The following is a 72,089-nucleotide window of genomic DNA, read 5'->3' as shown; positions in this document are numbered from 1 at the left end:
TTCAAACCAATAGTACTAATTATTTTATTATTTTTAATTAGACAAATAAAATTATTATAATATTTAAGCAGTTAAAAACAGCCTGTATATTGTATACAATATAATATAATATGTATTTTTAATTATTCGTTTTTTCTAGTGGCCTAATGGGCTAGTGCGGCAGCATATTTCTTTCTGGTAGTGGTTTCAAATCTCTCCCACATTTTTTGTGTCTTCAACTGTTCTAATAGTAATAATTGCCGCCGCGCGCTCTTCGTAGGAGCGAGGTCAAATAATAATAATAGTAATAAATGCCGCCGCGCGCTCTTCGCAGGAGCGCGGTCAAATAAAATGTGTATAAAAATGATAATAATAACAATTATATGATGACGAAAAGTGAAAATGCTAAATTCATTTTTTAAATTACCGTTTTTAAAAAGATAATTTTATAGAATTTTTAAATTAGATAATATTGTTTTTATAGAACAACTTTTTAAAGAATTACATTTTTTACATTTTGCAGACAATCTTTTCCTATTGTTTTTTGTCTTTATTATATGTGGATTAATATTATCTGTTTTTTGTTTACATTTAACACAATATATATTTTCCATTTATAAGAAATTAAATTAATATAATGTTTAATTATAATGTATACTTGTAACCGTTAAGTTGTGTCTGTTTTAAGTATTTTTCCCTAGGGAAAAAGTTAATAGTTTCTTTAAAATCTGCTTCTTTTAAACATATACTATCCTCCATTATTTTTTTAGATTTATACAACAATATCAATTGATTATAAAATTTATAACAAATTCTATATTCTATAATTCTTTCATAAGCTTAAAAGATTTTTCGAAAATTTCCACAATTCCGTTTAATAATGAAAACATTGTTAATAAAGGTAATAAAAAATAACCAATTGGTCCGATTGTACTTAGAAATAATTTTGAAGCAAGAAAACAAAAGCTGATTTTTGAATAATAGTTGTAACTTTTTCATAAACTAACATATTTTTTTCTAAATATGATTCCATTTAAATATGTTTATTTATAATAAATAGGTAAAAAATTATCTATAACTACCTATATTTATGTTTTTAAAATTAAATAAGCAACAAATTCATCACATATTACTTTATTACTATCTTGATCAATAATAAATAATTTAATATTTTTAAAATTCTTTACATTTAAAAGAATATATTTTATATCATTAGATATATATTGACCTTCATTATCACATTTAATAACACATAAAACATCATCATCTCTGTGCAAATATTGCTCAGTTTTATGGTTAGAAATTGATTTCTCAATTACCTATATCATAATGTACTTCCAGAAATTTATTTACAAAATAATGACCAAGTATAATATCCGATCCAATATGTGTATAAGTACATTTATCATCGAATCCTAAACTTAGTCTTAAATTTTCATCCAACAAATAATAATCATTAGATGTCATTGAAATATAGTTGTTTATTAGTTGTATTTTTATACCTGAAGGTAATAATTTATTTAATTGAGCAATAGTGTAATTTTGTTTTCTTAATTTAATATAGTCATTTTTAGTCTCCATAGTACCATTTATATCTTTTAAAAAACCTTGTGTATAAAATTGTAATTCAATTGTACCAGTAACAGTTCGATTAAATGGGGACTCAGTTGTATGGTCTGTGATAAAATTAAACAGTGGAATTCCCAAGGTATTTAATAAATAACTATCGAAATCATATTCATAGTTAGTTGAAATCTTTAAAAATTGGCCAGCAATTGTAAGCTTAGTATTACGAATATTTTTGTCACAATTTAATAAATTTTCAATTTCCCTTATTGAATAGACTCCAATAGGTATTTTATAAGTAATCAGTACTAACTTTTCTGTTTTAACTGTAAACTCACAATCCTTCTCTATATTTATATAATGCTCATAATTGAGAGGATAGTAAATCATGCTTTTAGTACTTGTTCTTATAAAATTTAGATCCTTAAACCCTAAATATTTCTTTAAATTTTCGTCTAAATTATAATAACAAGGGGATTCAATTTTTACCTTTTTATCAAAAAAAGATATGACTAATGGATTGATTATATTATTTAATTCGCCTTTAGAATATTGACCACTTTTTATGTATTTTCAATTTTAATTAAGTTATTTGAGTTAATTAAAAGATATAGCATAAAGTCCAATAGACATATCATTATTTTCATTGTATATGTAATGTTCTAAATGAATAGATCCATTTATGATTTTAATTATCTTCATTTATATTAATAAAATTTTATTAGTAATTTATTCAAATTCTATCAAATGGACTGTTTGTCCATTATTAAGATTTTTTTTACCTTTATATATAATAAATATTCAAATTCGTTCATTTCGTACAAATATTGAGAAATAATATCCAAATATTTATCTGGTAAAATAAGTTTATATTTATTATTCAGTATTACAGAAACTCTGTTTCCAAATTTAGTGTTAATTATTTCAAAATCATTGGCCTTATACTTTTCATCAACTTTTAAATCTGATAATTTAATATGTTTATACTTATAGCCTTTTTTATTTAATCGTGTTATTAAAGAAATTGAATCAGACATTTTTATTTTTTTAATTTTATTTTAAAATACTTTAAATATTTAATATGAAAAAAATTTAATAGAAAAATAAAACTTGATAAGTTTATATACATTATACATCTTTCCTTATTAAATGGATAATTATGAAATAACAGCATTTCACTTAGACGATAGTAGATCAAGATCAATATTTCCAACACCTATGAGATGTTTAATTATAGGTTCATCTGGATCAGGAAAAACTAATTTATTATGTAATATTATTCTTAAATATTGGATTCATTATAAGAATCTTTATATTTTTGCAAGATCAATTGATCAACCAATTTATGAAAAAATGAAAGAAGTATTTAATAATATAGATAAAATTGAAGTGCATATTACTGATGATGGCATAATATCTGTTGATGAATGTAAACCAAACAGCTTAGTTATTTTTGACGATTATATTTTAGATTAACAAGATAGAATAAAAGAAAATTTTATAAGATCCAGATCAAAAAATATTTCATGTATTTATATAGGTCAAAATTTTAGTTTATTAGATTTACAAGTAATCAGAACGAATTCTAATTTTTTGATTATTTTCAAGCAACCCCATTTTTATATTAAGAAAATATGGAGTGATTTTATAAGCAATGATATGACGTTTGAAGAATTTAAATCTATATGTTCAATTTGTCGGAAATTAAAATTTGGATTCATATCAATTGATTTAATAAATAATCATATTTACAATAAATTTAATATCCTGAATGTAAACGATCTAGGCTGATCATTAAAGCCGTTTATTGAACAATAAAAACCGTTTACTGAATGATAAAATTCGTTTACTGTACGATAAAATTTGTTTTTGGAACGTTAATTAATTTTTATTTTTATTAAATGGATATAGAAAGAATAAGAAAAGATCTTGAAAACAAGATTGATGAAGTAAACAAGATTAAAACTGATAATAAGAAGGAGACAAAAAGAGGAGGTAGTATAAATAATAAAATTTCGATTGAAGAAGCAGATAGAGTAATTCAGATTAAGGATAAATTGAAAAAGATATACAAAAATGCAGCTTTAAAAAAAATATTTATGAAGAGGAAAAGGAAAAGTCATATGGACCTGTAACAATGAATTAAAAAATATTGTAACTGCTGTTAATGAGGTTAAAGATATAAATATTAAAACCGATGAAGATATTCAAAAGATTTTAATACCCTATCAAAGACCTGAATTATTACGCTTATCAAGTACGGATGAGAAATTTACACCAGTTAAATCAACTCTAGCAAGTAGATCACCGCTGACAATTAAATCTCCTTTAAGACCATTTAAACCAGCAACACCAACCATACAATTAGGTGAAAACACGACAAAATACTTACCAAAAATTAAGGATCCTCATTTTGGAATATATTATAATAATGGAAATTATATGATTGGGAAAGATATAATAAAATTTAAAGATGATAATATAATATTTTTAAATGGGAAAATATATAAAGGAACACCGGGTTTATTTAGATTATTATGTTATCATGTTTGTCCACCACCCGAATATTATACACAAGAAGATTTTAGTAATTATAAAGAAATATTAATTACAACCGATTCAATTTATCAAAACAATGATAAAGGTCTGGGAAGAGTAAAATCAAGCAAAGGAGATAAATATAATAATATGATAGCTGATATTTGGAAAGAATTAAGAGCTGCAAAACAAATTGAAAATGATTTACAAGAAAATAAATCTAATCTAAAAAGTGATTATCAAACAGAAGGAAGTGGTTTGAAAAAATATTCAGAAGATCAAATAGAGTATAAATATATTCATAATTTAAGCGAGTTATTAAAGAGATTATATTTTATTGCTAGCGAAGAAAAAGCAGGGAATAATAATTTTGACAATGAAAAACTTGGTGTTGTACATTTTTTTAGTAAAGAACTGGAAAAATTAGCTGTTACTCCTCAAGGTATAGACTATTTAATATCTTATGTAACGAGTTTACCTGAAAAAGTTGTGGAAGGGTCAGGACTTATGAATAACCTATTAAATAGTAAGTTTATGCCAGAAATTCATTGGCCAGGATATAATTATCTTGGACCATTCACTGACTTGGAAAAAAAGAAAAAACCAGTAAATGAATTAGATAACGCTGCTATGGAACATGGTTATTATTATAAGGAACATAAGGATATTAAGACAAGACATATTGGAGATAACATTTTAGAAGATAAAGCATGGAATAGATTTATAGATCCAAATGCATCTTTAGGTGAAAAAGCTGCAGCATTAGTTACTACAAATGCAATGAAAGTGAAAAGATATTTTGGAATGGGATTAATTTAATAAAATTATTTCTTATTAAATGAATCTAAATCTGAGCGATTCACAAATTAAAACACTTTCAACAGCTTTTAATAAAAATACTGATGTAGCAATTCAATTAAAATACACTCAAATTGAAAATGGTAAAAATATATTTGATTTAACTGATTGGCAAAATAATAAATTAAAGAAGGCGAAAAATAATAAAAAAGGTGTAAGATTAGTTATTACAAATAAACAGCTTAAAAATAAAGTAGGTGGCTTTGTACCATTAATTATAGCAGGTATAGGTGCTCTTAGTGCTTTAGCTGGAGAAGCAAGTGCAGTAGCTAATACATTTATAGACGCAAATGACAAGAAAAAGAAACGAGAAGAAGCGGAAAGGCATAATAAAGAGATGGAAAACATTATCAAAAATATTAAAACATTAAAAATTGGTTCAGGATTCAAAAAAAAAAAGAAATTAAACCATTAACTAATTATGATATAATGAGTTTTGGAAAAAATATTTCGAATTTCAGAGGTTGTTTCATGAAAGATAAATTACCATTAAAACCTTGGAAAAATGAATGTGGAATATTAAATTTAAATAACTCTGAGCAATCCGGTTCACATTGGGTTGCCTGTGTAAAAAATGATAATAAAAAAATATATTTTGATTCATATGGAGATTGTAATCCACCTAAAGAAGTTGTTAAATATTTGAGAAAAGATATTTATTTTATACAACTGGTGAGTTTCAAAATTATAACGATCCTCCTATGTGTGGTCATTTGTGTTTAGATTTTATTAAGCATTTTAAGAAATATTATTAAACATTTTTTCTCATAAATAGAAAGTATTTTTGGTAAATATGACAAGAATATTATTCGTGAGCAGGATAAGATATATGGACCCACATCTTTATCAACTTTTAATTCTGCTAATCAAATCACAACTTTTAATATAAAAGAAGAAAATAGTTTCTTAAATATTAAAAAATCAAAATATCAACTTTCTGGTCGTGTTTTGCAAGCTGATGGTACTAATTATCCAAAGGGTTCAAATATAATATTAGTTGATAATTTTGTTGCATTTTTATTTACACGCATTGAAGTTAAAAAACATGGTAAAATAATAGACACAATTGATAATGTTGGAAGATGTAGTTTGATTGAAGGTACTATTAGTTATTCTGCAGACCTTAGTAGACCAACCATAAATTGTGGATTTCAATCAAAATTTACAGGTGGTGGTTACTTTAGTGCTGTTGGTATATTATCAAATTTATGTTTAGGATTTTTTAAAGATATACAATATCCAGTTTATAAAGGTGGATTTGAAATAAGTTTTTTAAGACATTCAGATGATGATGCTTTATTTAGAGAAAAGATAAGATGAATTACCAAGGGCTGGTAAAATTATTATTGATGAATTTAATATTAGGATTCCATATGTAGTTTATGATGACATGAATAAAATTAAATTGATAAATGAATTAACTTCATTATATCAAAGAAATAAATATATGTTTATATTTAAATTATGGCAGTGTATTGAAGATAAAAATATTACTGGTAAAACACTCACCAAAGATATAACAAATATGTATAGAAATGTCCATAATACTTTGTTTGGTATAGTAGCTTTTCAGACAGATAAATTAGATAATCAATTAAGAGATCCAATACAGTTTAATAATTGTAATCTGAAAAATATTTGGTTGGATATTGATAGCATGAGATATCCAGAAGAATTATTAAATTTAGACTTTAAAAATGAAAAATTTAATATTGCTTATGAGTTATGACATGTTGATGGACTATAAAAACATTTATAACATATTACATCGAGATTTATCTTTAATGTATGTAACTCCACAGCAATTTAAGGATACTCGACCATTTTTTGTTATTAATATGAGTAGGCAACCATCACAGATTTTTGGATCCAAAAGTAGTATTGTTTTACATGCAGATTTTAATGAAGATGTACCTGCTAACACAATATGCTATATTTGCTTAGTATCTGGTACAGAATTTTTTTATGATCTTGCCAATAATACAATTAGAGAAAATATTTAATAATAATATCTTAAATAAATGGATTATTGTAAAAAATGTAAATCTCAAACTAGAAGCATAGGTATTCCTGAATTTATTAAAAAGAATAATAAATATAGAAGAATATCAGTATGTAATACAAATAAGAACAATATCTCAAAATCACCAGAAATTATAGAAGTTTATGAATTATTTAAGCCGGCTAGAAAACATTTTGAAACAAGACCATTTTATACAAAGAGGTAAATGACACTTGGCAAGCTGATTTGTACTGTTTTTATAGACCAAAAGCAAAAACTGACGATCCCAGTTACAGTTTAAGAAATAAACACAATGCAAATAAAGCTGACGATAATCATAAGACTTTATACAAAACTAATGTTGGTTTTAAATATATTCTTAATGTAATAGATACATTTTCTAAATATGTATGGTCAGTTCCTTTAAAAACAAAAACTGGATTGGAAGTTGCTAATGCATTTTCACAAATATTTAAATATGATGTACCGAAAAATGTACATGTTGATAAAGGTAAAGAATTTTATAATAAAGATTTAAAGCAAATACTAAACAAATATAACATAACAATGTATAGTACAGGTACCGATAAAAAAGCTTCTATAATTGAACGTTTTAACAGGAAATTAGGTGATAAATTAAAGAAAGTACTTTATTTAAACAATGTATGGATCTCTGAATTACCAAAGATTATTAAGACATATAATAATACATACCATAGAACAATAAAAATGAAACCGGCTGATGTAAGTAAGAAAAACGATAATAATCTACTTTCTACTGTTTATAACTATGATATTAGTAATTCTAAACCTAAATTTGAAATAAATGATGTATATCGAAATAAATTAAAAACTAATTGGTCTAAGGAAATATTTATAGTTGAAAAAGTTTTTAAGTCAAATGTTGTTTATTATAAAATTTATGATATAGAAGGCACAGTTTATGAAGAAGAATTACTGTTATCATTATTATAAATGTGAATTAAAATTGGAATGATATTAAATATGAAAATTGCTCATAATTTGTATCCGTATGGTATTGTATCATAATCTGGTAATATTATTCTTTTATCATATTCAAAGGAGAATTTTTTTGTACCTAACTGTTTTATTAACTAAAGTTTTATTAAGTGGATCAGGTGTTATTTGATTGTATTCTAGTTCTATATTATTATTATTATTTTCTTCAATTAATTTTATCATTGCTTTCCCTTTAGGTTTTAATAAATTTTGATAATTTAAAGTAAAACCCTTTATAACCGTTTTAAATTTATCATCATTTGTTTTATAATAATAACTTTTAGGACCTGTAGATGACCAATCTGTTATATGTACATTTTCACCTAATTCATCAGTCCATTCTCCAAACATTGTTCCTGTTTTAATTCTATTAACGCCGTTATCTATATAGAAAATAAAATCAGTATCAAAATAAACTACAGCTCTACCTAATTTATCTAACATTTTATATAATCTTAATCTTGCACTAGATGTTGTAAATAAAGTTATTAAAATATTTGTATTATGACAATTCTCAATGTAATAATCTTTATGATTATAGCACATTTGTACCATATTGTCATTTAATAATTTTATATTTATATTTTCTAATCTATCATCTAATAATATTTTATAGAATTGTTGTGGGTCTGTAACAAACTCAGTTTTTTTCATTTTTTGTCGTTGTCCAAATTTTCCCCATAAGCTAACTAGACATAATTTTGCTACAGCTCTTATACCAGGATTATCACTTATTTGTTTTATATCCATTAAAATACTCATTTTATCAAAAACTTCTTTTACATATTCTTCATTAGAACTATAATTATGTTTTGAGCTTTCTAATTTTATTTTCATAAAATTCTTAATATACTCTTTAAACAAATCTGTTGTTTTTTCTTTAAAATTCCATACTTTATACATTTTTGTTATTATGTATCCTTTTTCTAAAGCTTTATTAACTTCATCTGTTGTCCATGTTCCCAGGGCCGCATTTAGGGGGGTGCAATGGGTGCGATTGCACCGGGCGGCAGATTAAAGGGGGCGGTCGTGGACTCCTGGAAAAAGTGCCAATGTGTAATTTGTCTAGGAGTATTTTAATTTTAACTGACGAGTTTTTCTTTCATTTTTTTTTTTTTTTTTTGTTATTATTGTAATTAATAATTACGTCTTTAGATTCTAATCATCATTTAGCATAAATAAATACAGATTAAAAATATTAACTTGTATTCTTATCTATCATTAAACTCGATTAACGATTGCTATCACTTAAAATCCTTATCTTCTTAATAAAATGTAAGCCAATAATTTTATTTGAATGTTAAATGATTAGTATTTGGTGATAATGATAAATATTTACCATAACCACGGACTAAGATATATCTTAGTTCATGACCATAACTTAAATATATACCGTTATTACGTCCTATATCATAAAGAGAACATTGTTCCCTCCAACAGTGTGTTATCATTTTTAAATATAAGTTATAACTGAATAGTGAAAGTGATTAGTGATTTACAATAAATTGAAGGATTTGTAAACGTTTTTACTGTTTTAGTTTAAATACCTTTTTACAGCTACAACCTAAAAGATTAAAAGGTATGTATTGTTTTTACCATACACTACAGGGCCGCATTTAATATTTATTTCATTTTGAAATCAATTTGATGAAACTGAATACAAAACTTTTGCTTGCTTACTTAATTTTTAATGAAAATTACATGATATAATTACATTTACTATACCATGGTCCATGATAATTATCTAGTTTCTAATTAAATATTAATTTCAAATGCTTGCTTAAACATTTTCTATGCTATGTAAATAATGTTTAGTTATTGGTATTGGTGAAGCTGTTGCATTATGGATGTACGTAAAAGAAAAAGTGGTGCCGCTTATCGCAAAGCTGCTAAACTAAAAAAAGAAAGCCAAAATGCTGTAGTTATGAGTTGCAAAAGTATTAAAGATATGTTTAGATCTCATCCAAACTTGTCAACAAATAAAAGTAGGTTATTAAATTGTATTTATTGCATTGATTTGTAAATCTCTCATTTGACTATATTGGTTAAGGTATAAATATATTAAATTATTAAATTTGCACTGTCAAAATGATTTATATTTTTTCAACAGAAAAAACAGAACAAGATACTAATTCCGAATTTGTAAAAGAATGTAATATTGGCAATGAGTTTGACAAAAACATAGAGAGTGTTACAAACTCAAATGTTACTGAAATAGATAGTAAGTATAAATTACATTTACATTTTTCTGACAAAAGTTTATCAAGGAATAAATATTATTAAAATTGATTAAATTCAGTCATTTAATCACTATTTTTTATTAGTTTTGACCATTTCCAGTTCTGTACATATTATATGTTCAATAAATTAAAGTTTTAAATATTTTTTCATACAATAAATAGGTAATTTCAATTAATATTTATATAAATAGTTAAATTAATATGATTTTACCTTTCTAAATTAAAAATTATAGAAAAAATATTTAAATTTATTCAATAAAATCAGTTTGATTTGATTTTCATTATAAAATATAGTGTAATTAATACTCAGTATGGATATTCAAATCCATTTATCAAATTTTGGTCTTTATTAATAATTCAATCAAAATTATTTATATTTTTCAATAGCAAATTCATATTCCTGTGAACAAGTTGATAATTCAGAATTTGTAAAAGAATGTAATATTAGCAATGAGCTTAACAAAAACATAGAAAGTGTTCCTAACTCAAATGTTACTGAAATAGATAGTAAGTACTAATTACATTTACATTTTCTTACAAAAATTTATCGAGAAATGGATATTAATTAATTTGTCTATAATAGTGTAAATTTAATAACTTATAATATTCTTGTAATGAAAGTATGTTTTTACTTATAGAAAATATTAATCAGTTTACGGTTGAAGAAGAGTTCCAAGAGAGATCTAAGAGAAATATCTGTATCCCTAGGCAAGTATTTAAGATAAAATAATTTTTTTCCATGTGAACACTCAATTGTTTAAAAGTGTAATTAATTATTAATTATGTATCATTGTTTACTTGTTTATAGTCATGATCCTGCTCTATGGTCTTTAGATGAACACACCATAGATTATTTATGTATTCATGGTTTCTCACAAGATTTATCAACTACCAATTTATTAAAATCTAAGAGATGTTATTTTAGAACTTTCAAAGGAAAAAAGAAAATATTTTTCAGATATTTTAATAAAAGTTATATACAAGGAACATTAAAAAATGGAGAGAAAATTCAAAGAGACTTTTTAGCATATTCAGAAAGTAAAGGTGTTTGTTTTGTTATCCATGTCTTCTGTTTGGCTGTAAATCTTCATTTGCTACTACTGGATTTTCACAATGGCATAAAGCAGAAGAGTGTATAAAAGGACATTCAAACCCACCAGTCCATCGAACCAATATAATAAAAATGAAACAACGTGGAAATATACTGAATCACATTGATAGTGGACTTGAATGTCAGATTGAGGGTGAGCGTATTTATTGGGTTAATGTATTGAAGAGAGTGGTGGCTACAGTAAAAATGTTAGCATCCAGAGGGTTAGCATTTCGAGGAGAATCATCAACAATTGGATTGACAAACAACGGTAATTTTCTGATGGCTATTGAGTTATTAGCTGAGTTTGACCCGTTTATGTCTGAACATATCAAACGGTATGGAAATCCAGGAAAAGGATATACATCATATATATCTTCCAGTACATATGAAGAAATAATTCTTATAATGTCTAAAAAAGTGCAATCAACGATTATTCAAGAAATTAATGTTTCACATTATTTCTCCATTAGTGTCGATTCTACACCTGACATATCCCACATAGACCAACTATCATTATGTGTTCGATATGTCAACGAATATGGTAATCCAGTTGAACGGTTTCTTTGCTTTTAGACCATGTAGGTCATAAAGCGAAAGATATGGCTGAAGCTGTGTTTAAAACTTTAAAAATGTATAATTTGAACATTAAAAATCTCAAAGGTCAATCGTATGACAATGCGAGCAATATGTCAGGCTTGTACTCTGGACTTCAAGCTAGGATTAAACTATTAAATCCTTTGGCTAAATTCGTACCTTGTGCTGCCCATTCTTTGAATTTGGTTGGAATGAATTCTGTGAGCTGTTGTACTGAGGCAGTTTATTTCTTTGATTTACTTCAGAATATATACAATTTTTTTTCAGTGTCAACACATCGCTGGAAAATTCTTAATGCATCAGTGAAGTCTCTTTCAGAAACAAGATGGTCGGCAAGAGACGATGCTTGTAAATCGTTTAATGAAAATTGGTCTTCAATTATAAATGCACTAAACATCATAGAACTTGATGAAAAAGAAAAGGCAACTACTCGAAATGAGGGTAGAGGAATAAAAAGAAGACTTTGTTCTCTAGAAACAGGTTTCTTATCAATCTTTTGGGGTCATATTTTACAAAGATTTAATGTAGTCAGTAAAAAATTACAATCTGTAAATATTGATTTGGGTATTGTAGTTGAGTTGTATAATTCATTAATAGTTTATGTGACAGATTTTCGCTCTGATGATGCTTACGAACATTTTAAATCTTCAGCAATTGAAAAAACAGGTATTAAAGACTTTAAAAACAATTTAAAACGTTAAAAAAAGAGAAAAAATTTTTTTGATGAAGGACTGTCTGAAAATATGGACGTAATTTCGGCCGAAATATTCAAAAGTGATACCTACTTTGTAATGTTGGATAAATTAATTAATGAATTAGAAAAAAGGAAAGAATCGTATGACCACCTTCTCGAAAACTATAAATTCTTTTTTAAACTGACTACTTTGTCAGTTGCTGATGTTTATATGTACGCTGCTAGACTACAAAAAGAATATCTCAATGATTTGGAACCGTCTTTTATAAATGAATGCCTACATTTTAGAGGACATTTAAAAAGTATTGGCAGTGATGCTCCAAATACCATACAAGATATGTGTGCATTTATAAGGCAAAAAAATGTTGTAAATATTTATCTTTATATTGATATTTCCTTGAGAATGTTGCTATGTACACCTATTAGCAACTGTTCAACGGAAAGGTCATTCTCAACTCTGAAGAGAGTAAAAACGTATTTAAGATCATGTTCTAAAGAAAATAGACTCAACAGTTTGGCAATGATGACCATAGAAGCGGATTTAACATCGAAAATTGATTACAATGGTGTAATTGAAGAATTTGCAACATTAAAATGCAGAAAAAAATGTTAATAAAAAATTGTCCACAGAACTTGACCATTAATAAAACGTATTTATAAAATTATTTAATGACTTAATTTACTAATTACTATATACTACAAATACTGATTAAAAAAATAAAATAAAAATATATTATAGGTTTAATTTTTTCAGTTGGTAAATTCTTAATTTCTAATTTATTTATCTACAACTGTAAGCTGATTGTAAATGTAATTTGTTATTTGTTTAACAACATTTATTAGTATTTATTTACATAAATACTAGTTTACATTGAAACGAGAGGGGCGGCAGAATTTGATTGCACGGGGCGGCTAAATCTTAAATGCGGCCCTGCATGTTCCTATAATTTTTCTTTCATTTTGAGAATGATTACATATTTTATTTTGATCTACAGCACATTTATAACACAAAGGAAATAATAACTTTTCACTTTTTTTCATTTTTATTTTAACTGGAAGTACATGATGATAAAGATTTCTTGGAGGTAAAATCTTACATTTAATTAATCCAAACAAATTTTTATGGATTAAATATTTTTTTAGGATGCTCAACAGGATAATAATCATAATACATCACAGTTGGATATAAACTACAGACATCAATATATCGCATTTTTTTATTTTTTACTCTTAGTTTTGTAGCATTCATTCTACCCCCAATAAAAGCATCTCTTGGTTCAATAGGCTCAACTATATCAGCTTTTTCCACTTTTTTGTATGTATTACTATTTATCCAATCACATTCCCATTGCTCAATTAGATTATAACCTGCATTTTTATTATTGTACCTACTTCTTTCAATTTTTTTTTAATACAAATCATCCATTGTTTCATGGTTTATATTATTTATAGTGTATCTATCTCTATAACATTTAGTACAGCCGTACCAAAAAAATTCATGATATTGATTAACTGTTTTTGATTTTTCATCATAACCATCTACTTTAGATCCTGCTATTATTTTTTCACCACCGTTTAAAGCGTGGTAGATATTTATATTATTAAAATGCTTTAACCATGTTATAGATTGTTTTAAATAATTTTCATTCTTTTCTTTATCTAAAGTAGCTATAGTATCTTTTAACAAATATTTTGACCTATAGATAGTCATACAAACACCTGCTATGGTTATATATTGAAAAAGGTCAATATTAGCTATTTCTAAAAATTGTTTTCTGAGTTCTAAACAACATCTTCGTTCGATATCCACATCTGAAGTACAGTATGCCTCTAATTCTTCTTTTAAATTAAATATATAATTTTCATTAATTTTATCATTATACCATTTTTCAAATTCTTGTTTATTCTCTGTTTTCATTGTCTTGTATCCATAATATTCTTTATCAGGTAATATACCAATATAATTTTTATTTTCTACTGTATTAAAGAAATGTGGAAAATAACCTTTTTTCAGTTCTTTTAGACCAACATTTTTGGGAAAACTTCTTAGTGGACCATGAATAAAACTAGAACTATCTATTATTTTTATTCTTAAATTTTTAATTTCTAATAACATTAATTTTGTACCATTATAAATTGTAAATGGTTTTAGAGTATTATCAACCAAGTATCTTAAGATAAATTGTGAATCATATCCTTTTGCATAATGCGCTATAAATGTATAATTCATATAATCCTTGGATATTATATGTTCACAAAATTCTTCATTTGTATCAAACATAATTTTATTTCCTTCAAAATCTTGTGCAATTATTTTATTTGCAATATGTGTTCCTGTTTCTTGTTGATCTTCATAATCAAAAAACATATATTTTTCTGTATAACTACAAGACCTATTTTTTTTAGTATTCATCATTTTTTTATCGCATTTACAACAACCTGAATTATATTTACCTCCTTTTGTTGTATAGGCTCTATATAACATTTATGTTCATTTATTTTCACTTCTTCTTGGCAATTTCTACATATACTACCTATATCCACAATGTAGAATATGCGTATCGTCCGGTTTAGTAAATATTTACATATTTTATTACAATCAATACATTTACGTACATACATACATACAAAAAAATGATCATCTAAACATTCTTGATTATAACAATATCTGCTACAATCATTGCAGTATATTTTATTTTTTGTACTACTTAAAGGTTCAGGCTGCATACACAATTTACATACATTTTTATCTTTAACACATTTATGGCCATTTTTATTTTTATATGCTTTATCAAACTTTTCACAATAATAAGAAGAACCATAAAAACCTACCATTGATGTAATAACATCAAAATGATCACCATTTTTATACAAATAAAACTTAGTTTCTTTATCCTCACCTTTATAAATTAAACTTTATTGCATTCAAACTTTCAGCACAAATAATATTTATTTGTATATCTAGTATTTTTTCCACATTTTTAATATCATCCAATGTAAATCCTTTTTCATTATATTCTTTTAATGTATTACATAATTTTAAAGCTAAATCTTTTTGAATTTTTCTACCTTTTCTCAAGTATATAATACCATTAGGTTTTAATTCATCCCCAAAAATATAATTTGTTTGAGTAGATAATGCAACAACAATAGCTCTCGGACAACATAAATTATCATCATTTTCAATTTTAATAATACTTCTTTTAGTATAGGTATCTTTTGATAAATTTATTATTTTATTTCTACCCGAACCTCTTGGTATGTTTACTATTTGAATTTGAAAAGTAGTTTCTGTAATATCAATTTGTTCATTTGAAGTTAATAAACCACCAATTATAGATTTTAAGTTTACTATGATATCATCAGATCTCATTCCAGTCATAGGCGCCAGAGTTTAAAAAACTTAATGGGTGCCCGGCCTTGGTACCTATCAATGCACAATTCAACTTTCTAAAATTTTAATTTTGGCTCTCCAAATTGCGCTTATTGGTGTCATTATTTTACTACTTAACTAAAAATGTTTGCATTTTCTTATGGATTTTAATAGTATATATAAATATTAAAATATTAAATAATACAATATAATAATATTAACAATGTTGTACTCTGAAAAATGCAATTTCATCATTGATTATAAAGTATTATAATAATTAATAACCATACAACAAAATAAATGTGTACCAATTTCAGTTTATTTATAAACAATAATAAGTAAAATAAAAAAATTAATGTAATTTGATTATTTACAAAAAATATAATATTATGTTTTGACGTATTTTACTTGAATTTATAAAAGAGTTAGCTATTTGCTCAATATCTATATCTTCATTACGATGGACATGCAATAAAGCAATATCGTTTAGACGATTTTGTGTCATTGTAGACCTTAAAAATGTTTTTAATCTTCGTAGTGCTGAAAAAGATCTTTCCGCAGTACAAGACGATACTGGAACAGTCAAAATAATTTTTAGAAGTTTATTAAACTCTGTTAACATACCTCCAAACGAATTATCCGATTTAAATACATCTATGGCATCTTGTGCACTGTTTATACTAATTTTTCTTGATTTTACAATATCTAGAAACATATCTCTATGCAACTGGAGTTTTTCTTGATCGAAATCAATCCCATAAAAGGAACTAACATACGTTACCAATTTCCAGTATATATGGGAGTTTTTATATTAAGATTAAATAATGCAATACTTATTCTATCACCTTTTTCATATACTGAATTGTTTTTAGCAAACTTTAACATTTCATTTAAAGCTGTATCTATATAATTAATTTTGTATTTTATATTACTTAGTTTTAGATCTTTTATTAATTTTTCTTTAAAACTAATTTTATAATCGGCTTTATGTATCCTAAATTTAGAGTTTTCTTTTTGTGTATTCAATTGCTTTACATCTATCAGCTCATAAACTTCTGGTGTTTTTTCTAGTGAACTATTAAAATAATTTTTTTCAGTAAAACATGATTTATCTAACTTACAGAAGGGATTTTTATCTATATTTTTTAATGAATTGTTTTCTTGTTTGAATAAACTTTTATCTAAAAACTTTAATGCAACTTGCATTTTTATATTTTCTATTAAACAATCTTTTTTCATTTTACAAACATTTTTTATATAATATATTTTTGCTATTAACTTAAGCTCAGATACTTTCATATTTTCTAATATAATATGATTCTGTTATGGCATTTTTATTAATTTATTGAATACAATTTTATTTTATTTTATTTTTATTTATAAAGAAAAATTTTTATTTTATTTATTTTATATTAATTATTTTTTAATAACAAAATTATTTTTATAATTTTCTATTAATTTTTCTCTTTATTCATGTTATCCATTCTCTTTTTATGATTGTTTGAAGTCAAATGTGTACTATAAGATCTCAAATACATTTTTTCCCACATTCGCATATTTTAAAATCATTATTAACTGATTTTCATACAAATTTTACACCATTTTTGGTTTTTACTAAATTCATCGGTTTTCTTAAAATCTTGACATTTTGTATATAAATAAACTTCCTCTGATTTTAAAGATTGTAATAATCCTTCATTATTTACCTTTTCATAAAGACTAATAATTTTGCTGTTACTATTCATATTGTTTTATATTTATATTTATATTTATATATACATTTTTTTTGATATAATAAAAAATATTAAATATAATTAAATCTTTAGGAAAAAATATAATTAAATATATTTAAAAAGCTGCTTTATTTAAAAAAAAATAATATGAAACTAATTTCTAAATTAATATTTTTTAACATAATATTATTATAAAATTCTGTATTTAAATAGAATAAAAAAAATCTAATTTCTCGACCTTGTAGTATGGCGCGATCGGTTAAGGCGTATGTTTTGAGAGTGAACATAGTAGGAACGGATTGGGTGGGGGGAGTGTAGCGCTGCACTCTTCTAATTGGTTTATTTCACTATGTTCATTCTCGTAGTAGGTATTGAAGTTAGGTGGAGGTATCATAAAGCCGGTAATTGTAGCACTTCGGACGATTGGTGATTTACATGCGAATGTAAGTTGTTACGTGGTGCGGCCTACGTTATCACCTTGATGAAAATCTACCTCAGATTCGTCTGACGTATATGATATTTCCCCGACCTTAAATCCGCTACCGATCGTGTCAATACTTAGGAATAAATATATCTGTGTTGTACAGACATGCAGTTAAAAACAAAAAAAAAACATAATAAAAAAGTGTGAGAGGTGGCCACCGTTTCTGGATGTCTGTACAACACATTTTAATGATTTTTTTTTTTTTTTTTTTTTTTTTTTTTTAAATAGTTTAGTTAAAATTGTTTGTAATTTTGTAATTATTTTAACAGGAAAATATTATATGGTCGGTTTTTTTTTTTTGGAATGTCGTTTTTAGATGTTTTTTTAAGAAAAAATTTAATAAAAAAAAAAAGTGTCCTCAAGTGCCCCATATACTACTATAAATGTCATGAAATTATACCCATTTTGGTCTGGTATAATGACAAAACCATTCGGTTTTGGTGATGCCACAGTATCAAGTAGTCGCATAGAAAATAATTTCAACCAAATTAAAAATATATTTTTTTATAAATAGTATGTTAGGAGAAGAAAAGGGTAACCTAGTCAGTGGCGAATGCTGACTTTTATGTATAGGCATGCTCATTTATCATAATGTATTATAGTTCTATTTAATTTATGAATAATACTTTAATAATTTTAATTGAAACTTGACTAACACTTTTAACTTAAGTCAAAAAAATTGTCATTTCCTCGTACACGTAAATTTTATAAATTACGTTGACGAAGTGCAACAGAATGAGCATGCCCCGTATGATTAATACGCGGCTGCTAGTAGAGGGGTCTCAGAGTAACTGGTTTTTTTTACAGCGATAACAAGGGTCGTATAGTTTGCGCAAACATCTATCGCATGCTCTGTCATTAAATGTTAGAATAAAGATACTTAAGTATAACAGAAATAAATGAATTAATGTAACATATTATATTTCTTTTAAAATACGTAATATATTATTGATTACGTATAAAATATTTTTTGTATTTTGATAAATAACGTTTTTATTTCTAAACATGCGGCGCATGCCGAGCATGCCTAGAGAATTCGCCACTGAACCTAGTTAAAACAAGTTTAAATATACTCCACGATACAGGTGTCATTATAAAAAGCCTTACATTTGATGGTACTGGTCCCAATATATCAATGGCGACATCATTAGGAAGTAAACTACATCCACCTAATATAAACACATATTTTTTACCCAATCACCAAGTCAAAAGCTCTAATATATTGCTCTAACCAAAAAATTCAGGATTTACAAAATTTCGATATAACATCAACATTTTGTCAACAAATGAATAATATATTTGATTTGCTGAATACCAGGCATTTTTTAGATAAAATGAATAAAACAATTTTAAAATCATTTGTTATATCAACTATTGAATTGAATAGGTACTTAGAATATTTGCAAACAAGAGTTTACAAGAAACAGACTAAATCTTTGGAGTTCATTTCCATAATAAACTCTGGAAGAAAAACGGGTTTTAATGGATTAATTGTATGTTTAAAAAATATTGTGGGATTATTTGATAATTTAGTTAAGAATGATCAAATAGATTTTATATTATCATATAAAATCACACAAGATCATATACAAATGTTTTTTTTAGCTATTCGATCTCGTGGTGGATTCTGCAGTAACCCCACGGCCAGTCAATTTGAATCAGCATACAAAAGGTTACTGATTCACACAGAAATTGCTACATCTAGCCAAGCTAACTGTATGCGTCTAGATGAGTCTGAAATATTTACTGTGACTAGCAGTTCACAACGAATTGAATCTAATTTATTAGAATACTTTTATACAGCTGAAATAGATATTGATGAAGAAGATGCGTCAATGCTCTTATATTTAGAGTAATTACAATACACACCGTATTTAATGGATATAACACAATATATTAGTGGCTTTGATGTTAGAAAAATAATATCAATTTTAAAATATCAAGAATGTGCAGAGATCATAAGTAAGTCAAGTACTACACAAACAACATTAATTGATTTGAAAACTAGAGGAGGTTTAATCAAGCGTAATGATGATGTGACAGAGCTTTGCCGTATAGTTGAAAATATATTTAGGATCCAGCAGCATACTTTTCAATCAAATTCTAGTAATATAACCAAAAAAGTTATTCTTAAAGCCTTTTTACAAATTTATATAAACAAGTAATTTTAAAATTATTAAATCATATTTACAATCAAAATCCGATAAATAATTATCCCATTCAAATAATAAAATTAATCTTAAAACTTACTTTACCATTCGTGTATATCATTTGAATAAAACAATCAGCCAACCCAAAGAAAGGATAAGATCACATTTGACAAAACTCGTCCATTTCCGGCATCAGTAAAGTGTAAATTCTAAATTCTTATTTCCGATTGGCTTTCTAATAATTATTTTATTTTGTACATCTTATTCAATTTTTATAAATAACTATTTTATTTTGTAAAACATACTGAATTTTAATTTTATACATCTATATATATTCTTAAATATAAAAAAGCGGGCAAGTGAGTACCGCTCTGCTGTACATTAGGTGCCGTATGGATCATTATTAAATATTATAGGAGTGTTAAATTTGATTCTGAACGAAGATGATTTGTCAGCCTAGGATATAATTTCTAGTGGTTGGTGAAAAAGGTGGTTTGTTTTAATGGCCTGAATACAACAAAATTTAAGTTCTTTTATAATAATTGTAAGCTAAACTTATGAAAACCCTTGTATTAAATTTTCAACTCTTAGCTACTTATACAAAAATTTTTATGAAATATACCTACAAATAATTTGCAAATATTCATGCTTTTGACGAATTTTTGTCAATATTTGAACTTCAAATGCTAATAAAAAAAAATTGTGCCTATGTATTCTTATAATTTTTTAATCACTATAAGAATAACATATGAGGAACTTTGTATTAAATTTTCAAGTATTTTGATAGGGCCAAAAAAATTTTATCGACACTTCAAAAATATTTTTTCAGAAAAATTGAAAATTTCAGTTGTCTATAAATAGCTCAAAAAAAGTCAAAATATTTTGAAATTTAAATCACGTAAAGAAAACGCGAATCTTAATAACTGGTAAAATTTTCAACTATCTACGACTTATACTTTTTGAATAATAACAAATATCAAAAATCGTTTGAGGCTAAACTGTTATTTAACGCGGTTTTTGTAAAAATTTAAATTTCAAACACTCATAAAAATTTTTTGTCTGAATCCGGTAGAGTTTTTTTTACAGATATTTGAAGAAAAATGTATGGAGAACCTTGTACCAAATTTTCAAAACTTAGTTATAAATGAAAAAAATTTTATGATTTTTCAACTTCAAAATTACTTGCAAATTTTCGCGTTTTCGACAGATTTCGTAAAAATTTGAACTAAAAACGCTTATAAAAAAAAAATTGTGACAAACGATTTTTAATTATTTTTAGCCACATTAAAAACAACTCATAAGGAACCTTGTATTAAATTTTCAAAACTTTTTGGTCATCCAAAAATTTTTTATCGACACTTTAAAAAAAATTTCTCAAAAAAATCGAAAATTTCAGTGGTCTATAAATAACTCAAAAAAAGTCAAAATTTTTTGAAAATTTAACTATATACGGATACCACTGACATTAACATTTGGTGAAAATTTCAAGTATTTTCAGTGATTAATTTTTGAATTACAACCATAAAAAAAAATCGATTTGGTCGAAAACTGGTTTTGCGTAAAAATTGCCGTTTTTCCGTCATTTTTTTTTTGTTTTTCTCGATTTTTTTGAAAACTGTTGGAAAATGTTAACTTTTTACCTCTATAATGCACCAAGGATATTCACTTTTACATCGGAAACCACCCCTATTGTTTGAAATTGGAGCATTATTTCGACTAGTTATGCTGTACACAGACACAAAAACAAAAAAAAAAACACACACCATTGTAAAATCAATACATTCATCACTTCGTTCAGAATCTAAAAAAATCATGGAAGAAACAGCAATATTTAATTTATTCTTCCACAATACCCCTTTTTACTAATCAGATATTGTCCTAGTTTTTCTCTTGGTTGGGGGTGAGGAAGGCGCAGTCCAATTTTAACCCTTTCAGACCCACTGGTATTATAATGACCCATATTTTCTATCATTTTTAACCTAAAAACAAATAATGGTAGAATTATAATGTTAGGTTTATTTGATAGCTTATCTCACGAGGAATATGAATAAAAAATAATATTAATAGTTTCAATGATTTATAATATTAATATTTATAGTTTTGTGAAAAAAAAAATAAATATATTTTAATATTTTTTCCCGTATCTCTTAGAATATCCGTCAGGTAACATTGTTAATTTTTGTACTCTATGCTACACGAGCATTAAAAATAGATTTCATGATAACCAAGTGTCGTAGTTAATTCCCCGTCCGCCAAATCGCATTGAATGTGTGGTACATTATAATTACCCATCGGTTATCGCGGCAGTAGCTGTGAGCGACACTTAATTATTATTTATTACACTATTGACTATTATTAGTTTTCAGTAGTGTTGCGCGATCACTTATAAGTTGTTTTTATATTATAGATAGCCGTTTTCGTCAATTTTTTTATTTTTATATTTTACGTATTGTGAACATAAAAAAGGCTCATAATAAATTATCCAGCCAAATTATAATGGATTTATTAGATGGTGACGAATCGGAACTAGATTTTTCTTATGATGAAGATGAATTCCCAAATGATGAACTAGACGAAATTTTACAAGAATTTAATAGTAATTATACTTTTGATACTGAAATAGATAATTGTAATGTTAATAATATTAATGATGTCCCTACAGTTAATAATATTTTGCCTATGATTACATCAAAAAAAAATATTAAATGGATACAACAACCATTTAATACTCCTAATATTGTGTTGGATAATCTTGATATAACTGATCCAGTTATTTTTTTACGTAATCCGATCGATTATTTTATGCACTATTTTAATGACGATTTTTTTTAAACTGTTGCATTCAATACTAATTTGTACACTATTCAACAAAATTTAACCAAATTTAAAGCAACAAATCAACAAGAAATACGAGTGCTAATTGCAATACATTTAATTATAGGTTTTCTTAAATTTCCTAGAGTTAGAATGTATTGGGAAAAAAATTTTAAAGTACCAAGTGTTTTTAATTCGATGTCAAGGGACCGTTTTTTTCAACTCAGACAAAATTTACATATAATAAATAATTTAGACTTTTCTAATAGTAATCATTAGGGAACGGATTTAAATGCAAATTGCATTTTTTTCTGAATGTCCGAAAACATTGCATTTCAAGCACAAAGTTCATTTCATACATCAAGGAATTAAAAAATGTAGCTTTTATTTTGCATTTTTTTTGCGTTTTTAATACTTTATTACATTTTTTGACATTTTTAGTGCATTTTTATGGTTTTTAAGTCATTTTTTCAACATTCATTCTAAAATAATAAAAATACCTAAATATTTATTATGTTACGAAATTACGAAATTATTGTTGACACGTGTAGACACAAAATACATACATCACACAAGTTACAACAGATTATTACCCGCATTAAGGTAAAAATAAGATAAGCTATTTATCTAAATTGTAATTTTGTATTGCACTGTTGAGTTGAGTCGTTACTTCATCGTTTAGTATCGCGTATAGCCTCGCTGTAAAACGTTTTCGAGTGATTTTCGCAGTTGTATTTAGTTTAGTTTTGTTTATTCCACGAAGTTTTTGAAAATGCCTAAGGCCAAACCTTCAAATGTTTCTCGTTTGCGGTCCTACGTTCAACAATATGGGGAAGAAATTTTTTCTACCGATGGAAGCGTTCTATTTTGTAAGATTTGTGAGGTCAGAGTGGCAGCCGAAAAAAAATTTACTGTAACACAACATATGAGTAGAGATAAACATTTACGTGCACTAGAAATTCAAAAAAATAGAAAAAGTGCAGTTGTTCAGACATTATTTAATACCATTCCAAAAAAATAATGAATTTACTACAGATCTTTGTACTGCAATGGTATCTGCTAATATTCCTCTTTTTAAACTGAAAAATTAAAATTTCCGCAATTTCCTTTCAAAGTATACTGGCCAACATATTCCAGACGAATCCACAATTCGAAAGAACTATGTATGCAATACTTACAATCATACAATTAATTCTATTAGAACTTACTTGGAGAATAAAAAATTGTGGGTGAGTATAGATGAGACTACAGACGTAGATGGCCGATATGTCGCCAATGTCATAATCGGCACTTTAGAAATTGGATGTACCGGTAAAACTTTTTTATTTAATTGCGAAGTTTTAGAAAAAGCAAATAATAGTACAATAGCTAAATTATTTGATAAATCTATGAGCTTGTTGTGGCCAGAGGGTATTAAACACGATAATGTACTACTATTTCTCAGTGATGCAGCACCTTATATGGTGAAGGCAGGAAAAAATATTAAAGCGTTTTACTCAAAAATGGAACACGTTACATGTTTGGCACATTCCCTACACAGAGTAGCTGAAGAAATACGTAAACAATTTCCCGAAATTGATGCTTTTATTTCGAACGTAAAAAAGATTTTTTTGAAATGCCCATCTCAAGTATTAAAATTCAAAGAAATGGCGGTAGGGATACCAATGCCCCCTCAACCAATACTAACTAGGTGGGGTACATGGTTATCGGCAGCCATATACTATTGTGAAAATTATCAATTGATTAAATCTGTTGTGATGGGGTTTGATAAAGAAGATGCTGTAGCAATTGAGAATGCACAAAAACTGTTAAATGATAATAATTTGGAACTAAACTTGACATTTATCAAAGCAAATTATGGAAATTTAGCAAAATACATTACTACATTGGAAACATCTGGATTACCCTTGGCTGACGCAATTAATATTATTGCTCAAGTACAAAATGAAATCGGAACAGACAACAGTAGTATCGGAAAATCCATTAAAAAAAAACTAGAAGTTGTGATTGAAAAAAATTCGGGATTCAAAACAATGAAACATATTTCAAATATTTTGGAAGGAAAAGCAACATCTCGAAATAATACAATACCCGAAGAACTAACTGCTGATGACATGGCTCATTTTAAGTTTGCACCTATGACATCAGTTGACGTGGAACGAAGTTTCTCGAAGTACAAAACAACACTGGCCGATAACCGTCGAAGATTTCTATTCGAGAATATTAAGCAGCACCTAATTATACAGTGCTATGAAACAAAAGGTAAAAGTATAACGAATATACCTATCTAAATTGTATACCTATTAATTTTTTAATTTTTTAGGGAAGAAGAATGAAGAAGATGGACAAGAAGATAATTGAGAGTTAATTAATTAAGGTTTTATTGTATTTAAATATTTTTTATCTGATTTTTCATAATTTACATATATATTTCATAATTTTTTTTAAGTTTTTAAGGGCATTTTTTTAAGGCATTAAATCGGATTTTTTTAAGGCATTTTTCTTGTTTTTTAGAGCATTTAAATCCGTTCCCTAGTAATCATGATAAATTTGTTAAAATTCGTCCACTGTACGATCTAATAAAAAAAAAAATGTAATGAATTACCAAAAGAAAGAAATCTCTATATAGACGAACAAATGGTACCTTTTAAAGGTAAATTATCAGTTAAGCAATATATGCGGGGTAAGCTATGCCCATGGGGAGTTAAAATATTTGTTTTAGCTTCAGAAAATGGAATGATTTATGATTTTATACTGTACCAAGGAAGTTCTACCGAATTAAGTCAAGATAATTTACATTTATTTGGTCTTGGAGCATCAATTGTCTTGCATCTCGTGCATACTGTAAAAAAAAAATACGCATTTTTTATTTTTCGACAATTTTTTCTCCACATACAATTTATTTGAGCAGCTTTAGAATCTTGGTATTTATGCGGCTGGAACAGTAAGACCAAATTGTTTCACTAAACCTCCTTTATTACTTGATAAACAAATGGCAAAACTGGGTAGAGGGACCACGTTTGAAATAAGATCTGACGTTAAGAATTTATTTAGTATAGGCTTAGTAAAATGGTATGACAATAAGGCCGTGACCTTAGGTTCAAATTTCATTACATCAGAAACAATGGATACAGTACAAAGATATGATAAAAAAAAAGAATATATCACTGTAGAAAGACCGGAGATCGTAAAATTGTACAACTCAAGTATGGGTGGACGGTGGAGTAGACAAAAGCGATCAGTTAATAAGTTCTTATAGAACTTTTATTAAATCTAAAAAATGGACTTTACGCCTTATCACTCACGCTTTTGATTTAGTAGCTAGCAATTCGTGGCTTCAATACAAAAAGGAGGCTATCGAATTATCTGTATCAAAAAAAAAAAATATTAGATTTGTTACACTTTCGTCTACAGTTGGCAGATGAATTAATACGTTCTACGCGAAAAATAGCGACAGCAAAGAAAAATAAGGTGGGACGACCAACAAGATTAACTTATAGTTCACCAAATTTTGATACTGCAAGTACGAGTTTTAGTCATCTTCCTTCACCTTCTCCTATATCGTCATCATCATCATACTCTTTAAGCCAAACAAAAAGTCGCATTGATAGTCCAATCGCTTCAGATGCTGTTAGGTATGACCGAATAAACCATATGCCATAAATGGATAGCTTGAAAAATGCAACGAAGTGCAAAAATCCAACGTGCTCAAGAAACAACAGAACACATTTTTTGCAAGAAATGTAATGTCTACCTATGCTTAACGAAAGACAGAAATTGTTTAGAAGAATATCATACTTAAGTCTAAACAAAAGTTATCAAAGAAAACAAATTTATTTTATAATGCTACAAAGGTTGATTTATTTTATTTTATGCTACAAAGGTTGTTTACTTTATTTTATAATTAAAAATTCTAAATATTTATTTTACAGGTGTTATTAGTTTTAATAAGTTGTTAATTTTTTTTTTTTTTTAAGTTGTAATTACATTGTTTGATAATTTAATAAAACAAATTTAAAAATAAATAAAAAGTATTCTTTTGTGTCCTGTGGGTCTTTATAATGACTCACTTCAGATCTTAGAAAATTTAAGTGCAAAAATTTTGAAAATTGGCAAAATGATTTCTTTTGGGATCCTAAATTGAAATATTGCAAAAAAAAAAAAATTATCGGCCAAAATAATTATGGGTTTGAAAGGGTTAATAGGTCTATGGCAAATATCATGCCGAAAATATCTTGTATATATTCCGCACATATAATTTTTTTGATATCAAAATCTTGATGTAGTGAAGTTATCTTAAAAATATAGAAAAACACATATTAATTTTGAATTATCGTCAAAACATTGTATGTATATTAACTAACAGATATACAAAAATGTATTTAGTCTGAATATCAAATACCTATATATATCAATGTATTATTTTTACTATATGGGAATTAAATAGTGTATCTACATTCTATAGTAGTATGTATGTTTATAATATTTAAAATAATGTATTGGTCATATTATTATGTAATATTTATGAAACAGACCACATAAAACGGTTATTGTTGACAAATACACAATAAATAGACAATTAATAAGAATTACTAAGCTTCATTATACACGAATTATTTAGTAAAACGGAACTAAACGCAAAATTAGACGCAGTACAGAAATGGCTTAAGTGCTCGAGATCCGTTATCAGTTTGCAACTCAATTTATAAACGATAGGTTTAGGTGTTAGGTTCCCATACTAGGATAAGCAAGTTCTAATCCCGTTCTGGCGGTTTCACCGTTGATTCGACGGCGGCGCTTTGATTAGCACGGCCGCTCGATTATTTTTAATTTTTTGCATTTTTTTCCGAATTTTTTTTTACCTAATTTTTTCCATTTTTTTATCCATTTGATTAATTTGTTTAGTATAATGTTAGATATACATGTGGAATATATTTGTTTAGTTATGATGTATGTTTTTTATTTATTTTGTTAATTATAACAATTTGTATTAAGCATTAAATATTTCTGGATACACCACGTTAAGTGTCTCGCCTTCTGGGGCCATCACAAATAGATTTTGTTTGCATGTGACACGTGATAGAGCTACGTACAATTGACCATGGGAAAAACATTGGACGGTTAAGTCTAAACCTGCAACGTTTAATGTTTGACCTTGTGCCTTATCAATAGTCATTGCAAAGCTCAATTTCACAGGAAATTGGAGCCGTTTGAACTGGAATGGCAAATTGGTTGGTATCATTGGTATTCTAGGAATCAAGACCATTTCCCCAGCTCCACAGCCAGTAAGGATTATACACTCAAGCAGACAGTTTTTTAAAGACTTTATTTGTAATCTTGTACCGTTGCATAATTTTGGTGGACTTAAGTTACGAAGTAAAATTATAGGAGAACCTACTTTTATAATTAATTTGTGTGGTGGGGTCCCTGAAGGAGATAAAGAATTTAAAAATTCAGTTGGATAATGTATCGCCTCCTCTGCATCTAAAACAGTGTCAATGAAATAGTAAACTTTTGTTGGTGCATTGAATTTTAACAGTATCATGTCATTTATATTATTGAATTGATCGTTAGTTGGTGACAATATTGCTCTTTCTTGAAACCAACTTGACGTTTTAGTCGAAATATTAGATAAATCTGGGTAAACATTTTCAATTAGGTCCAGCAAATTAGACATCAAAAAACAAAGCTCAGACAGATCAATTTTACCATTTCTAGTCAGTGACTGACCATTACCAACATGGAGTAAAGCATCAGCAAAAGTTTTATTTCCTTGGTCAGATGATAATATTCTCATATTAGTTTTCAGTTTCAATTTAGTTATGTCTGGCCAAATGTAAGATTTCTTTAATGATGCATTGACTTCATCAGCTCTCGTTCCTCTTACTACAACTGGCAAGATTTGACGAAAATCTCCAGAAAATAAGACTGTACAGCCACCCATTAATGTATTTTTATTACGTAAGTCCTGCAAGGTTCTATCCAATGCCTCAACCGAACTTTTGTGGGACATAGATGCTTCGTCCCAAACAATGAACACACAATCCCGCATCAATTAAGCAGTGTTGCTTTGTTTGGATATATTACAGACACTTTATGTGCCATCGTAGGAAATTTTTAGCGGGATCTTGAAAGTGGAATGCGGAGTTCGACCACCTTCTAAAAGCGTAGCTGCAATTCCAGATGAAGCCACAGCAAGAGCGATTTTTCTGTCTGTTCTTATTTTGGCGAGCAATAAATTAATTAAAAATGTTTTTCCTGTACCTCCAGGGGCATCAAGGAAAAATGTTTTGCCTTCATAATTATTAATAGATGTCATTACTGCGTCATAAACCGTTTTCTGATCAGAGTTTAAACGTCTCTCATTTTGAACGACCTGTAATAGACGGAAACTATCGTAGGACGTCTCTCGCAAGTATTCAGTATTAGTATTCAGATCTATCTTGTTCGATAGAATTAATCCAAAATCAGTGATATTTTTGCCAGATACTGATTGCACCACTTTATTCAACTCAAGTAAAGCTTCATTAAAAATATTTTCATCGTAATTTATATCATCTGATGGACATTCTTGTTGTTTTCGAAACAATACGTCTTCAGCCATACTTGCACGATGATTCTGTTACTTGGCAAAATACTATCAAAATGGCAAATAAATATCTTATAGACGGTGAAGTACAACATACAGTAGCTTCAGATAATGTGTTTTCCCATTGGAAATCATCTTCTAACAAACCCATTGCTTTGCATGCTTCTTGAAATGTATCGTACGTCACTCCTTGCACAGTTCGTAGACTTGCAAAAGAAATTGGACCTTTGATCACGTGGAGCAAAATTCTTAAGTAAAAACATTCACTGTTATTCGGATGAACTACATACACTCTGCCAAGGGTATCAGTTTTTTTTTTATCCCAGGATGATTTTCGACGGGGGTTCCTCGTTGTCGTCGTTGGAAACTTTTGATAGATTGGTTCCAAGTATAAAAATTTGGAACCTTGTCATATGTTACGGTTTTAGCAAATTCGTCTTTAGCACATAATTTGAAAAAAGCAGTCAATGTAGTATCACGTGGATTGTTCACTATGTCATTGACATTATGTTGTGTAAAAAAAACCCTTTGTCCATTCTCTAAGTGAACTGCCAAGTGAATAATAGCAGGCGCTCGTTCGTGTATATCAAAAGATAAAATACGCCAAACCGCTTCAGAACTACATATGGAAATAACTCCATATAACTGATATAAGTAAAAAGCGGAAAAACAATGCAACCAAGGACGAGGTTCTACATGCGGTCGTAACGGCCCTCGTGGATAAACACGGTGCTGACGATCATTCAATAGTAGGTGCTGTCTCCTCCATATCGGTCACCTCCATGTGGGCGTTGAGGAGCGGGCAGCAAGTAGCAGTGGTTAAGGTACCCCGCGGACTTAAGCTAACCGAAGTAACCCACGTGAGAGTGGGATGGACGAGTTGCAGGCTCTATGCGCCATAAACACCATAATATTATTTCATATTTATATGCTATTTATAGGCAAACTAATTTTATTTTATTTTAATTTATTGTGACGAATTTATGATTTCCAACTTTAATTTAATGTTTATTACATATGTATATTTTAAATGAACAAAGTTCATGTACTAAGTTAGACCTTAAAGGGTGCAAAAGAAAATATTTTATTTTATTAAATATTCATCCAAGTTTACAACAATAATAAATGTGGAGATATCAAGTTACAAGATTATAAAAACAAATTAAGTTATGGCAGTATTATGTACCTACTCAGGAGATTTTTTAAGGCCATAAGAATTGGATTCTGAGTTGAGAGTGAAATTCATCTTAGGTGGTGTGCATAAATAAGACATTGCATATAATTTCTAATGATAAATATAATTGTATTGAAATTAATATAGTCAGTTACTTTTTGATTTCAAATTATAACAACTTAAGCAGAAGGAATTACATAAAATGGAATCTCCATAATTTATTTCACTTTGACAAGTAGGGCATACCCAGACATTAATTTGTTTTTTTAATTCAATTATGTCTTTGAGTAAATCCCAAGCACCAGTACTACACAATGGTTTAATTAAATTAATATTAACTTCTGGTTGAACTATTCCCATATGAATGAGTTCCACATGAGTTTTTATGTCTTTTCTTTGTATAATATAATTTTGTTTTCTGACATTTTGGGCAATTGAATTATTTGTTAACCACTGAATAATCATATTTTGTTGCTCTAGATAGTGTTTGAGTCTAAAAGCAACTTTCATCAAAAATAGATCTATTAACATCAGCATAATTCTCATTCATTAATACTTCAGCATCAGCAGTAATAAAATAGTTATGATCATGTTGAGTGGTGTTGACATTTTGTTTAGTATAACTTGTGTCCATAAAATCAACTAAAAAACATATAATATCTATATTATTATATAAAAATTTCGTGTAACGATGTATGTTCGCGATAAACTCCGAAACTACTGAACGGATTTTGATAAAATTTGGTAACCATTTATAATATGGTCCAACTTAAAATATAGAATAGTTTTTTTTCAATATTTATTATTAATAATATGTGCTCAAACAGGAATATTGAGATTTACGATAGAAATTTTTGTTTATAAATGGTTGCTATGGGGGTTATACGATTTGAGAATAATATTTATTTAATTGTGGTTGCTATGGTAATATATAAAATTAATATAATGAATTACGGATTTTGATAAAATTTGGTAACCATTTAATAATATGGTACAACTTAAAAGATAGAATAGTTTTTTTTTCAATATTTATTATTAATAATATGTGGCGAGCGCCGATAATATTCTGGAACTGATGATTCGTTGTCACTGTAAATTTCAAATTCACAGCAATAGACTAACATAACAAGTTATACTAAGTTTTATTGTTTTGCCAACAGGCAACAATACAAAAACCACGAGATGGCACATTATTGTATTTTACCCAATGTAGTAAAAAAAAAAATGACATAACTTTGAAACTTAAGTGTTAGAAATTATAAACTTCTTATACACATCTCGCGGGGTCCGCAATCCACCACGTGTGGATTGCCTACATGATAATATACTGCTCTCATAATCATAAGAGAGTCTCACGGCAACGTTAAGCAGAATGACTATAATCATGAAGATTAGAGATAAGGAGACCAAACTCCTATGAGCCGCCCGTTTATAAAGTGGCCCGACAAAAGTCGCACGGTTATTCTGCCACCAGGAGCGCGTCGTTCGATTAGAGGGCTATGTTTTACCACATATTATATGTATTTTACTATAAATGTACGTTATTTTTGTATTTGAATGAAATATAAATTATCATTTATTACTTATTACCTGCTTATATTTAAGTATACTTAAATATACAAGTAAGTTCAAAAGGTGTTTCCTGTAAAAAAAGTTTAAAATTCAAAATATTATATATAATATATAAATAATAATAATATAAACAATTGATTTTGTTGTTTGACTTTGACATCTAAAGCATAATCAGTATTACACCCTGGTACAAAACAGCACTTAACCATTTTCAATGTTTAGGTAAAAAAAATAAAAAATACAAATTACTCTGGTTTTATGTATAATTATTGTATTTAAATAATCAAACAAATACAAAATAATAATACAAATTATTTGAAACCTTATCATTGTATACATTGTCTATTTAAAAATTTAATATTTTGATGAATTCAATAATAAATAATCATATGGAAATCATCTATGTCCATATGTTTAATAGCTAATTATAATAATATATTTGTTTTTTATTATTGAAACAATTTTAACCAATATCCCCCTATTTCTGTAAATATGTTTTAGATCTGATCTAAATCATAATGTACCTAATAAATTATTTGCAAGGAATAATAAATCATGATTAATTCGAAAAACATACATAATTCCTATTATATATAGTATAAATAGTATAATAATACTACATGTCTACATGCTATAGTTGTAAAATGTAGCCCTCTAATCGAACCTACATTTTACAATAGCTATTAAATTAATTTTTTCAATAGCTATTAAACACATGGACATAGATGATTTCCATATGATTATTTATTATTGAATTCATCAAAATATTAAATTTTTAAATAGACAATGATATAGTTTCAAATAATTTGTATTATTATTTTGTATTTGTTTGATTATTTAAATACAATAATTATACATAAAACCAGAGTAATTTGTATTTTTTATTTTTTACCTAAACATTAAAAATGGTTAAGTGCTGTTTTGTACCAGGGTGTAATACTGGTTATGCTTTAGATGTCAAACAACAACAATCAATTATTTATATTATTATTATTTATATATTATATTTTTATATATAATATTTTGAATTTTAAACTTTTTTTACAGGAAACATCTTTTGAACTTTAGTTGTATATTTAAGTATACTTAAATATAAGCAGGTAATAAGTAATGAATGATAATTTATATTTCATTCAAATACAAAAATAACGTACATTTATAGTAAAATACATATAATATGTGGTAAAACATAGCCCTCTAATCGAACGACGCGCTCCTGGTGGCAGAATAACCGTGCGACTTTTGTCGGGCCATAATTTGTATACAGAGTTTGGTCTCCTTATCTCTAATCTTCATGACTATAATATTGTGGCGACCCACAAACGTTACCACGGTATCAACGCGCCGATCGTCGTCGGTTGCGCACCCCTCTCTATCGGGCAATATCCGTAGCGCGCATCGAGAGCAGTGCTGCCTTCATGTTTTCACCAATCGAGTATCGACGTACTTGTCTTTTTATTCGGTCGGACGTCGTCTCATATACACCGTCTCTTACGCACTCAACGCCCCACTCATTTTGTACGCGCTATATTTAAAAAACCACGTTTTCTTTTTGTTATATACCTTGTTCGAACGCAAAACATTTGTTTTAATTATTAATACTAATAAATTTTTACCAGTAATACATTTGGCTTATTTATATTTTTTTTTATTGTAAGTAACCAAAACCTTCCCAAACTGACAACCGGTCGTTACCGACCTCCGAATCTTGCCAAAATATTATGACTTGAGTAACTCACTGACTGATAAACGTAGAGCCTGAATAATGATAGATCGATGCTTACAATTTACACGGTACATTCGTAAAATCGTATCACAAATTTAGTGTGTAATAAGAAAGCATTTTACAAAATTCGCATATTAATGTGGTGCTTTCACAAAATTTTTGAGAATCAAAACAGTCAATAAAAATGTCTAAGTTTTGAACACCGTTAAACCGAATAGTAAATAACAAATTAATCAAAATTCGAATCATATTATATAGAATTTGCATTTTTAACGGGCAACGAAGTGCACGGGGTCAGCTATAAATTATATATTTATATTTTGTATTAAATGTTACCATGTATTTGGCGGATAATTATGTTAAAGAATATATAAAGAAAAATGATAATTAAATAACTCCCAAAATGCAGTATAATGTTTTTAGTTAATTAACTAGTTAAGTTTTGTTTACCACTTAAATTATTATTTAACATGTTATCATTGCACACATTGGCATCATTATCATCATTAACATTGTCTATGTCCATTGGTTCTTCTGTTTGTTCATTATTGCCTATAAGTATACATAAGAAAACATATAATATTAGAAAAATTGGACATACATTTTATTAAATTAGAAGCACATGCCACTATTATATAAGTTTATACCATCAATAACTGTAATTGAAATCTCTTTTCCATCACTCCAACTACTTAACAGTAAATCAAATTGTTCAAGTTTTCTATCAAAATGGACATTGGATGTATATGAAATAAGCTCGGCTATTTTAGTAGTACAAATAGATGCCTTTCGAAATTTCTCGTGACTACTTTTCGGTTTTTTTGATTTAATCTGCTCTATACGAGGTTCAAAATTTATTTCCACATCATTTTGTTGATTACATTCAGATTTATCTATGGCTGTTTTTAAAGCTCTTTGTGATCTGTAGTAAAATTCTCTTGACCATCGTTTATCACATAGGGTTGAATCATACAATGGAAAACTTGATTTTCGTCGATATTCAAATATATGACAACATGGTAATCTCATTGCCATAAAAAATTGACAGTTACATGATTTTTCTGTAGTATTTTGATTAAAGGATACTTTACTTTGAAATTGTTTTTTAAGAAATTCAAATGCATAAAGTGTTAAAAGATTAAAATATTTGACTAATTCTGGATTTTGTATACTAATAGTTGGCTGTTTTTGAACCATTTTCAGTGCATTTTTATCCCTTTCTAATCTTAAGCATTTAATAACAACAAATAATTTATCCACAAATGTTTCCAAATTTGAAAAAATAGGAATTACACTTTTTAATTTACCATTAAAATTTTCTATTCTATTGTTTGTTAAATTCATAAAGTTTCCATTATTGCTAGTTAAACCTGTCACCCATTCATTCCTTAAACCATGCCAATTATTATTAAAATACTCCAAAACTGAATTAGAAGCAACTTCTTGGAGATGTTTATGTAAACAGGAATATTCTTCTTCATTTTTTGAATAGCATAATTTTTCAAAAATACTTTTGACTTGATCTCGTACTTTGGGTGTTATTCCACGTTTTTCACAAGTCAATTCTCTATTGAAGGTTCTTAAACTATGAAATAAACATATTTCTAAAGAAGCATTTGGGAATACTTCTCGTATAATTGATCGTTCTTTCATGTCTTTATCGCTGACAAACAAACGAATTAAAGTGCTGGCAGAGTTTAAGCGTTTGAAGGTTTGAACCGTCTTCTAATAATAATACATATACTGGAATTTTCCAGTCTATTAATTTATAAGTAGTATCAACAAATATCGCCTAAAAATAATTTTAAAATATTAAAAAAATTATTTTTACTTTATAGTTTGTACCTACTATTAAACATTTTTTAGATTTGTAATTTCAAATAATATTAAAATGTTTACTATTTAGGCCGCCTTAAGGTTAAATTTGTTTTAAACTTGTTGGCTTACATAATTGATAATTTATATAAAAAAAATTATTTATAGTATTTTTACCTCGGGGTATGCTTGAAATGACTCTTGCATAATTTTGTCCTGAATAAATATTCCAACTAAACTATTATCATCAGACACAGACAATTCCACTGAACAACAATATTTTTTTTAATTATTTCTTCAATGTCACAATTTGATTGTTGTTTTCCTTTTAATAAAAACAAATGTTAAGATAAGTAATAGAATTTGTGGTATAAAAAAAGTTGTCATATGGTTCTATCTCATATTTAATATTATTAATATAAAAATTAATGACTTATAAGTTATAATATACTCCCCTAAAAAAAAAAATCAGGCTTGAAAGAATAATAGTAAATAGTTCAAATATTTTGTTGCTGAGTGGCTAAAAGATGTTTGAAATAAATTAAAAATAATAGGTATGTGTAATAACTAATAATTTATTAAAATTAATTGAGTTCAAGATATTCTGGTGCAGTAATGCCCATCTATAAGTTTAATGTTTTTTTACCAACTTTATTTCTACCTAAGAACTGTCATGACTGCTAATAGGTAGGTACTTCATAACTTTATAATAAACTAATGAGCCTTAATTAATCATGACTGTTTATCAAGGATTATAATCTAACCTAAATATTTTGTTGTTTACATTTGCATCGTTTCGTAGTGCACTTAGTTTTTCAAGAACAAAAAATAAACCCTTGTCCTCCAGTTAATGAATTTTGAGTACTAGCAGTCCTCAGTGGTATTTCGATATTCGGTACATCATTGCTACTAATAAATTTTTCCTTGCATTGAAATATTTGGTTTCTGGCATAAAGTGATGACAAATTTCCATTTTTGGTTCCTATTTTATAGAATCCATCATCAGTAACTAGGGATGGGAAAAATGAATCTTTTAAATGAATTGAATCATTTGATTCGACTCACTAAAATGAATCGTTTTTATGATTCGTTCATTTCGTTCAGTGACTCGCATTTGATTCACTAATTCAACCGAATTTAAATTCAATCACTGAATCACTAATTCGAAATAGGCGATTCTCAAAATTAGATCGATCTTTTGAATTGATATACATCGAAATAACGATTTTTTTTAATCACTAGATGCCGCGTGACCTTCTAACTCTCCCATGTGACGCTCCGATTTCATACGATTAATATATAAAGGTTTTCTATAATCATTAATGTCAGTGCGAGTACTCCCTTCCTAGTCCCTCTTGATTTCGGACCGAGTATACCCTGGAAAGTGTTGTAGGCCTCTCCATGTAGTAGTGCCTACATCAAACCCAACGGAACTTACCACTTCAATGGACAGTGTCTAATTGGTCACAGGGGGGGGGATGATGATACGCCTTAATTTTTAAAGTATTTTTAGTACGTAAATAAAAATACATACATTTTATGCAATAATTATGAATTATGTAAAAAAAAAGAAAGAAAGAAAGAAAATGAGTAATTTAAGCTTAGTGAATACAGTTTAACATATATTATATTATTATAACGTATATTTTTACCTTTTAATATATAACAAAAATATTTAAACAAAATTAAGAAATGAATACATAATCATTTGAAATCCAATTTGAATTTCAAAGAATCACAAACTAAAATTGAATTAATGATTCATTTATTATTTTTGATATAAAATAATGAATTATATACTTACACTTTTTTAAACTATTTCTATATATTATTATAATATAATATATTAATTATTACACACATGTAATAGGTATTAAAAATACATAGGCATAATAACAAAAGCACTTTTAATTTGCTTTTTTATACTGAGTGATGCTGTGTTTGATTAGGTAATTGGAATTTTTACCCTAAATTATTTGTGCATATTGCACAGATAAGTAGCTTTGGTCCACCTAGTAATCTGTAATGTTAAATATTTATTTTCAACTGACTAGATACTAGGTAGTACTTTTTTATAATTTGGGTTCAAACACAGTTTTGAATTCAAGACTCAATTAACATTTAGTATTACCAAATCAATGAGAAACACCTAAGATAAGACTTTATTATGAACAAGCTTGGGTCTTTGTTCCTATATTTATTCAGTATTAAGTTATTACATTTTAATTCTAATTCTGTAAACCAAATATTTGATATTTTGATGGTCATACTTCTTTCATTTTCTATAAATACTAAATAGGGACATATAAAGACACGTTTGAACCAATATGTGACATGAAAAATCTGAATAATACTTGTAGACTGATCAACTATATTAAAGACAATAAAAACCATCAAAATTTGTCATTTGTTATCGTAAGAGCAAAGTGCTTAAAGAGTAAAGAGAGTTTGCTTTTAATTTTTATTTTTATTTATATGATTATTTTATGAGTCTTGGTCTTAGTACATAAAGTAAAAATATTTTAATATTATTCAAGTTAAAATGTTTTTGAACCGTAAACGAAGCACAATATGGAATCATTTTACTATAAAATCCGGTACTATAGCTAAATGCTCTTATTGTGGCCACGAACTTAGTTACAGTGGTGGTTCTACGAGTAATATTTTAAGACACCTTAAAACCAAACATATAACAGTGCCACTAACAAAACCATTAAGGAATCAGAACAACCTTTCATCTGAAAATGAAGAATATATTGATGATCCATCCAGCATTCCATCTGTAGCCACTACCAGCACATCTGTAAATACAGCTTCTTCTACAGTTCTACCTGAAACAGTATGTCTTTCAATATCAAATCAAAGTAGGCAAAGTACCATTACACAATTCGTTAGTAAACCTATTTCGCTCTCAAAATCAAGGCTATTGACTTACAAATCTCAAATTTATCATAAAACATTTCCATCCCTTTTCATTAGTAGTTGAAGAAACAGAATTTCGGAATTTAATAAAAATGCTTGCACCTAATTATATTATACCGTCTAGAAAAACAATATCAAATAGTCTATTATTACAAATGTATGAGAGTGTATTAGAAAAAGTTAAAATTGACTTACAAAGTGTGAAGGCTCTATCGTTGACAACAGATGGCTGGACATCCATCAATAATCAACATTATATTGCATTAACTGTCCATTTCATAAATTCGGAGACTAAATTGTGTTCTCGATTGATTGGTTGCATAAATTACAATGAAAAATGTACATCTCAAGAACTTTCTGATTTTTTAATGGCTAATGTGAAAAAATGGAATATTGAAAATAAAATATCAGCTGTAGTAACTGACAATGCTCCTAACATTGTTGGTGCTATTAAGTTAAATAATTGGAGACATATTTCATGTTTTGCTCACGTCCTGAATATTGGTATTCAACACGGATTGGAAAAATTAAAACCTATTATTACTAAGATAAAAAGTATAGTTGAATTTTTTAAACAAAGTTTTGGGGCGTGTCATAAGTTACAAAATATTCAAAAACAAAACGGATTTGAAAATCTTAAACTTATACAGGAATGCAAAACGCGATGGAATTCTGCATATTTAATGATGGAAAGGATTATTAAATTAAAAGAGCCTGTATTGTCGACATTAGCAATTACTAACAATAGTTTAAATTGCATTAGTGATGATGAATGGGAAGTAGTGTCTTCTGCTTGTAAATTACTTAAAGTTTTTGATGAACTTACAACAGAAATGAGTGCTGAGAATGTGATTACAATTTCAAAACAGAATTTATTTTATATATTTTTAATAGAACAATTAGATACTTTTATTAATGATAAAATATACCTACTAATGTAAATGCAATGGCTTTGGAAATAAAATCAACTTTAAATAAGTATTCAAAAATTTAGAAAGCAATGATATTCAATCACAGGCTATTTTTCTAGACCCTAGATTTAAGAAATATGGATTTGCTAACATTGATAAATTTGAAGCATGTAAAATCACTATGGGAAGAAAATTATCAAATTTAGATATAAATAATTCAAATGTGACTGAAAGCGTTACTTCAGCTACTTCCATTCCACAAGTGCCTTCATCAAGTATTTGGACAAAATTTGATGAACAAGTCAGTTCAGTTCTTGGTGAAAATAATTCAACAGTAGGAAGTAATATTGAAATAGACAAGTACCTGAGTGAGAATCTTCTGAATCGCCAGGAAGATCCTTTAAAGTGGTGGTCTGACAGACAAAAATTATACCCAAGATTGTATGAGATGGTACTAAGAAGACTATGTGTACCAGCGACATCAGTTTCAAGTGAAAGAGTTTTTTCTAAAGCTGGGCTTGTTCTGAATGCAAAGAGAACCAGACTTACTACAGACAAAGTAGAAAAAATTTTATTTATTCAATCTAACATTTAAATTAAGTATTAATTTTTAATTAAGTAACATTTAAGTTAAGTTTAATACTTCTATTATACCTAATATAAATTTTAACTCACTATTATAACTATTTAAAATATTAAAAAAAGGTTTTGAAAGTGTATCTACTACTTTTTTATTTAAAGTATATTTGTTTTGGTATACTTCAACATGGTTTCTAATTTGTGAATCAATTAAAATATGTGTACGGTTAAATAAGTTATATTTATTACTACGTAATATGAAAGTAATAAAATTATGTCATTGTGTTTGAAAATATAAAATATTATGTAGATTTATAGATTAATTAACAACATTAAAACTTATTTTATTCAATAATGACAATTTTACAAATTATTAATATTGATAAGATATCACGGCTGTATTTGTGTAGATTACTTTAATTTATGTATATTTATATTTACTCATGATAAAAACGTTACGAGTGATGATAATATTGTCGCAATGAATATCTACTCTGGAGTCTAGAGAGTCGATAATACTACTTGGTCGACAGTAAGGTAGTCACAATAATACAGGTTAGTAGAGAATCATTTGATTCATTTGTCTTTAGATAATACACTGTATATTATCTAAGCATTTGTCAAAGATTCAAAACCTGTCGTATAATTAATGATTAGTGAATCGTATGAAGTTCGAAACGTATCGGCCAGAGTCGTTCGAACGATATTGAACGAATTGTTCCCACTTACAAGTATAATATAATTGATGATTCGTTGTTGAGTCGGTCAAGATTTACATGAAGTTACGAACTAAATTAATTTCGGGAACGAATCGTTCTAACTATCTGAATCTGAATCAATTCGTTCACTGAGTTGATTCGTTCATTTTGAACGAATCGTTCGCGAACGACCCATCCCTATCAGTAACACTTAATATAACACCTAACACATTATTTGCATCGACTTTTCCTCTATCAACACAAGGCACTGGAATTTTCACTGTCGTTTTGACTGTTAGGTGGAAATTGATTTTCACTCAGTAATTTCATTTTTTTTGCTTGCGCAACTAATCCATCAGTAGCCTTTTCCCGTTCTTTTTTAAAATTTTGTTTTTGTTCAGATTGGTTGACTAAAATTTTTTCATTTTCATTTAAAACCTCCATTTCATTTTCATTTTCAATTAATACCTCCATTTCATTTTCATTTTCATTTTCTACAAATTGTAGTAAGTCATTTTCGTCAATTACATTATTAATTATATCATTGGGTAAAAATGACATTTTTAATCCAAGACTAACTTTTTTTCCAAACATAGCTTTATATGGAGGTTGTTTGATGCCAGCATGATAAGCACTATTTTTGGCAAATTGACAAAATCTCAATCCTTCACTCCACTTTCTAGACTGATTTTCTTCCATCCAAGCATAAATGATTTTTTCGATGTCCTGGTTAGCTCGCTCAACACTCCCCTGGCTTTGCGAATGACGTGGCTTCCCGTGTACAATTTTTAAACCATCCCACATTAGAACTAAATCATTTATAATATGATTTACAAACTCTCTACCATTGTCTGATTGTAGTATGCATGGAGCTCCAAATATACAAAAAATATCTATAAGATTGTATGCAACTTCGCTTGCAGTTTTTGTTTTTAAAGGTCGTAAAGAAACAAACTTAGTAAAATGGTCTTGGTAAACCAAGATAAATTTAAAATCACCATCTTTATTACTTTGCATATCTATCAGATCGACCTGTGCACGAGAATTAAAAGTTTTAGATAAAATTGGTTTTATTACTAAACCTTTTTTGGGATGAGCGTGTTTTTTATTACATATTTCACATAACTGTAAATATAATAAAATTATATCCCTGGTAATATTTTTGTATTTTTGTTTTATTGAATGCTCCATTCGGTTTCGACCACCATGACCACAATTTATATGAGCCATGTACAATATATCGAACATTTCATTGCATTTTACAAAATAAATAATGTCACCATTGGTTTTCCTTGGTGGAACTATTAACTTTTTAGACTCACAGATTGTGAGTACGTCAAATCTATTTAGTCTCCTGTATTCGCTCGTTGTTTTCTTAGAATCGACCTTCGCTTGTTCTACCTCTTTTATGAGTTCATCATATCTCGTATCACTTATTAGAGCACTGCATTCACTTTTTATAATTTCTTTAAGTTTTAATTCAAATTTAGTTTTAAAATCAGACACACACATTTCGTTAGCCATTGCTAAAGACGTACTAATATAAGTTCACAAAAATACGAACTACAGTAACTACGGTACAATTTTGTATCATTTAGATAAGGTGTATTTTGTGTACCTTTAATATAGGTAACGAGTTGATAAAATATGATAACAACGATAAATTAACAAGATACGTGGGGTCATTTATAATCGTAATAAATTTGTACGACAAAAATCATTATTTATATTTAATATTAGCGAACGTATATAAGACACTACGGTTTTGCTATTACGATAAAAATCAGTATACGGTTTTGCCCAAATGAGGTTGGTCATAACTAGGTTTGCCTAGTCAAAAGCCGAAATATGACATTTTGCCCAAGGATTGTGGGCAGTTCGCGTTTTGGCCGGGCATTTCTGAGGTTTGCCCGATTTCGACTTTTGCCCGTAACATATACACGGACGGGTCCGTGTACGCTTTATCTATACGGGCACCCGGGTATCTAGACACAGCGATAAATTACTGTCGAGATAAACTTTTACACCGAGAGTGATAACAACTATAATACTATCAGTTATATCACGGACTAAGATAGTATGGACTGGTATCGGCATGGTTGGGGGGTAGTAGATGAACGGTCGTCAAATGTTTCGACACCGCCACTCATCCATTCTAATAGGCCGCCGAAAGGTACAACTAGGGGTAATAGCGCTCCTAGTGTCAAACTAAGTTACTAATATTGTATATTTAGATGTTTACTATTTTTAACAAATTTTGGTCACTGAAATTCACGCCTCACGGACATTATGAATTTTAAATTTTAATATTGTCCGTAGTTGTTCTTTTAATAAAGGTTGATAGAGTTTTTAAAATGCCTCGACGTTGTTCTAATGTTAAGTGTTCTAGTTTTAACAAAACACCCAAAGTTCCATTATTTAAAGTATATGATTCTAACTTTGATGCTTGGAACAAAATTATTTCTAAAGTGAATGGCAATTATTTGCGTAAAGTTACTTATGTATGTGCTGAACATTTTTGCAACGAAGATTTTATTACAAATTATGCTGTACCTAAATATTTATCTGAAGATAAAGAAAAAATAGAAAAAGTAAGAATACTATAGATAGGTACCTATTAAACATGTAATATATTCCTACTGGGTATTAAATATTTTGATTGCATACCTTCAGGTATTGGGTCAAAGGACACAAATTAAGCTGAAAAAGGGTGCAATTCCATCAATATTTGATCCATCAGTTAATGCTTCTAGTAACAACATAGAAATTACTTTACCAAAACCTTTAAATTCTAGTACTCTTATTGAGCCATTTAGAAAACAACTATTTGGTGAATCGGTGAATAAATCAATATGTACAGAACTATCTTTACAAGTAAGTTTGTTATACTTAGTTAGAGAAATATCATTTTTATGTGCTTTATGTGATACTATAGTTACCCTTTTTCTAATATTGTTTAAGGACCTATTTAGCAATTTTAAGACATTATATTACCAGTTGGATGGATGATGTATAGGGATTTAAACATTATGTCATTATACAAACCTAATATATTAGATGGAATTAAAGTTGTTATTGAAAAACAAATAGTTTTTCATTCTAGCTCTTTAGATATTAACTATTATGTTAATCAGAAATGTATAATCCTACAATTGTAGATTTAAAACAATTGACATACCCATTAGATACATTGGATGTGATTGGAAACATTAAATTGTTTGAACAAAAAAAGATTTGTCAAGGAGGTCCAAATGTCATAAATTTTCCAGGTTTGGAAAAATGTGTTATTAAAAAAAATGTGTTGTGTGTTACATAATAACCATGTATATTTTGAATTTTATAATATTTAAACATTTTTATTAGGAATTGTTCTAAAGAATACACATTTAGAAAATGGAACATGGTTTCATAACAAATGTTGTATTATTACAAATGCATAGAAAAGGTGTGAACGATGCAATTTATTATTTCCATATTTTAGGATGTACAAAAAGAGAGCTTCATTGAAAAATAATAAGTATATTGGTTCTATCCTTACTCCTACTCGACGTAGTATGCTTAATAAGATATTAACAAAATCAAAAAACATTAAAAGATCCAATATAAGGTAAAATATACTTTAATCGTTACCTACCTAATGATATGTGTAGAGTATTTTTGTATAGTACTTAACATTAACCATTAATAGTTGATATTCAATGCCAGTATAATTTATAACTTATTATTTTTAAAGGTTTTAGTTGTCAATTAAAGAATTAAATTTAAAGTTAAATAAGATACAAATAAAATCAAAGAAGAATTAACTAATCAATCAATAATACCATAATACAATCAGACAAATTAAGTACATCACAAAAAACTATTGTACAAGAAATAATTAACGCTAGCATGGTTACTAATTTAAAAAACCGACGATATTCGGAAAATTGGATATTGTTATGTGTCTTATTGAAAATAAGGTATGTCATGTAATGTTATTAGATTTTCTCCAATCTTTGAGATATTTTGAATTTAAAAATGTTTTGTTATAGATCATCTACCACTTATAATTTTTTAAGGGAGCAAGAGATATTGCCCTCCCTTGTCCAAGGACTATAAGAAAATATTTATCTTTGATAAATATTGAGTGTGGATTTGACAAGCAATTTTTTCAATTATTAAAAAAAAGAGTAGGTATACTTACAAATGAACAAAAACACGGAATGCTAGTTTTTGATGAGATATTTTTGAGAGAGAGTTTTAATGTTAATTCTCAGACATTAACATATAATGGTTTGGAAGATTTTGGTGGTGAAATAGATTCCTCGGGGTTAAAAGCCAACCATGCATTGGTTTTTATGTTTCAAAGTCTGGCTTTAAATTTTACGCAGTCAATAGCAGTCTTTGCATCAAGGGGACCCGTAAAAGGTACTAAATAATACCTATGTGACATTTATATGTTCTTATAGATTTAAGTATTTTAACAATTATTGCACTAATTATTTGTTTGTATTGTAAACAATTATTTGTATGAAGGATTAACACATTTTATTTAATGATTAACATTTTGGTGGTTTTTTTATGTTTTATTATTAGCCTATTTATTTTTTTTGTTAGTAGAGATTGTGTTGCATGTTTATGATTCCAGATTTTATGTGTTGTGTTCTATGTTTCATTTATAAGTACAGATAGTATTTATATGGATATATGGTAAGTTATTAAATGTTGAATAATTTTAATGTCCTGCATTTCTATATTAAATTGTATATTTTATATATTATAATTTATAGGTATAGTTTTGGCACAGTTGATTATCAAAGCTATTTCTCTGCTGGAGAATATTGGAGTTAAAATTGATGGAGTAGTTTCAGATGGGGCATCAACCAATCGTAAACTTTGGTCAGAACTTGGTATAAGCGGAAATAAAAATGAATTAATCAATTCATTTGAACATCCCTTGGATCCTAATCGAAAAGTATTCATGTTTTCTGATGCCCCTCACCTGATAAAGAATGTTAGAAATAGACTTTTAAATAAAAAAAAGTTTAAAAGTAAATAAAATTACAAAATTTAAAATGTTCTTATAGAATTATTTAGGTACTTAAAATAATTGTATTTTTAGGTATCTCCAGATGGACAATATATCAGATGGTCATACTATCAAGATGTATATGATAATGATTGTAAAAGAAGTTCTGATTCTCCTACAAGAGTATGTCCAAGGATTACATTAAGGCATTTAGATGTTGATGGATTTAGCAAGATGAATGTAAAATTGGCTACTCAAGTAAGATTTTTAATCAATTGGATAAACATAGGTAAGTATGAAAGATGTTTAGGTAGTTCCTAATTTTCAAATTATTTTCAGATTTTTAGTAATTCTATGGCCAGAGGAATAGAGTTCTATCGTGATCATGTGAAGGTAGAATCTCTTAAAAACAGTTATGACACTCAAGTTTTTACTGATCGCTTTAATAAATTATTTGATGTGTTAAACCGCAAATACCCAGCCGAAGGAATAAGAACAAATAGCGCTGATTTCCAAGTATATTATTTATCTATAATCAACATCTAAATGAAATACTGCTTAAGTAGGCTGCTAACTAAAAAATAATCAATTATTAATTATTTAACTTGACTAGGTTTTGGAAGAAAATCTTAATTGGCTGAATTATTGGGAAGAACAAGTTGAAAATGGAAAAATATCTAAGGATGAGTATTTAACACAAAGTACTGCTGATGGGTTACGTGTAACGATTAAATCAATGTTAGAACTATCTAAATACCTATTGGAGAAATGTGGATTCAAATATGTACTAACATACAAGATGAATCAGGACCGTTTAGAGGTATTTAATTTTTATAAATTTGTTGATGACATAAATTTCTGCCTTATAAGTATATTTATACAAATTTTGAAATTTTAAAAGTACAGAATTAAAATAATTCCTATATGAATAACATTATTATTAAGTTTGTTTTATTTCTATCATATAGCAATTTTTTGGCATGGCAAGGCAAGCTACGGGTCCAAACGAACACTCTAGTACCCCTACATTTCTGCAGGTGTACAAAATGTTTTCAATTTATTCTTTACTAAAACCACCCAAAACAGGGAATTGTAAAATTTTAGAACCCAGTATACACACAATTTCAATCAATGATTTACATTGTGTTGTAAATAATGATGATGTTACACAAAGGGTTAAAAAAATTGAAAATTTAAAAAATAAACTTGACTCTTTAATTACCATTGATGTGGGATTAGAAGACATTTTTGATAATAGTATCCATAACTATTACAAATCAGAAGTGGAAGATTGTGTTTTATATTATATTTGTGGATATATGACTAAAAACTTAACGAAAAACATACAATGTAATGTTTGCCTTACAGCAATAGCTGGTATGTACCTCTTTATACATTTTTTTTTTTTAAATAGGTTACTAAAATATAGGTATAACTTATATTTTAAACCTCGATCTTTGTTAATTAATTTAGGTAATAAGTTTTACTCAAGCAAACCAGAAGCTGAATTTGTCAATTTAAAATCCAGAGGAGGTTTGACGTACCCAAATGAATTTATTTTTCTAATATTGACTGCTGTAGAAAAATCATTTAGAAAGTATTGTAAAGAAAATGATGTTTTCTTGTTAACTCTTGATGATTTTTTCAATAACAATAAGTTCATTAATTTTCCTTGCATTCAACATAAGACGGCCATATTAACAACTATAATATCTAACTTTATAATTATGCGAATGAGACAATATTCGTTAATAACAAATAAGAATACAATAAAGGTTAATGCAAAAAAAAAAAAAATTAGCCAAATTAGTTCCTACTTAATTATTTTAACTTTTATTGTTTCAAGTGTATTTTTTATTTAATAAATAACAATTTATACATTTTTATTATTTATTAGTAGTTATTACTTAAAAAATTGTAAAATTACAAGTAATAAGTATATTATTATTTTAATAATTTGATTTTTGATATTTTTATATTAATGTTATTATTATTGTGTTTTTATAACACACGTATAGATGGCGCTTTTACCCCTAGTTGTACTTTACGGCGGCTTTAGAAACATTTGAGGGTCATTGATAAGATAGTCGATACCAGTCCATACTATCTTAGTCCGTGGTTATATTCACGGTTTGAGATATACCGGTTGCACAACTCTCGTATTAAATTGCTTATGATACATGGACCGTTCTATATGTTTTGCGGTAAGACACACGTAGACTTAGATTGTAGTGAACCCTAGCGGCAAACCCGAAAACTATTCTATCAATATACTATGTTATTGTGATTTGTGATATTACTATCAGACACCAGTGGCGGAAAATATAAAAGAATAATGATTAGAAAACGCCGCTGCCGCCGCAAAAAAAAAAATTTCAATTACTTCAATTTTATTGTTATTAAATAATTTTAATTTGTAAATGTGGGCTATACCTCTACGTCTTAAGAGTATTTTATTTTTTAATTATTATAATCTCCAACTGTTATAATGCCAAAGTGTTGTGTCAAAGATTGTAGGTATCGCAATGCATCCTTAAATGTACCTAAAAATTTAAAAAATTAATGGGAAATAGCACTAAATATGAATTTAAACCACAATTCAAGGATATGTGCTACTCACTTTAATCCAGATGATATTATTACAACGTGGGAATCTAGTGTTAGTGCGAGTAAATATTCTGTGAGTACATTTTACTACAGACAAAGATTCATTTTCTCTTAAACCACGGTTTTCTTTTAATATTTTTCAATTATTTTTAGATTTATTTGAAAAGACCAAAGCTTAAAGCTGGTGCAATACCAGTTAAAATTTTGAAAATCAATGAAGATTTAGTTTTTTCTGACAATAGGATATATTGTAAACAACATGATCAAACATACTTTAAATTTGAAAATACACCTGATTCTTAATCATATGAAATTCAGCATGTGGAGGTAATTATTTATTAAATTATTGATAATTAACTTGACAAGTTATTTGTAAACAATTACAGGTTGACAATGAAGTTATGACATTTTTTAAATTGATTTTTGAAAATGTATCATCAGTAAATATTCCATCTAAATGATGTTATGATATTAATTTGAATGGAGAGAAAAAAATAATTTCTTTCTATAAACTAAGTTTATATGGTAAAGATTACAGTCGCTCAATTGAAAAACAATTGGTTATTTCTGAAGGCAATAATTTGTCTTTTTATTTTGTAAATGTCATCAACACCATGATGTATTATTAATCTCAGAATGTATTAATACTCTTATATTACAGATTCTGTTATATATTTTCATTTATAGGGAGAACTATTTGATATGACTAACATTTTAAGTATCTATGAATTAAAACCTGTTGAGGATCTTGAAAAAATATTATGTACTTTTGAAAATTTGAAGGTGTGCCCTGGTTTAACTAACAAAAGATATTTTCAAAAAGTTAAATCCACATTTAGTCCAGATCAATATATTGAAACTCTTGAACGTTTTCGGCATGCACAATGCACTAAAATTGCATCTAATGAATTAAGGTATACTTCAATAGTTTGATTATATATGTGAATATGTGATTTAATTTTAGGATGTCGTTATACATTTTATGGTTTTAATAAATTTATTTGTTTCTGTTAGTGGTATTTGTAATTTGTGTAAGAAACGGTATTATTCCACGAAGCAAAAACTATTAAGATTAAAACATAATAAACCAGTTGAAAGTTATTACTCTCCGAGAAAGCAAAAGCGCATTAAGATTTTACAGTTAACACAAAAAAAAAATTCAAAAAAATAAAAATAAAAATAATAAAGTCATACAAGAAATAAAAATGTTGAAAAATGCTTTAAGTGATGTAAATCTTCAGATGCAAAATGTTTCAGATACTTCTTTAAAAGAGTCATTAACTGATTCTGATGTAAGTGATGAACAGAGTGAACTTATTAAAGATATTTTTGCCGCAGCTAAAATAAAAAATTCCAAAGGACGCAGGTATAGTGAAATTTGGATGATGTTGTGTCTGTTGTTTCAAATAAGTTAAATCATTGTATCTAATTTACCATTTTCATTAATTCAAAACAACATTAAATATTAATGATACTATTAATTGCTTATAAATAATGTAGATCACCAAGTGGATACCAATTTTTAAGAGAACAAAACATAATATCACTTCCATGTGTGAACACAATAAGAAAACACTTATTGACAATAAAAATTGGTTGTGGCTTTTGGCTGGTTGTAATTTTAAATTATTTAAAAATAAATTTTCTGTGAAAACAGAATATCAAAAAAAGGGTATACTTATTTTGGATGAAATTTTTTGAGATCAAGTATAGCTGTAAATAGTAAAACCCTTACATGTACTAGTCTTGAAGATTTTAGAGATGAAGTAAAAGGAGATTGTTAAGAAACTGATAAAGCTGATCATGGACTTGTGCTAATGTGGCAAAGCTTAGCAGAAAATTTTACCCAGCCAATTGCAGTGTTTGCTTTGAAAGGACCAGTTAAAGGCGATGTACATCTATTTGATTTTTTTTAAAAATTGTTTTCATTATTTTTTCCAATAGGCATTGATTTGGCAAAGATAGTCGTCAAAGCAATTATGTTACTTGAGAATGCTGGTGGTTATGTTGTTGGGCTTACAAGCGATGAGACCAGTGCCAATAGATCTATGTAGAAAGAACTAGAGATATGTCCAAGTATTGAAGGATTTAAAAATCATTTTGAAAATCCCTTTGATAATACGTGTAAAGTTTTTGTATTTGCCGATGTACCGCATTTAATAAAAACTATACGCAACCGTTTACACACTAATAAACAGTAAAGAGTAAGTAATTACCAATAAGTAATAAGTAGGTATGTATAATAACAAATAATGCTTTTATTTTTTTATAGATACATTTATCAAAACCATACGTAAAATGGATTGATTTAAATTGATTCACTTTTAAAGGTTTGTCCAAAGTTGACAACACATTATTTCGAGCTTAATAATTTTTCAAAGATGAAGGTTAAGTATGCAACTCTGGTAAACTTTATTTATAGTTATTTAGTTCTTCTGTAGAAGCAGGCATGAAGTTTTGAAGAGAAAAAGGATTAAAATCTTAACAAGATTCTCATGAAAATGAATTATTTGCTTTTACCTTAAATAATATGTTTGATGCCTTAAACCGCCGATTTTCTGCTGAAGGCATTAGAAAAAATAGCAAAAACTTACAGGCTTTTCATGTGTTGCATGCACAACCTGTGGATTTATGTTGAATGCAAAATATTATGTGTACCTATAGTTAAATAATAAATTTATTTTCATTACATATTACATATTTCCTATTACCTGCAACTAAATCATTAATTTGTGTTTTAGAAAAAAGTGTGTACTAACCACAGTGTTAAAGTATTGTAGTAGTAGTATTTGAACACTTGTGTTAACATTGCAACGTGTTCTGATACTTATATTGAATATAATATATACCTAAATTACTACATATTGTAGCCAACAATAACCAAAACGTTGGGGGTGCAACAAATACTTTTATAATTACGATAAGGGTGTAACAAATATTCTTATAATTGGATTCTAATAGTGAGCAGGTGATCAAGTACAGATTTTCTTAACCGTGAACGATTAACACATTAACGTAACAATTGTCGATCATCAACGGCGGCGGAGCGACGTGAGAACAGTGGCCGTATCGACAATATTATATTATAACAAATCATATTATGTGGCGGCATCGTTCATGGTCAAAAACAGATCATCGCACGTACGCTTGCTACCCGGTAGAATAATATAGATATTTAATTGACGCACAACGTCGCGCGGATGACGCAGATGCGTGGGAAGAAGCGGATACACGCGCACGGACCAGCAGGGACCTGCAGGTACCGCGGGAGTCCTTGGATGATATATAAGGAGGCCCTGAATAGGCACATTTCAGACGTGATCCAACAGTTAGAGCCAGCACCTTCACGTCACCCAGTTCATTAATTGTACTTTTTGGACTTAGAATATTTTCAAAGTTTAATTTATTTAGTTAATTGAACATAGAATATTTTTGTCGAAATAATTCAACAGTTTTCATTTTTTTAAATCAATCCACTCGATACTACATCTTACTGTTGCTCGTACGTGGCACTTTACAAAGGTCAAAAATAAATTCCGCACATAAAGTTCTAACTGGGGATCTTCAAAAATGTTTGCTTACACCTCTATTGACAAATGGGAAAAACTTTTGTAAACGGAAATTATGTACGCTAAACTACACTCTCTTTGATTCTTCAGATAACAGTATTTGGAGCATGATGTCGGATGAAAATAAAGCTGGAAGAGGTGGGGAGGAAATATCATCAGCCATTTTTAAATGGGCTGAAAATGTAATTCTTAATTCAGCTGGTGTTAATGAAATCACACTATGGTCTGATAATTGTTTTTGACAAAATAAAAATATTTCCATTATTATGAGTTTCTTCTGGATAATGAAAATTTTTTGGAATAATTAGGCTGGTCCTAATGATCATCCTGTCACTCCTACATTCCTACATCTGTATAGAATATTATCCGTTTATTCACTAGTAAAGGCTCAGGAAACTGGAAATTTTTCTATTTTAACCGGTAAACTGTTTTACATTTTTTAGTTTAAACATGAAAATACCAAAATCAAATAATATAATATTGCTATAAAAAATTTAATTTTTTAATTATTTTACTTGTGTTTAGAAAATATTCCAGTAATCACATTATCCGATTTAAAAGAAATTGTTAAAGATCCAGATAATTTACCAGAAAGAATAAAAAAAATCAATGTACCTACTAAAATAGAAAATTGATAACATTTAAGAAGATGGTCATTATGATTGTGATGATATTTTTCTTAATCACGATTATGCTGATTTAACATCTTTTTAATGTATCGTTTATTATTTAGCAGGGTTTGTATTTCACTTCTGTTTGATAAAATATTTTACTTATTTTTTACAAATTTTTTTTAGGTATATTGCTATTGCAAGACGTTTAATAAAGTATTCGAAATGTGAAGTTTGTATAAGTAACCTAAAAGATTATGATAATATTTTCAGGGGAGAAGCAGTTTTGGTAAACTTGAATCACATGGGTTTTTGACAAATCCAGACCAAAATTTATTTTATACTTTAAAATTAGTAGAATCTTATTTTGTTAAGCACGCAAGCTCTCAAAATGTATTTGAAGATACATTTAAAGAGTTCTTTAAAATTAATATTTCCATGTCCCAACCATAAATCTTGTGTTATGAGTGATTTATTCACTTACTATATTATAACTATGAGAATGCGTCAGTACACATATATAATAAATCAAGAGAATAAAAAAAAATAATTGATCAAAAAAAAAAGTTATCAAAATTAATTAACGATTAATGAATATATAAATTTTAGAAACTACCTAATACATCTGTAACAAAAATTAACTGTTTTATTTTTTATACATATCTGTACATACTTATAATAATTATATTATACTAAATAATTCATTTTTATTTTCTAATTTATTTGTTTTATTTTTTATTAACTGTAACTCTTAATGACTAGGTATATCTTGTATCTTATTAAATGTTTGTAATTACTAGTGACCAAGGACTTGTGTTCTAATACTTATTATCATTGAATCATGGTACCTATAACATTGCCTACTTTTATTGTTTAATATAGTATATAATATTATGATTTTATGATCCTCAGAATTCGGAGACCTGTCTTAAGTACACGAGAAGAATATATAGCATAGACCTATTTACTTAGTTTATACACAGACTATATGAAAAGCATATAGTCTGTGGTTTATAGGTAAATGATACATAGTATACTAGGAAGCTAAGTATTAAACAGAATTTACTGATATACTATAAATCGTAGAGCATAAAAAAATAATACAGTAAGTCAATAGAGTAGTAATGACTAACGAGTACACACCATAGTTGGAGCATCTCAGTGAAACAGTGTGAAGGATAGTTTTAAATAATAAATATTAATATTTACGAATTAATAGTAACATTGTAATAATATTATTCTTTATTCAATATTACAATCACCAATAATGACAATTGACAATCACAGAAAAGAATACTTTTTTTTAACGTATAAAACTCCATCACCTTGATTATTACAATTAAAATAATAAAAAAATTCGTGAATAATTAATTATTATTACATACGACTGTTTCATTTTATCCATATACCAAATTTAAATAAGTGAATATAGAAATAGTATATAATTAATATTAATATTTTAGAAATGTTGTAATGATTGTTTCTTTTTAACACATATTTGATTATAGTGTTAATATTCATTAACTGTTTTGATTGTTCCAATAAAACATACATAGGTAATAATATAATAAAAATGTTTTATTGAACATTATGTATAGATAGATTTTATATGTATTTGAATATAAATCGAAGATAATTTTGAATTTATAAATAGTTATACTAATTGAATATAAAATGAATGTATTTTACAAATATGACATCTGAATATAATTTTAAATAGATAGAATATAGGTGATCTTTGATTTTACTCACAAAGGTTTTGAAATATCTTAATATACTTGTCTCACAAATAAATTGATTAGCAACGGCGGCACTGCGATGTCGGCTCGTTGATATGATAGCGGCAAATGACAAATCAGGGATGCCAACCCATTTTTTTTAAATTTCCCTAGTATTATCATAAAAATTTCCCTAAATTCCCCTGATGATTCTACCCCCCTCTCCAATTTTTTTTCCCAGACAATATTTTTAATTTCCAAGATAAATCATGCCTAAATAAAGCCGGATTTACACAATAATAGTAAAACGCGATAGTTGCTATCGTGATAATGCCTGATAGTTACTGTCATGAAAGTGAAGTATCCATACGCTTCAAAAATTATAGTTTACTATCAATTAATATAATAACATACATGATAGTTGATTACGTATTTGTAATATTTGTATATTATAAAATATTATAAAAATGTATTTTTTTATTTAAATCATAGTTTTTTAAATGCAATTTATAGCTTTACATGAATTGTATCAAAAATCAAAATGTCAGACGAAGTGATATACAGAATTATTCGCGTGATTGAGGAGTTAATTGCCGTTAAAAGAAAAAGTGAAAAAAAAATAGAATATGGGTAAAGAATTGGATTCTTATAAGACAAAGTTTAGGGGCCTCAAATTGACTCCTAAGAGAACTGTCCACGGAAGACACTAAAAGCTACAATAATTTTCTTAGAATGGACGAAGATATGTTCGATTTTTTACTCAACAAGGTATATTATGATTATATAAATATTACTACAATTTACAAGTATATTTTATATAGGCAAGAGACATACTAAAATGTCGGAAATTATCATTAAATAGTTCATAAAAATATTGCAAGTTTAAAATTTTAGTTAATTCTATATTAAGTCACTTAATAATCACAATTCACAAATATATTTATATATTGATGCTTATTTAACAGGTATCTTTTAAAATTCAAAAACGCAATACTGTTATGCGAGAAGCATTACCAGCTAAAATCAAATTAGAAGTTGCGTTAAGGTATCTAGCAACTGGTGATTCATTACAATCTATGGCAGTGGTTCCCAAACTTTTTCCTATCGCGGCACATTATTATTAGTTTTTATAAGTCACGGCACACTTTCGATAAATATTATCTACTTATCGAATAATATCGTTATTAAGTAATAATATAAAAAAAAGTTCAAGTTGTCGCGGCACATCTTTTAAATTTCACGGCACACCCTTTGGGAAACATTGATCTATGGAATACCTAAGGTATCTTAGTCCGTGCTGCTAACTGCTTTATCATGAATAATAAATATAGAATATAACTATAAAAAAATAACCAAACCTGTTAAACACATATAATATAGAATCCCTTCCATCATGTTCATATTTAGCACATTATTGTACTCAAGTAATTTTAATTCAAATTAATAATAACTAGAAAATATAATGTATTGTAATTAATATTTGTTATAATTAGGATAGGTAATTTAAAATTGAAAACTATTATAAAATATTTTAAGGTTTTTATTAACAAATAACAACAGTATGCTAAATTAAATTAAAAATATTTTATTCTTAGAATATTTAACATAATATATTTTTAATAACATATAAAAAATAATAATACAAATATTAAGTTTATTTTGAACCTCAGTCAGGTTCTCTTATGAAATTATAAAAACAAAATTATTAAAAATTTATTCTTTGAACAGTAAATATATATATTTTTATAACATATAAAAAATAATAATACAATTATTAAGTTTATTTTGAACCTGTCAGGTTCTCTTATGAAATTATAAAAACAAAATTATTAAAAATTTATTCTTTGAACAGTTAATATATATTTTTAATAACATATAAAAAATAATAATACAAATATTAAGTTTATTTTGAACCTCAAGTCAGTTTCTCTCTAAAAATATAAAAACAAAATTATTAAAAATGTATTCTTTAAAATTGTACATTTCTTGATTAAATAAATTAATATAGTTTTCATTAAAATCAAAAGAAAAGCATTCGGAATCTTTTAAAGCTCTTTTAGCTTGTAATAGTCCAATCAAATTTTCGGTGTTAAAACGATTGCGGTCTTTAGATTTAATAGTGTTTACCATAGAGAATATCCTTTCAACGTTAGCACTTGAAGGAGGAAGTGTCATTATATTTGTAATTAACTTTGTTAATGCAGGAATTGTGTCATCACCTTTTTTTAAAGTCATCACCTTAAACCAATAATTCATAATTTGGCATTCGTCTTTCTCAAATTCTATAAAAGCTAATTTTCTCCACTCTCTGTCAACATTATCCAAATCCAGATCTTTAAACAAAATTGAAAATTGAGATACCATTGGCCCTAAGGATGAAACTTCGTGATTTTGAACTGTTTTTGGATCAATTATCTTCAGGTATTGAGGGGGTTGCATTGTTCTAAAAGGAAATCTTTTATTTATTTGATTTACGGATTCAACATAAAATCCTAGACAGCGTGTTTTGAATTCTTCGACTTGTTTGTAATGATGTTATAGAAGCTAAAACTTTTCCACCAACGTAAATGTCATTTACGGGTAAATATAAATTAGGATTGGTATAATTAATTTCATAATATTTTTTATTCTGCATGCATTCCTTTTTAATAAAACAGTTTAAAATTTCTTTATAAATTGTACCAATTCTATCATAAATTACATGTATTTTAATACTTTCTGTTTGCATTTCTAAATTTAGATCTACGAAAAAAGGCAATGCAAATGACAAAAATTGTAATAAAAGTGTGAAAGGAAATTCAATTGTTTCTAATATTAATGTAGCAGTTCCAATTTTATCTTCTTTTATAGCTTGAAGGAAATATTTTTTAAGGCAGGAAAGTGAAGTATTAGTCGATTTACAACTGATAGCAAAGATAGCCAGCGTGTTTGAGCAGGATGAAGCATTTTATGTGGCTTTAATTTTTCTTTTTCTTGAAAATCTTTTAATTCACACATGCGTTTAGGGCTATTATTGATATAATTATAAACATTCCTAGTGAAATCTTCAACATAAGTAGGTAATTTTAAACAAGCGTAAGAAGCACACAAATGAAAAGAATGACATATGCATTTTAAAACAAATAAGCCGGGTATATCATTTGTTAATCTAGTTTTAAGAGAATTTTTTGAACCCATCATGTTATTTGCACCGTCTCCTGCATAGCCAATCATATTATCCTTATAAGGAATATTATTTTTGCAAAAAAACTCTACAAGATGTATATATAACGCTTCTGAAGTTGCGTCACGTACTTCAATAAGAGTAACAAATTCATCTCTTACCGTCAATTTTTTGTCCGTACATTTCACTATTCGTGCTACCACTGCCAAGTGCTTTATTGTTGCTCTGTCCGTACTTTCGTCCAAAATAATTGAAAATTTATTTTCTCTCAGATCTTTTATTAAACTTGAGCTGCTATCAACCCCAATAACATTTGTAACTAATGCTGTACTTTTTTTTCTGCTACATTTGAACTGTTTTGCAATTTGGGAATCGGTGCATACAGCTTGAATCAACTTCGGCAAATGGTTCATAACTGTGAATGGTAAGTTGTGTTCAGCTATAAATGCAGCCATATGTAGTTCACCAAGTTTTACCTATAATGATTTAAATTATTATTTAGATACAGCTTTAGATTTAAAAATATTTAGTATAAATAAAATTAAGGAAATACCGATGTATCAAGTTGTGTGTGTTTCGAATAGATTGTAGGCTTGTTAAGGATCTTTGATTTTTACATCCTTCTACCAGACGTTTATGTTTTTGCCCAGAAGCATGTTTTCTTATTTCTGACTTCCCAGCAACTCCGTCAAATCCACAAGCAATACATTGAAAATAGTTTTCTCCTAATGACAATGATAGGTAGGTACATAATATTATAAAATTATTAATATTAACTTCAAGTTCGTTAAATGTATAAAATGAAACATAGGTACCTTTTTTACTCTTGGCTAACCGTCCTTTAAAACATTTTTCTTTTTCCCAATCAATGCAATATTTTTGACGATATGCTGTTCTTTTTTTTTTCTTGACATTTCATACCGATACTCATTACCATCACTTGACATTTTTGTATAGGTAGTGCCAATGCATAAATTTTAAAATTTTAAAGTGTGAAAAATAAATGTCGAAGCAAACTTAGTAAACCATTTTTAATTACCATTGATTAAATATACATATATAATATTATCAATATTTCTTTTCTATGGTTCATGAATTCGTGATAATAACAATATTATGTATGCACAACTCACCACACTATCATAGAACAATATGATTACCAATTATATGCATCGAGATAATTGATACTAAAAGAATTATTTTATACATGAACTAAGATTCTTAATTTAAATAAGATTCAATTTTGTTATAGATCTTAGTTCATGATTTTATATCTTATTTTGTTATCTATGATCGAGATAAATAAGAATTCTTATCTATCTCGATGCCAATATGGTATAATGATATCATATTTCATATGATAATAAGTGATTTTTTTTAAATTTGATTGTATTTAATTTTTTATATAATATTTTTATTACTCTAGGCTTGTCACCTAACCTAACCTAACTTTTTGGTCGTTTTCCCTGTTTCCCTAACATTTCCTTGACTAATAAATATTTCCCTAAATCTAGGGAAATTTCCCTGCAGTTGGCATCCCTGTGACAAATTGATAGTGGCGACGGCGACACTGCGACGGTGGCTAGGTGTGGTAACGGCACTGCGACGGCGACGGCGGCTGATTGCGGCGGCACTGTTGGGTCTCACTAGATGTATCGATTAATATAATGTGATAGCTGGTCGGACCCACTAACTCCGAGTGGACGAATATTAACTCCAAATAACTGGTGCCAGGAATATTCATCCGACTACGGTGCCAGGAGTGGGTCTTTCAGCGGATTATATATTGTCGTATACATCTAGCTCGACTATACCGCGGACTGAAGGATGATTTGTTGGTGCATTCGACGGTCTTATATGCTTATACGCGGTTGTGGCATACGTGTAGAATGCCCAGTTGTGCGGTTCGGTTTTTATTGCATTTCGTTAGTGATGGTCACCATTTTGATGTTCGGATAGGTATTGGTGGTCTCTATACTGATATATCATTTGGCACATTGTTAACTTATATCATAAAAATGTATTGTAGACAGTCTAGTGTCCAAGTGCACACCGAGGTAACGGACTGTGCGCTTGACCAGAACGGGGTGACCGTTTACCAGGATCATCGGGGGACGGTAGGAATGCTTGTTGGTCAGCACCACGCACTCCGATTTCTCCGGGACCAAAGACAAGCCGTTGTTGGATAACCAGTTACTTACTGCCACCAGTGTCGGGTTGATGACTTCTCCGATTATTCCGGCGTCGTGGCCTACCCCCCAACGGCCATATCGTAGGCGAAGGCTAGGAGCCTAACCGTTTTTGGGACCGGAAGTCTCAGGATGCCATCATAAAGGAGATCCAAAGCGTAGGGCCCAACACCGAGCCCTGCAGTACTCCACAAGTCACGGGTAGGGCGGCTGCGTTCGAAGTCGGGTTCCTAGCAATGGAGATCACACGGTCGGACATGTACGATCGTAAGACGTCTACTAGGTACCTCGGCGTGTTGCAATACTGGAGTGAAGCGTCTATGTGCGTCCAGAGCGCTGAGTTAAATGCATTTCTGAAGTCGAGGGTGACCATGGCGCACATGTCCCTGAGTTGCACGGCACCCGCATCGGCCTCACTTGCTATTTGTAGGACTTCAGCGATGGCATCGGCCGTTGATCTCGATCGCCTAAAGCCGTATCGAGCATCGCTTAGCCCTCTAACCTGCTCGATGTGGCCTCCTAGTCTGGCCAGCAGTAATCTCTCCAACAGTTTCCCTGCGCCGAGCGCCGTCCAGGAGACTAATGGGCCTGTAACTAGATGGTTGGTCCAGCGGCTTAGACTGACCCTTGTGCAGAAGGACCAGGGATGTTCTCTTCCAGCGGGTCGGAAACTGACTCTGTCGGATACAGGCGTTGTAAGTTGAGAGAAAGAGACCCGGAAACCTGAGCGCAGCAACTCTTAGTATCTCGTTGGGCACTTGGTCGGGTCCTGGAGCTTTCCCCGTTGGAAGCCTGCTTGCTGCTCGGTTCAGCTCTTCAGCGGTGAAAAGTGGGACTTCCTCATCCGGGATTCTGCGTGCTCTGCAGAATCGCCCACAGTATTCGGAGTCTCTGACCAGTCAACTGAAGGGAGATCGGGAAAAAGACCGCGTGCTATTATCATCGCTGTGTTATTGTCCATGGCCGGGGAGCGACGACCTGGCCATGGACAATAACCTGTTTGTATGGTACGCCTCACGGGTCGTTCTCGACGCTGTCACAGAGATCGCTCCAGCTGGCTTCTTGCGCCTTATGTATGGCTAGTCTCAACTTTTTCCTAGCTTCGTTGTATTCGATAAACGCATCGGCTCTGCCTTCAGTATCCGCCCGACGACCAGCGCGCTGGTACCGCCACCGGGCAGCGATCAAGGCTTTACAGAGTTCAGCAATGTTCCCATTCCACCAGTGGACTGCTTTCCTGCCTTTGAAGACTGTTCTCCGTGGCATGGCTGTATCGCAGGAGTCAACCAGAAACTGGTTGAGGTTCTCTGAGTGCTCCTCAGCCGAAGCACATGGAGGTGGGGGCAGCAGGGTTCCATTGACGCTTCCTCAGTGTTCCATTAGGGCTGAAAAGGACAGTTTCTTCACAGTCCAAGATCCAGCAATTGTCGAACGGTCGATCAGCGGAGCAGTTGAATCTCTATAAGGATCTGCGACGGTGCATTCAATGTAGAGATGATCGCTAGCCGAGTCGAGCTCGCTTAGGACACGCCAGTTATCCACTAGGGACCGCGCCATAGACGGGGAGCGAGAGAATGTCATTTCGATGACCGACGACGCATTCACCCGGCGGTAGGTCGGTACTGTGCCAACGTTGCACACCAGTAGACCCAGCATGGAGGCGAGGTAGGACAGCAGTGAACCCCGTAAATCGTCATTGGTGAAACCCCACTCCGCCGAGTGCGCATTGAAGTCCCCAGCTACCACCAGTCTGACGTCCTTCGAGGCGTGACTACGAATAGACCACTCCACGACGTTGAGGAAATCGTCAAACTCTTGCAGCGGGCAATTAGGCGTATATTAACAGCTGTAGAAAACGGTTTCGCCGACTTTGGCCCAAGCGAAACCTGTGCCAGTACCCTTTCCCGTAATGCCCAATGAGCTGCGTCTTGACACGAACACCCCACACTTGCGGTTGAAGCTTTTGACCCAACACGGATCATCGCCGTGTCCCCGCCCAGACAGCAATTTAGTAACATTGATATTATAATAACATTATAAATTAGATAGTGTTAAAATATTTTAATACAAATGTTACTATATTATTTTGTTACCGGTTTTTTTATAACATTATTTGAAAAACATTTTGTAAACGGTACCATAATATTTAGTTTTAATTGTTATGATTTAAAAGTTACTATAACATTTAAAATTCGTAATTTTAAAAATATTAAAGTAATGTGGTTTTTAAAATATTTTGTTTGAAATATTGTATATAAACCATTATTATAATAATAATTGAAAAACTGACTAGAATATTATTGTAAATATATTTTAATAACGTTTAGCAGACAATGTTATTGTACGCAGTGGTGCAATTATCGGGAGTGTTGGGTGTGCAATTCACTGGGGCCCCCCGGTTTTTAGGGACCCCTAGATTAAGTCTCATATACGATATTCGTACAATAATCTGTATTATACACATGTTATATTATATTTGTTTCAGTATAATAAATAATAATGTCTTAACTGTTTTGAATTCATAGTGAATAATTCGAATTACGAGTACCTATGTGAGAAACCAGTATACATACCGTATAACAGTTTACAGTAAGCAGTATTAATGACTTTGTTGCCGTAAAAACAAGAAGAGTTATTTTTATGTTTGATTATCTAAAAAAAAATAAATTTAACTTATAATTATTAACTATGACATGTGAGAAAACAGTATTTTCTAATTATAATAAGGTATGACTGTTTTTCATTTTTTTAGCAGGTAAGGGCCCCGGTCAGGATATTTTCACATAGGCCCCTTATTATCAAGTTGCGCCACTGATTGTACGCCTATATTGCCTATACGCACTTGGAACTTATTTATATCACAACGAAACCTCTATTTTTGCAATTTTATTGGGGAAGGGAAACTTCTTTGAATGTTTGTCGAAGTCTAGAATATCGTATTTGCCATGTCACTGCAATAGTACATTATATCGTCGTGATGCCTATTTCCTATAATTGTAATAACACTGCAGGCCCACCATCACCATTATATATTATACATTATTGTGTCTGTATAGAAGGTACTAGTGGTAGATAAATCTAGTGGTAGGCCTTGGATTTTATAAAACTAAACGTATAGTGACGTAGCTAAATGTGAAAAGACTCCGACTGCTCCGAGGCAGTAAATAAACTATAGGCTTTCTAACTATTATTTTTGTGAAAAATAATAATGTAAAAAAGTAAACCTAGTAAGCGTGACATAGGTTTTTCAAATATGATAATAATATACGCTGCTTACAATGGAACCAAAAATAAAAGTAATAAATAAACAATTAATAACTATCTATACAAAATATAAATAGGAAATCCAGTTTAATATTATTATGAATTTTCAAATTTTAATTATTAAATCAATATTATTGTACATTATTATTATTGCAGCGTTTATTAATTTTTATGGCATAAATTATTAAACCAATTTATATAAATATATTATATAATATATTATATACTAATATAATATTGTCAAAAAACTATTTAACAATATACTCGCTTATAGTTATTTCGGTGGTCTCTGCCGATCGATACTATACTAACCTAACCTAACTATACGGTCTACGAATGTCGATCGATGTTAATAGTTAATACTAATTGCATAATAATAATAATATGACATTTTACTATGGATATTATTTTTCTATTTTTCGATTTCATGGAAAGTCCATCGATCCGTTAACGCTATCGCCCTATAGAAGTTTAACTTGAATAATAATAAAATAAAATTTAATATGCTTATCTTAGGATAAATCGATGGTATTTTATAACATTTAGGCAGTACGTATTTACTATTTAGTATTTACCAAGATTGTCTTCATCAAAATTTATTTTTATATTTTCCAGAATTTTATATTATTATATTATAGTCTATTCGGATTAAGATAATGAACCGTTTTCGCGTAAGTAGCTAAACTGAGACATGACCGTGTATACAGAATCATAGGAACATTTCAAACATTGCGGTTTTGATCAGTTATTAAACAATAACAAAAATTACAAATGAAAAGGGTAATAAATCACAAAGGAATATTATTGCACGTAAATAAAATATACAACGTGTAATAATCGCAACTAGTAATAGCAAAAGTTCTATTTGTGGCATGTCCGGCGTGGGCAAGTGAAATCAAACAATAACAGTAACAGTGTGTTTGTGCTAACACTGCTAACTGCCAAGTGCTAACTGCTAATACAGTCGCGCGGTGCGCACTACGTAGACAGATTGGTGTTGTTTTGTGGTGTCCGATATAAGCGCTTGCAGTGGTTCTCATTTTGCGGTGAGATGCGTGAACAAGACGCATTTTGGTCAGCACTGAGCAATTGTCACTCACTACTCGTTCGAGTTTTGCTTTTTTAAACATTAAACTTTTCGTTAAACGGTTTGTCTTAGACTTTTGTTACCAATTGCCGAGTGTCGACGTGTACACTGTATTGCGGAGTTTTTAAATGTTTAATTATGACAAAGGAGAAAAAGAAGTTAACGATATTATAAAGCTGCAAAGTGCGAACAACTATATATAGTGTAATTATAATGCACGTGTAATACGCATAATTTTTTAATCTTTATAATATAGTACGACTACACGTCTACACTAAACGTTTAGACTAACCAGTGTCCAGTGGAGTTTGGGCGGTTTATATGGTAAGTAAAATATTCACATATTTGAAATTTATATTTTATATTTACGATTTACAATTTACATAGTGTAGTAGCAAATTTACGATCAGCAATTCACGTGTAGCTTCATTAGCTTAAAAATTAGAGTGAATTGACCTACCTATTATGAAACGATGGTATACATCATATATAGGTTAGGTTAGGCACCTATATGAAATTAGCAATTAATAAAAACATTAATAATACTTAATATACTCCGGCCCACGAAAGAACGACCGTAATTCGCGCATCGATACTGAACGTCGCGAGCGCTGTCAACCTGAATATCTCCCACCATAGTTAAATTCCCACTACCCGACGGCGGCGACGACCACGGCGTGTATACAGATGTTCAAATAACTCAATAAATACGTGCACGTCATTGTCGTGATTTTAATTATTATACGTACGTTACGAACTGTGAACAAATTTAAAATTCCTGAAATTTGTATTCAAATAAATCAAATTATTCCTTTTAATAGCGACAAAATGAGTTTTATAACATGCTTGTATTACAAAAGTTGTCGGATGATATGGATTAAACAAATAAATAATAATACATTGTACTGTTGATGATGATAATAGTATCAATTATAATTCTAAAAAAAAAGTTATAAAAAAAGTTCTTCTGAAAAAAGTTATAATAAAAATAGTTATAGTAATAACAAAATAAACATTATTATCTATATACATTTTAGTTTTATAAATGCCATAAATATTTTAGTCACTATCATCTGAAGTTGTTTGTCCGGTAATTGTTAGTACATGTTGTGATTCGTTTTCTTCCAATATGTCATCCGAAATGAAGTCTATTTGCCAAAATTTATCTTCTTCTTTTATTGTATGTGAAATGAAATTGGACCACATTTCCGGAGTCACTCGCTGTATACCATCAATTAATAATTGCCGAACGTCATTTAATTTAAAAGTTGTGTTATTGGTCTTGACATGTCCTTTTACCACCGACCATGCCAACTCAATTGGATTGAGTTCGCAATGATACGGTGGTAAACGCAGTACAGTTTTGTTTTGTTTTTTTGCCTCTTCGTCTACAACGTATTTTTCAAATTGATTTTTGATTTGTTTAACTTTTTGTAACAACTCGATTTTTACCAAAGGTTCCGTAATAACTACACCTTTTGATTCGAGCCATTGTTGTATCCTGGCCTTTGTCCATGCAGTTGTTGGTATGGACTCTTTTTTCACCGAGTGGTATGGAGCATTATCCAGTATTATTACCGCATTGTCATTTAATTTAGGCAAAATACTACAAAACTATTCGAAAAAGGTATCGCCGTTCATTTCATCATGGTAGTCAGATGTGTTTTTCTTTGACTCAAAACACAAAAAACCACCATCGACGAACCCCTGAGACGAACCTATGTGTACGACAATAAGACGTTTGCCTTTACCTGTCGGATTACGCGCACCAGTTGTTAAACCTTTTAGAAATGCGTCTTTGTGGGATTTAACAGTTTTGTCAACCCAAACTCTCGATGAACAATCTCCGACATTAACCCACGTTTCATCAAGATAATATATTGTTCGTCCTTCTTGGCGATAACGTCGTATTTGGGAGATATATTGACGCCGCCATAAAACGAGGTCTTCACGTTCAGTGAGAGCACTATTCCTATTTCTTTTTGTGTACTCAAACTGCATATCCTTTAATAACCTTTGAAACGAAGAACGAGATAAATTTGGTAGGTCAGGATCATCTTGAACAGCTTGAATAATTTTTGCTAATGTTGGAATTTCTTTCCTAAACCAAAATTGATGGATCTTTTGTCGAATCGCATTCTTGTCAAAATCGTCCAATTTTTCACAAATTGTACTTCGTAACTTCTTATTTTTTGGTGATGATACTTTACCAGTAGATTTGTACTCACGTAACGTCTTCTTAATTGTTCCGATGCCAATTCCTGATCCTTCTGACAGTCTAAATAGTAAATCTTCGTATCTGATCTCGGGTTCCTTTCTCATGAGGTCTTTGTACAAATTAATGATCATTTCTTTTTGGCAGGTATGAATAATCTAAAAGAAAAAATATAGTACGCATTTTTATTCTTCTGCTTTTCTAATCAACAATGAAATAAATAAATATATGTCTTCATAATCTTAGGTAAAATTAATTTTGTATTTAATTAAGTATTTTAACGAAAATCATTATTTTCTCGTAGATTAATTATTGATTTTTAAATTTAAAACCATATAAAAATTTTTATTTTGTATATAAATGCATATTTTGATTTTTTTTTGCTTTTAGTGCATATTTCTTACAGTAAGTACTTTATGATATATATTTTAATATTATAAACGAATTATACAAAAATCAGCTATTTCTAATTACAATGAATGCAATCATATTATATTCCTTAGACTTAATTAAATTATATTATTTATTAAATTAATAATTCTGAATTCTAATTAAATCAATGAAAAGTATATGCAAAATTTACAAGTCTACAAGTCCCCTGCCTTACCTATAATTATAAATAAGATACATAAATAATTAAAAATGCTTACCTTTCCTTGACGATTTCTTTTAGTAGGCGTTATTTCCATTATAGATATATAGTTATTAGTTTAAACAACAACTAACTTTAAACTAAACTTAAAAAAAAATTAATAAATACTGTTTTAACAAAAACACACACAAGAAAATAGTCACAGCAAAATCGTAATAATACGTAAAAACGACTAACGAACTACGAAAAATTACAGCAAAACGCAAAAACACTGTAATCGCTATGTATACAGGAATGCCGTTGTCGACTACCAGCGACCGTTACCGACCGGTGTCCGATCGCCCGGCATGCGATATGGAAGGGGAATCGATGCGCAGCGTCGGACGAGTTTTTACGGTCGTTCTTTCGTGGGCCGGAGTATAGTACTTTTATTAAATAATATATATTTTAAAAATAAAACCATCATTTAAATAATATTTAACTTTAATAGATAGGTATTTTTAAAAAAAAAAAAAAAATGTAGAGAAATTTTGATAAATATATTTTACTTTATTTTGTTGATGATTTAAAAAATATACAATTGTAAGTAGGTAGTAGGTACCTACTCAATATAAATATGTACTAGCTATTATAGTACTATACATAATAATAAATTTGGTTTTGATAGGTTGGGGTGGTACCTAAGTATATTTGGAATTGACTTAGTGACAATAGCTAATTATGTCTATTAGAAGAATAGAGAGTGTATGCACTAAGAGAAGGAAAATAAGAGAAGAAATAAAAATTGTTGAGGAATTTGTAACAAAACTTAACTCGTGTGTTTTGGTTAATGAAATGTTAACTTTTATTATATCGAATATACATATTATGTACTTTAAACGTATAAATAATAGGATACATTTACAAACATTGAATTATAACAAATATTAACAATATAAGATTAGAGAATATAAAATAAATAATATTACAATGGTTATATGTATGATAGTGACATTAATACGGTGTACAAATAAGCATATAAGGAAGATCGTTATACATACAAAATACCGAAATATAACACGAACATCGATTGCACAGTAAATATTGTAAAGTGTATCTTCCGTAAAATAATTACCTATCAGAAGATTGTCGTAAATCGGACGTGCGGTGCTACGGTGGTCCGTAGCCCGTACGCCGATGTAGACGGAGGAAACGGGGGGGAACGCCGTACTCGGACGCACGGTGCTGCTATGGTGGTTCGTAGCCCGTACGCCGATGTAGACGAGGGAAACGGAGGGAACGCCTGACTCGGACGCACAGTGCTGCTACGTTGGTACGTAGCCCGTACGCCAAGGTAGACGAGGGAAACGGAGGGAACGCCTGACTCGGACGTACAGTGCTGCTACGTTGGTACGTAGCCCGTACGCCAATTAGGCGGAGACAGGTGGAGAGTAAGCTGTCGCGGTGCTGCTACGATGGTTCGTAACCCACGGAGCCATTCACTTACGTTTACTGCTGCCGTTGTCTTCGGTCGATGGTGTTTCTATATAACCGGAACGCCTCTTTTCGACGAAGACTGAATGATGTCTAGCTGTTTATTGATGGGTGGTATATCTGCATGTTGCGGACGGTCAGGGTCTGGTAGTAGTTCGTCGGTGACATCTCCTTATTTCAGTCATCTCCGATCTTATTCTATGCCTTCTCGGTCAAGCCTTATGCGTACTGATATATTCGTCGGTGTATTAAATTATTGTTGCGAAATATATTGTATATATGCAAATGTTAACATATTAAATTAGCAAAGGTGTTGTGTTGCTTATATCATCATGCGGTAACGCGCGCTCTTGTGTCAACCAGTTGTGGACACTAAATAGACTGTCGACAACTGGTTCACTTTGTCACCGCTAGTGACGCTATTCAATCATCCAGATCGCTGGTTATTTCATCTGATTACCACCAGATGGGTTAGTGTCGATATCTGTTGTTTCGTTACAAATTGCTTTCACATTCAAATCCATTGGAATATAAGCCACCAGAAAATGTCTCGGAAATAAATAATTTAAAATGTATGCCTTTAATTGATTATGATCACTCAGCTTCGTCCAGCTTTAAAAACTCTGACAATATTTGAAATGATTTTCCATCAAATGCTTCAATTAATTTGCCATTATCATATACCAAGACCACCATGAACCACCAATTACACATACTTTAAATTTAGATGGAGAACTGTTCACAAATTCATCCAAACAATTTTCAACTCAGGAATTTTTAGCTACTTGGGCAATAGATTTTAAAATTCCTCAAAATGCTGTTAATAGTTTGTTAAAAGGTTTACAAATGCATAGTTGTTTTAATAATTTACCAATTGATTGCCGCACAATTTTAAATACTCCTATTTGTAAATCAAAAGAAAATCGAATTGTCAATCCTGGAGTATATCATAATTTTGGTTTAAAAAAAGGAATTAAATTATATGCTCCAACAAATGTACAAGATATTAAAATTTCCATTGGTATTGATGGATTACCAATTTCAAAAAGTAACAACTCACAATTTTGGCCAATATAGCTTCCATTTTAGTTGAACCTCCACTAAAAAGAATAGTTTTTCTTGTTGGTCTATACTGGGGATTTGAAAAACCGAAAGACAGCAATGAGTATTTAATTGATTTTGTCACTGAAGCTAAACATTTGGAAACTGAAGGTATTTTAATGAATGGTATTAATATTAAAGTAAATATTACATTATTTTGTTGTGATGCTCCTGCAAAAGCATTCGTTTAAAAGTGAAAGGCCATACCGGGTTTTCTTCGTGTACTCGTTGCACTATTGAGGGAGAATATGTATGTAATCGAGTATGTTTTCCTTATTCTCAAATAAAATCAAATAAAAGAAATCATGATTCATATCTGAATTTTGAGGATGAAGATTATCACAGTTCAAATGAAACTTCTATTCTTATTGAATTACAAAGTTTTAACTCTGTAACTTCATTTGCACTTGATTATATGCATTTAGTCTGCTTAGGCGTTTGTAAAAAACTAATTTATCTCTGGATTAAAGGACCATTAAATGTCAGACTTAGATTTTCTAAATTAAACGAAATATCAACTTCATTGTTAGCATGCAATTCATTCATTACATCTGATTTCTCTAGAAAGAGTAGATGTCTTCAAGATTTTTGTCGCTGGAAAGCTACCGAATTTCGTTTATTTTTACTATACACAGGACCTGTTGTGTTAAAAACCATTTTACGTGAAGACATTTATACCAACTTTATGGTATTGAATATTGCAATGTTAATTTTATTAAGTCCTGATAAAAATTTCCTACTTCAATATGCAAGAGAGCTATTGGATTTTTTTGTCAAGAACTTTCAAGCTATTTATGGACAAAATTTTGTGTCACATAATGTCCACGCTTTGTTACACTTATGTGATGATTATGATTTGTTTGGTCCCCTTGATAATTGTTCAGCATTTGGTTTTGAAAATTTTATGAAAGAAATAAAATCTAATCTTCGAAAAAATGAAAAACCATTACAACAAATTGTTAATAGATATTATGAAAAATATGAACTATACATACTAAATAATTCAAGTAAAGAAACATTAATGGATAATAAACCAGTCTTAAAACATGTTCATGATAACGGTCCTCTTGTTGAAGATTTAATAGGACCATAATATTACACTATGATATACCAAAGTATAACCATTAAAATTAAAAAAGAATGTGATAGTTTTATATTAACTAAAAATAAAGAAATCGTCAAATACATGAATTTTGCTCAAAAAGATGGTGTTATAATGCTTATTGGTAAAAATTACAATGTATTATTACCATATTTTGAAGAACCCATTAATTCAACAATTATTGAAATATTTGAAATTAAAAAGTTATCAAGTCAATTAAAATACTGGGCAATATCTGATATTAAAAAAAAATGATGGTGCTTAATCATAATGGCTTACAGATAGCCATGCCTATCATACATACAGACATTTAAATAAATACAAATGTAAATAAAATTGTAAATAAAAATGTAAATAAAATGTATATAAACAAGTATTTAAAAATTATGCAAGAAGTAACTTATCTAGTAGGATTTAAATCTTAATACAAGGATATTTATAAATTATTAGGTACTTTGAATTTTTAACTATTTATAATAGTAGGTACATATACATTATACCTATATAATTACATAAAGTATTGTTAACATTTTATAAATTTAATTCTTTAATTTTTTTTTAGATGGATGATCATGATTTAGTTGGTTGGATTATTGTAGAGTTTTGTGATGATTCTAGTATTGAAGTGGTACCTAAATTTTGGTTAAAAAATAATTCTTGTGCTTGGCCTAAAGCTTCTAAGCAAGCCAAGAAATTTATTCAAAAACGAATTAAACCTAGTATGAATGACTTCATATTTTTCAAATCTAGACAAATTGGAAATAAAGTTTATAGTTAAGAAATTTTAAATTAGTTTATAAAGATTAATATAATCTAGTGGATTGTATACTGATTAGTTTTGCTCAAATTGTTCAGGTTCATATAGTGAAGCTAAAATAAAATTACCGTTGGCTATGCAAAAATCAGATTTGTCTAGTGCTGATGACATTACTGATATGATATCAAGAAGGAAAAAAAAATGTTAAGGGGGCTGCAGCACGCGTATTTTTCATACGTTTTAGACCAATAAGCGGTGGTAAATTATACATACTTCGGATTGTCCGATTTAAATTTTTTATACATGTATGAGTTCGTTGACAAAATATCTAGGCTTTTTAGGAAGCCGATTTTTGATTTTCAATTTTAAAAGACCTAAAAATTAAGATAGTTTTTTCAAAAATCCTGTGAAATAATTGCATTATATTTGTACTTATTTTGAGCATATCTGATTTTAAATCAAAAATCGACTTCCTAAAAAGCCTAGATTATTTGTCAACGAATTCATAC

The 72,089-nt window shown here is 28.8% G+C and overlaps 2 protein-coding genes and 3 pseudogenes across 2 annotated transcripts; 2 read left to right on the top strand and 3 right to left on the bottom strand.

Moving 5' to 3' along the window:
- Positions 1–22,820: 22,820 nt before the first annotated feature.
- On the top strand, positions 22,821–26,801 carry LOC126554250 (piggyBac transposable element-derived protein 3-like; annotated as a pseudogene).
- A 1,327-nt stretch (positions 26,802–28,128) lies between these two features.
- LOC126554249 (uncharacterized) lies at positions 28,129–29,151 on the bottom strand. Its single transcript, XM_050209340.1, has one exon. The coding sequence runs from the start codon at positions 29,149–29,151 to the stop codon at positions 28,129–28,131; it is 1,023 nt and encodes a 340-aa protein (XP_050065297.1).
- A 2,243-nt stretch (positions 29,152–31,394) lies between these two features.
- LOC126554248 (uncharacterized) lies at positions 31,395–36,296 on the bottom strand (annotated as a pseudogene).
- A 12,965-nt stretch (positions 36,297–49,261) lies between these two features.
- On the top strand, positions 49,262–55,761 carry LOC114119808 (uncharacterized; annotated as a pseudogene).
- A 9,638-nt stretch (positions 55,762–65,399) lies between these two features.
- LOC126554247 (uncharacterized) lies at positions 65,400–67,244 on the bottom strand. The gene is made up of 3 exons (XM_050209339.1): positions 67,206–67,244; positions 66,069–66,713; positions 65,400–65,954 (listed from the first exon to the last, which is right to left on the bottom strand). Exons 1-3 carry the CDS (start codon positions 67,242–67,244, stop codon positions 65,400–65,402), a joined length of 1,239 nt encoding a protein of 412 aa, XP_050065296.1.
- Positions 67,245–72,089: the final 4,845 nt, after the last annotated feature.

Source organism: Aphis gossypii, unplaced genomic scaffold, assembly GCF_020184175.1.
Source record: "Aphis gossypii isolate Hap1 unplaced genomic scaffold, ASM2018417v2 Contig00457, whole genome shotgun sequence".
NCBI lineage: Eukaryota > Metazoa > Arthropoda > Insecta > Hemiptera > Aphididae > Aphis > Aphis gossypii.
The sequence above is the reverse complement of the archived record's forward strand: the minus strand, read 5'-3'. Positions and strand labels throughout refer to the sequence as shown.

Coding starts and splice junctions, on each gene's coding strand:
- LOC126554249 (XM_050209340.1), bottom strand. CDS start 29,151: ATGTCCCACAAAAGTTCGGTTGAGGCATTGGATAGAACCTTGCAGGAC.
- LOC126554247 (XM_050209339.1), bottom strand. CDS start 67,244: ATGGAAATAACGCCTACTAAAAGAAATCGTCAAGGAAAG. Junction 66,714..67,205: donor AAAGAAATCGTCAAGGAAAG/GTAAGCATTTTT, acceptor TTTTTCTTTTAG/ATTATTCATACCTGCCAAAA. Junction 65,955..66,068: donor AAGGCAAACGTCTTATTGTC/GTACACATAGGT, acceptor TTTTTCGAATAG/TTTTGTAGTATTTTGCCTAA.